Source organism: Moschus berezovskii, chromosome 4 (assembly GCF_049115385.1).
Source record: "Moschus berezovskii isolate FMDL1 chromosome 4, NW_MosBer_1.0, whole genome shotgun sequence".
Classification (NCBI taxonomy): domain Eukaryota; kingdom Metazoa; phylum Chordata; class Mammalia; order Artiodactyla; family Moschidae; genus Moschus; species Moschus berezovskii.
The window spans coordinates 105136540-105206383 of NC_142463.1; the positions used below are offsets into that span (position 1 = coordinate 105136540).

At 41.1% G+C, this 69844-nt stretch overlaps 2 protein-coding genes across 6 annotated transcripts; one reads left to right on the plus strand and one right to left on the minus strand.

The window, feature by feature from the left end:
• Positions 1–7075: 7075 nt before the first annotated feature.
• PSMB4 (proteasome 20S subunit beta 4) lies at positions 7076–9339 on the plus strand. The gene is made up of 7 exons (XM_055401888.2): positions 7076–7255; positions 7501–7707; positions 7947–8093; positions 8259–8340; positions 8718–8834; positions 8945–9033; positions 9218–9339. Exons 1-7 carry the CDS (start codon positions 7116–7118, stop codon positions 9228–9230), a joined length of 795 nt encoding a protein of 264 aa, XP_055257863.1. The 5' UTR covers positions 7076–7115; the 3' UTR covers positions 9231–9339.
• An 862-nt stretch (positions 9340–10201) lies between these two features.
• POGZ (pogo transposable element derived with ZNF domain) lies at positions 10202–60038 on the minus strand. 5 transcript variants are annotated; one of them, XM_055401883.2, is made up of 19 exons: positions 59875–60038; positions 41986–42110; positions 40862–41020; positions 31573–31748; positions 30614–30722; positions 29166–29456; positions 28867–29058; positions 26025–26131; positions 25015–25352; positions 24465–24619; positions 19841–19941; positions 19131–19277; positions 16127–16261; positions 15838–16010; positions 15541–15681; positions 15010–15066; positions 14700–14812; positions 14424–14448; positions 10202–14293 (listed from the first exon to the last, which is right to left on the minus strand). In XM_055401883.2, the coding sequence occupies exons 2-19, from the start codon at positions 42107–42109 to the stop codon at positions 12622–12624; spliced, it is 4215 nt and encodes a 1404-aa protein (XP_055257858.2). In that variant the 5' UTR covers position 42110; positions 59875–60038; the 3' UTR covers positions 10202–12621. The 5 variants fall into 5 exon arrangements, with proteins under 5 accessions (XP_055257858.2, XP_055257857.2, XP_055257861.2 ...); XM_055401882.2 differs by lacking the exon at positions 59875–60038 and adding an exon at positions 58400–59278 and having other exon boundaries at positions 10203–14293; positions 28867–29085; XM_055401881.2 differs by having other exon boundaries at positions 10204–14293; positions 28867–29085; positions 59875–60037.
• Positions 60039–69844: the final 9806 nt, after the last annotated feature.

The window sequence follows — 69844 nt, forward strand, 5'->3', positions numbered from 1 at the left end:
CTATGTAGGGGAACTAAAATCCCACAAACTGTGTAGCCAAAAAACAAACAAACCTGTCCCAAAACAAACAAACAAACTAAAAGAGGAATAAATATCAGTCTCCACTATAAGGAATCAAGGTCCTTTGGAAAAATGACTGATCCAGGGCTGGTAAAGAGAAAGTATGAGCCTGGAACATCTTGTTTTGCCAAAAAATAAGGATGTGATCAAATAATGATGTGTGTGTTGGTCGCTCAGTCATGTCCGACTCTTTGACCCCATGGACAGTAGCCTGCCAGGCTCCTCTGTCCATGGAAATCTCCATGGACAAAAAATACTGGAGTGGGTAACCCTTTCTTTCTCCAAGGCATCTTCCTGACTAAGGGATAGAACCCAGTCTCCCACATTGAGGCAGACTGTTTACCATCTGAGCCTCCAGGGAAGTCCAAATAATGATAGGATATGTTAAAAGGATCCAGAAGCCAGCATTTTTAAATTAAAAGGCTCTTGCTTGCCAAATCTGGAATAATTTGAGCATCAGATTGAATGTTTAAATCTAAGAGTTCATAAAAATATATTTAAAAAGCTAACTGGTCACATTTAGATAATGACAGGGGCAAATCATTTTAAAAGTCATTAAAGAGAAAGAATAAAGCATTTATCTGACCTTCCTTAGATGAGTTTAACACTGGTTAACCAAAAAGTAGATGAGAAATGTCTCTTTATGGAAACATTCAAGCTAATGAATGAAACAAAGTTATACAATTAGAATATCATTATTGTGCAACACCAAATAAATTAACTGAAAAGGAGCAATTGATAATATCACATTAAAGAGAGACAACTACACACAATGGGCTTCCTGATTAAAAAACACACCATCACTTACAGTCTTGCCAAAGGCATCAAATATGAGTATAAAGAGACCTCTGGATTGAGCTGTCCATGTGCGGGAACTGAAAAGGACTGAAGAATGTGTCAAAATACTCTATTAGCATGCAATCAGTAAAACCCAGGCTCTGGGCAGAAAGCAGGGTACACAGCTCAAACATCCTGAGGTCTTCAGCAGATACACTGTCATGAAAAGAAAGGGCTGGAGGAGGAAGTATGTAGATTAAGAAACTCAAAACACATACAATCAAATAAACAGGAAATCCAAAGTACAGTGTCCAGGGAAGCACACTTGGATGATGAAAGTATAAAGAAATCCAAGGGGATAATTATCGCAAAATTCAGGAGAAAGGCTATTTTCAGGAGAGGGAGACAACTGCAATCAGAACTGGGCTAGCTGGAGAAGTTCCATTTCCTGATTTAGATGGTAGTTTTGAGGGTGCTGGCCTTAAAATAATTCATTAAGTCATACACTTATTTATGTGTGTTTTATTTTTCAGTTTTACAAAGGTAAAAAGACAACACATCATGGCCTTCTAATTACAGATGTGGTAGGTTGATAGCAGTTTCTCAAGATATATCCATAGCCTAATCTCTAGAACCTGTGAATACTTCCTTTTCTGCAAAATAAGGAAAACGAGCTTTTATGTGGAAAAAGGGATTTTCCTGCAGATGTGATTAAACTAAGGATCTTTAAATGAAGAGACTATAATGGATTATCTGGGTGGGTCCTACATGTAATCACAGTTCAGTTCAGTTCAGTCTCTCAGTCGTGTCCGACTCTCCACGACCCCATGAATCACAGCACGCCAGGCCTCCCTGTCCATCACCAACTCCCGGAGTTCACTCAAACTCATGTCCACAGAGTCGGTGATGCCATCCAGCCATCTCATTCTCCGTCGTCCCCTTCTCCTCCCTCCCTCAACCTTTCCCAGCATCAGAGTCTTTTCCAGTGAGTCAACTCGTCGCATGAGGTGGCCAAAGTATTGCAGCTTCAGCTTTAGCATCAGTCCCTCCAATGAACATCCAGGATTGATCTCCTCTAGAATGGACTGGTTGGATCTCCTTGCAGTATAAGGGACTCTCAAGAGTCTTCTCCAACACCACAGTTCAAAAGCATCGATTCTTCGGCGATCAGCTTTCTTCACAGTCCAACTCTCACATCCATACATGACCACGGGAAAAACCATTGCCTTGACTAGACGGACCTTGGTTGGCAAAGTAATGTCTCTGCTTTTTAATATACTATCAAGGTTGGTCATAACTTTCCTTCCAAGGAGCAAGCGTCTTTTAATTTCATGGCTGCAATCAGCATCTGCAGTGATTTTGGAGCCCAAAAAAATAAAGTCTGACACTGTTTCCACTGTTTTTCCATCTATTTCCCATGAAGTGATGGGACCAGATGCCATGATCTTTGTTTTCTGAATGTTGAGCTTCAAGCCAACCTTTTCACTCTCCTCTTTCACTTTCATCAAGAGGCTTTTGAGTTCTTCTTCACTTTCTGCCATAAGGGTAGTGTCATCTGCATATCTGAGGTTATTGATATTTCTCCCAGCAATCTTGATTCCAGCTTGTGCTTCTTCCAGCCCAGCGTTCCTCATGATGTACTCTGCATAGAAGTTAAATAAGCAGGGTGACAATATACAACCTTGACGTACACCTTTTCCTATTTGGAACCAGTCTGTTGTTCCATGTCCAAGTCTAACTGTTGCTTCCTGACCTGCATACAGGTTTCTCAAGAGGCAGGTCAGGTGGTCTGGGATTCCCATCTCTTTCAGAATGTTCCACAGTTTATTGTGATCGACACAGTCAAAGGCTTTGGCATAGTCAATGAAGCAGAAATAGATGTTTTTCTGGAACTCTCTTGCTTTCTCCATGATCCAGTGGATGTTGGCAATTTGATCTCTGGTGCCTCTGCCTTTTCTAAAACCTGCTTGAATATCTGGGAGGTCACGGTTTACATACTGCTGAAGCCTGGCTTGGAGAATTTTGAGCATGACTTTACTAGCGTGTGAGATGAGTGCAATTGTGTGGTAGTTTGAGCATTCTTTGGCATTGCCTTTCTTTGGGATTGGAATGAAGACTGACCTCTTCCAGTCCTGTGGCCACTGCTGAGTTTTCCAAATCTGCTGGCATATTGCAATGTCCTTATAAGAGAAGAGCAGAGGGAGATCTGATAGAGGAGGTTCTTGAGCAGAGGAAGTAAGAGGAAGATGGAGAGAGATTAGAGTGACAAGGAACACCAAGTCAGTCATGCCAGCAGCCACCAGAGGCTAGCAGAGGCAAGGAATGAATTCTCCTCCAGATCCTCCAGGGGGAGTGTTGCCTTGATGTTGCTTGGCTTTCAGACTCTGGTCTCTAGAACTGTGAGAGAAAAAAATTTGTTGTTCTAAGCCACTAAGGTTGTAATTACTTGCTAAAGCATCCACAAAAACCAATACATCAAGTAAGTTGTAGGACATGGCTGGTCAGTATTCCTCCTACAATAAGAAGCTAGAAGTTATAAAAACCATATATTTTTTTGAAGGAAACAAGGACATGTCAAAGGAATGAAGACTCAACCAAGTTAAATTCCAATGACAAGAGAACCTTTCTGAAGTGAGCTGAGCACAGGCTAGAGATAAGGCCTAATGTAGGTAGAATGTCTCTGCTTGGGGAAAAGAAATCACTGAAGATTTTGATGGTCATGCAACATTGCAGTGACAAGTTAAAACTTCAGGGGCCTCCAATGATGGCTAGTTTTATATATGGAAAATTTGCTGAACTCTGGGAATGTTCATGAGACTGGAGAGTTGGGCTAAAAGCTTCTAAAAGACACAGTGAATCTCCCGTGTGTGTGTGTGTTTATTCACTCAGTCATGTCCAGCTCTTTGTGACCCTGTGGCCTGTAGCCCACCAGGCTCCTCTGTCCATGGGGATTCTCCAGCCAAGAATACTGGAGTGGGTTGCCATGCCCTCCTCTTGGGGATCTTCCCAACCCAGGGACTGAACCCAGGTCTCCCACATTACAGGTGGATTCTTTACCATCTGAGCCACCAGCAAAGCCCAAGAATACTGGAGTGGATAGCCTATCTCTTCTCCAGGGGACCCTCTAACCCAGAAATCGAATCGAGGTCTCCTGCATTGCAGGCAGATTCCTTACCAGCTGAACTACAGGAAAGCCCAAATCTCCCATAGTCTGGCATTACTGATTAGGAAATGAAGACTTTCTGAAGCAGGGAAAGAAGAGCTTCAACCACTCAACTGGTTTCCTCCTCAAGATACTTGCCAGATTTTGAGACTCCCTGGAACAGGAGCCTGGAGAGCTAGCTCAATCTTCTTCAGTATTTCAGAGCTAAGGAGACCAATACCTGCCCAGCTTTCAATTAAAAGATTGTGAGGAACATGCCTGAAGCATACAGGTGAATCGAGCTGAAATAGCAACCCAACCTTGACATAGTCTAATCCTTGACAGGATGGACTGCTCAATCCCTCATCTTATCTGCCTAATGGGAAAAAGGGAGAACCCTTTCTGGTGGAAGGGAACATGATATGGAGCCTTTGCAGTTATTCACAGTTTCTGGAAAACAGCAAAAAAGCATGGGATTTGTAAAGAGAGAAGAAATATGACCAAAATGAAAAGAAAAAAAAGAGATAATAGAAAAAGACTCACAGATGACCCAGATACCAGAGTTAACATGAATGCGTGGTGCTCAGTCACTAAGTCACATCTGACTCTTGGCAACCCCATGGACAGTAGCCTGCCAGGCTCCTCACACATACGATCAGTGATTTCAACAAGGGTTCCCAGCCCATTCAGTGAGAAAAACAGTCTTTCCAACAAATGATGTTGAGAAAACTGGTTATCTGCATTTGTAATAATGAAGTTAGACCCTTACCTTTCACCACAGACAAAATTTAACTCAAAATGGATAAGAGATCAAAACATAAGGGCTCTAAGTATTAAGCGGCTAGAAGAAAACATAGTGGAAATGCTTCTTAACAGTGCATTTAGTAATGATTCCTTGGATATGACATCACAAGTATGGATATGCTATCAAAAGTAGGGGCAAGAAAAAAAGATAAACAGGACTGCATCACAATCTGAAACTTCTGTGCATCAAAGGACACTATTGACAAACAGTCTGTTTCTGCTTTTGTGGAACTTTTGGTTTAGCATGGCAGCCAGTTTTTAGATGAGTATAACACATGCTGTGAGAAAGACATTGCAGAATTGAATTATAGAGGTTATAAAGTAGCAAAAACCCCTAGGGCATACCCACAGGGAAGTGCAGCCATGAATAAGCTGGACACATTTTCTTTTTCATCTTTCTGTTATAGCCCCCAGGGCCTGGCCCTGAGCAAGTCAAGAAATGATCCTTAACTCTTTTGTAGTTGAAGTTTCAAATTCCACTTCTCCTAAAATATGGAGCATTAGCACTTTCACCGTGGGAGTGTAAAATCTTAATGAGGTGGTGGCGATGGTGATGATTAATTTCAATTTAGTCTAGTGTTATTTCTTTTCTGAGCATTTCAAGACATTTCCTATAACCAGGGATATCCTGATATGTTACAGAACCAGTCTGATGACTACTGATTTAAAAGCTTGAACACTGGTGAGAGCTAAATACTAATTAAACTCAAAGCCAACCACAGAAAACTGGGGAAACTTAAAAATGACTTTCCAGATAATACCAGACCTGATTTAAAAAGAAAAGAAACTTCTTAAACTTGCCTTATTTCAGTTTAACTTACGACTTGTTGTTTTCACAAGACATGCACAAGACATGCTAGTCACCTTAGCACAAGACATGCTAGTCACCTTCTTCTGAATACTGCATCATCAAACATTAGTGGTTTGCTTTCCCTGTCATCCTACTCTCAGGCTGGATGAATCTAGATCCTTCCACTTTTCTTCTTTTAGACCCTGTGGAATTTGATTGCCTGCCTGATCTCTGGAACTGGTACTGGCCCTACCAGAGCCTCAATCTAGGGATCTAAAATGGAGTGAGACCAGAAACCAGCAAGCCACCTCAGGCCATTTCCAAGGATATATATATTCCAAGGATATAGTCAGTTAATTGATGGCTAATTGCTTTAAAGTTCATGTCAGGAGGGCTCTCCTAGCTATGAAAGTCAAGGATTCTAGCAGTTTTGGAGGAATCCCAGTAAGCCTTTTGTTATCACTTGCTATGTGTCCAAGTAAGCCTCTGAGAGGCCCAAGAATCACCTGGAATATGGGGGTTGGGAGAAGATGGCTATTAATTAGAAGAAAAAAATAGACTACCAGGTTTTCAAGTCCAAAAATTGACACAAAGAGCATCATTTGAGTGCCTCTAATGCAAGATCTTGACCCTTCCCTTTCCAGGGTTTCAAGACCTAATGAAATGACTTCATTTCAATTAGGCTAAAATTTCATGCATTGCTTTGGTTCAAATTAACTCAGGGAATTTAAAAAATAAAACTGATTTGATTTCCTGCTGAGTAAAAAATTTTGGATCTAGTTGTGAAGGGAGGAGTGGCAAAGGAGTAGCTTAGGGTTATTGTTTGATTCTAGACACAGCTTTCAGGCACTGCTACAGAATCACACTGAGATGGGAAAGCTTGGAATTTAGTTACACTCCCACAGTCGATGGAGTTTTTCTGCTGTTTAAGAGGTAGGCAAGAGCATCGGACAATCAGAAAACTTTCAGAGTGAGTGATGCACCTGAGATAGCACGTATCCCAAGGTAGTTGCAACTGTTTGAGTCCTTTTTTTAAATTCTAAGTTTGAAAACTCAGACCTACCATTACTTGCTCTGTGAACGGGTTAATCACTGCACAAGTCTCGGCTTCTTATCTGTAAAATGGGTCAATATGCCACATGAAGCTGCTTTGAGAAGTACACATTTAACAGACCCTGAGTTCACTGTGAGTTTCGTATGGGGTTTTCTTTCCCAATCTAAAAAGAGCTGCTTCCCCGCGCAGCGTCGGCGTCTTGAAATGCCCCAGCCCCGCCCCATACAATCTCCCACACCGCCCACCCCTTCCTTGAACTCGTGTGTCTCAACATAGTTCTAGTCCAGACTACCGCGTGCTGACACGAGGTCAGGCGATTCCAGTTCTCAGGGTCTCGGTCGCAGCCGGGACACGGGTAGGGTCGGCCCCGACCTTATCTACACGGCTGCTGGCAGTGGCTTGTAGGAAGAAGAAAGGTGCGGCACTGAAGGATCACTTCCGCTTCCGTTGGTGCAAAAGCTTTCACTTCTCGTGCTACCGTGACTAAGATGGAAGCCCTGCTGGAGTCGCGGTCCGGACTCTGGGCCGGGGGTCCGGCCCCCGGGCAGTTTTACCGCATTCCGCCCACTCCCGGTTCCTCTGTGGACCCGGCGTCCGCGCTGTACGGGGGTCCGATTACGCGCACCCAGTAAGCTCTCGGCGCCTTAGCCTGCGCAGGGGGAGGGACCGTGGGGCCTGGTGCTGCCGGCCGGTTCTGGGAGTCGGGGGAGTCGAGGCGAGGACCCCGGGGCGCGCTGCAGCGGGGGAGCTCGGGGAGGAGGGTCTCGCAGAATGAAAGGAGCCGTGGAAAGTCAGACACGGAACCCACAGCTCGGGAAGCGGGCTCCTGCTTTTCGCCGCGCCGCCCCTCGCCAGACCTCCCTCTCTCTCTAGGAACCCCATGGTGACCGGGACCTCTGTCCTGGGGCTCAAGTTTGAGGATGGAGTGGTGATCGCAGCAGACATGCTGGGCTCCTACGGTTCCTTGGCTCGTTTCCGCAACATCTCTCGCATTATGCGAGTCAACAACAGCACCATGCTGGGTGCTTCCGGAGACTATGCTGATTTCCAGTATTTGAAGCAAGTTCTCGGGCAGATGGTGTAAGTCATCTAGAGAATAGAAGTAGTTGCCAAGTGGAGAGGGGAACCCACTGTTTTTTAATCCCTTCAGAAATTTCTGCGGGTAGAGGACAGGGAGACTTGCTGGGGGTGGAAGATGTGAGAATTTTTGCAGATAGTTTATTTCAGTGAGTTTAAATCGGGAAGATTGTGGTAACGTCTTTTGGGGGTGGATGGAAATCCTGACTTCTCTCCTTTTTCTCACAACCGATTCTTACAAGGATTGATGAGGAGCTGTTGGGAGACGGACACAGCTATAGTCCTAAAGCTATTCATTCATGGCTGACCAGGGCCATGTACAGTCGGCGCTCCAAGATGAATCCCCTGTGGAATACCATGGTCATTGGAGGTTATGCTGATGGAGAAAGGTTGATTTTAATACAAATAACTTAATTTCCTTGCCCACCCAACCTCTAGTGCCTGTTTAGTGTCTGTCTCTTCCCCCGAGTGAATCCCACTTCTGCCTCAGACCCTGTAGTTCCATTCTTCAGCTAAGATACAGAAACCTAAGATGACCTATTGTGTCTTTTTAGCTTCCTGGGTTATGTGGACATGCTTGGTGTAGCCTATGAAGCCCCTTCGCTGGCCACTGGTTACGGTGCATACTTGGCTCAGGTACGTAGTCAGCTGAGGGGTGGAAGACAGAAGGTAAGGAGATGAGTGGCTGTCTGCTTGTTTTACCCTTTACGTTCTGACATGAGAAACAGACTATGTCCCCTACTGCTGGGTTTATTTTTGGTCCGGAGGCTGTAATGACAAGGTGGGGTATGTCCTGGGGTGAGTGGGTATATGTATGCAAAGTGAGGACACCCCTGAATATCCCCTTCAAGTGGGTCTTAGCACACAAGTGAGCAGAATTCATTTTGCTGAGGCAGTAGGTGGAATGTCAGCTTTTCACTCATTTATGATTCTTTTTACATCATGGATTTGCAACAGATCATCTGGTATTCAGCCCATGGTATATCCCATGTTTTTTCCTCCAATCTCCCTAGCCTTTGCTGCGAGAAGTTCTGGAGAAGCAGCCAGTGCTGAGCCAGACGGAGGCCCGAGAACTAGTGGAACGCTGCATGCGAGTGCTGTACTATCGAGATGCCCGTTCTTATAACCGGGTGAGAAGTGTGAATAGTAGATGGGGATCTAATTGGCAGGCTGTGCAATTCCTGAGTCTCTATACTTTAATGATAGGGTTGGTGTTTTGAGAGCTCTGCTTTTTTTTCAGTTTCAAATCGCCACTGTAACTGAAAAAGGTGTTGAAATAGAGGGACCCCTGTCTGCGGAGACCAACTGGGATATTGCCCACATGATCAGGTGACTGAAATTAAAATTACAGTGGAATAATAGTTGGGAGATCCCTGATTGTAGTAAGGTTGGTTTTTCTGGAGGTCTCAACCAAGAATTCTCTGGGTGGCAAGGGTTTGGGTTGAAGATAGAGCTACTTTTGGGAACTGATTTCTCACTCTATGGCTTCATGATTTTATCATCTCTTTTTTAGTGGCTTTGAATGAAATACAGATGCATTATCCAGAACTGAAGTTGTACCCTTCTTCTAACTTTGAACTTGGTTAGTTCAAAGGTACTATTTTGTAAAATAAACAAATCCTTTGAAATGCTGGCTGAGTGGTTGTATCGTTTGACTAAGTCACACCGAGAATGAACCTACTGAGTGCTGCTGTATGCCATCTCCCTGCCTTGCCAGAGAACTCTGGTTCTTGTAGCACATGCAGACTGCTATGCATAACACAGAAGATCCACTGCTGTCTTCACTTGGGTCTGCACTGAAGGCTGCTTTCTGTAACAAAGTCAGACTTGATCTTTGTGTGATAATACAATTAACTTTTGTGTTTAACATTTTTCAACATTCTCACCCATGCACTAGACTCTAGACTTTCTGGTTAATGTTGACTGCACATGGAATTTTAGTTAAAACATCATTTCAAAGATGGAAATGTAACATCTAGTAGAGCTGTAGATTACTCCCAAACCAGAAGTAACAGCCTTAATCCTGCACCCACCCAACATCCTCACCCTTCATGGGGAAACCTACTTTTGACATATCACCTAAATGTTTATTTCCAAATCTACTACTGGTTTCTAGCACTGTAGGAATACCTCTTAGAAGAACTGTAGTTGTGAGTCAAATAAGTTGGGAGTTATTAGCCAGTTCTTTTGCCAGGATGGTGTTAAACTTGAATTTTACAAAACACCCTGGGTAATACTGATGGTGTATCTTTTCTAAACCTCTTTTTGAGAAACTAGTATAGGCAGGAAGCCCCGAAACTATTACAGGCATACCTTGTTTTTTATGCTTTGCAGATACTGCAGTGTGTTTTACCAGTTGAAGGTCTCTGGCTACTCTGCACTAAATTTTGGTGTCACTTTTCCAACAGCATTTGCTTACTTTGTGTTACATTTGGTGATTCTTGCAGTATCTCAGACTTTCATTTGTTACGGTGATCAGTGATCTTTAGTGTTACTGATGCAAGAAAGATACAACCTGCTGAAGGCTCACCTGGTGATAAGCATTATTTGGCAGTATTTTTAAAGGCATTTAATTTTTTGACATAGTGCTATTGCATATTTAATATAGTATAAACATAACATATGCACGGGAAAACAAAAAATTTGTGACTTGCTTTGTTGTGATAGTTGCTTTATTGGTGGTCTTGATCCCAACCTGCAGTATCTCCAAGGTATGCCTGAAATTCAGTGAGGTGAGAGTTGAGGGAGAAATCAAAACCCTTTCATTTGTGTCATGCATGATTAGCAAAATTTAGGCAAAAGAAAACCATCAGCTTTCAGTCTGAATTTCACACACTCAGTCTCAACACAAAGTAGTCAATAAATACTTGTTTATTGATTAAACTGAATTATAAAAAACAAAACAAAAAAAACTTCCTTCTACTACTAAGCCATGCAGGCAGAATCCACAAAAGTAATAACTTCCTGGCCAAAACCCAGCCGATCCACTGTTGGTATTATGGCCTTAGAAAAATTACCCATCAGCAAAGTCATACAGTGTGCAGAGGCCAGGAACCCAGCTCTGCTAAGTCTGGGGCTGCTGCAGAGACTACCAAAGAGAAAGATTAGTCACTGTACATAAGAGTTGACCATAGTTCTTGAACTTTCTGAAAGGCAAAGTTTTGACTCAAAAGTCCATATTCTGTCAAAATGGCATCAGTCAAAAAGCTGGGGAAGAGAAGCCCAGGTGGTTCCCCATTCAGTTTTCTTAACGCCATGGGTTCACAAAGCTGGCCAAGCTGTTTACTTAAGGGAACACTCCAGTTCACTATATTATAGTGTGCTGGGAGTTAAAAAACACAAAAAGAAAAACATGAGAAACAGGTGGTGTACTACCAGGCCCATAACATTTTGAGCACCTCCCAGTCTGAAAGCCTGTTCAAATAGGGTCACCTAGGAAAAAAACCACATTGCCTATAAATCCATTTCCCCTCATTTTATTAAATGTTCCACTTATGTACATTTTAAAGATGAACCATTTACAAGCCTACGCAGGTTGCCTCCTTGGCTCACAGAAGGGAAACGTTGCAGAAAGCCTCAGGATGGACAGGACAGTATAGCTGTGGGAAAGGTAGACCTGGATTTTTTTTGCTCCTTTTCTCTGTTACAGTACATTTCAGTCTATAGCCATGAGTACATATGATTAAAAAAAAATTCCTCATGCAAATTGTAGAAAAAATTTTCTTTCCTTGAAGCTGGCAGTGAAAAATAAAGATTCATGTCTTTTTCTTTGTGCACACCCCTATGTGTTTCTTCTTCAGGTCAGATTCTTCTCTAAGCATTAAGAGAAATAGGGGAAAGCCACAGGGTAAGCAGGATTTCAACAAGTGGTCTTTTTAAAGTTCAATACAACTTCTTGCACAGTTAGCTGCTGGCTGGAGGACAAGTGATCCCTTGAACAAGTATGCTGTCCACTTAATAGGAAGTTCGACAAAGCAGGGACTGCCCCGTGGATTGCAGGATGAAGACCCAAACACTGGGAATGGCTTCCACCCTAAGGTTCTGTGTGATCACCTCAGTACCTCTTGCTTGCTAATGACCCATGTATGATCCTTTGTCCAGGGGTACAGTGTAAGAATGGGGAAGGGGGCCAAGGATCACGAGTGCAAAGAATATTGGTTTTATTGTGTTTTTGTTGGAGGGAGGGTGGTGAGGAAAAAAAAAGTCTCATCATCCTGGATGATTAAAGGTGGTTTCATGCATTTTTAAAGCCATAATTTTATATCTAGAGTTGCTGTGGAAACCAACATCTCTGGAGAGGGAAGGAAAGAAAGGAGAAGGAAGAGAGAGTTCAGTGGGATTCTTTTTCCATTTTCATTTTTATATAAAAGTGTTAAAGACCACAATGAAAAAACTTTTTTATCCATATATATATATAATAAACCAGTTTGTGAGCTACAATGTTTGTCTTTCCCATCTTCAGAAATGTTCTCACATTGACAATGGTTGGATAGCATCATGCCCAAAGACATTGGCCACACAGTAAAACAAACAAAACCCAGATGTACTATGATACAGTTGAGGTAAAAGGGGAAACAAAAAATTTAACATTCGCCCACAAAGGATTTTTTTTCTTTTTCTTGATTTTTGTCAGAAAAATACCAAACACAGTGATTTAAATTTAAAAAAAAGTCACAAAAACCTGTTTTTAGCAGAAGTGAATGACCAACAGGCCAGCTTATCGGCTCAGACGTGATCGCTATAGGTTTTCCTAATAATCCACAAATCCACAGGGATGTATATAAGTCAACATCGGGGGGAGTGGTGGCATAAAATTAAAAAATATAAACCGAATACCCCCATTGGTATGCCCCTTTATCCTCCGCCCTCCCTCACGCTTCCCCGCCCCTACTCCACACCCCTTTCTGACCCCAGTACTCAAATCTCCATCAGATCTAGGTCAGCTTCTTCAAAGCCATAGAAAGACTCGGTCTCGCTTTCACCCTCAAAGAGCTGGTGAAGGCTTTCAGGCTCAATTGTCTCTTCAGGAGATGACCTGGGGCGAGGAGTGGAAGCTGAGGGTTCCTCGGACTGTTCCCCACTCAGCTTTAGCTGCTCCTCTAGGGAGGCAATTAGCTCCTCCTGCATGTCAGCGTTTCGTGTGGGTGAGTTCATGTTGCCATCAGGGCCAGGCAGAACGCTAGCCACCAGGAAGGACCGCTGAACTAGCTCTGGACAGTCCCCAATAACACCAAGCACCTCAGCCAGCCAGACCAGAACTAGCTGAAGCAGGACATCAGAATCACACGCAGTATCTGCCATTTCCCGAGCCTGCTCCTTCCACTTTTTGTGCAGGAAGTTCTTGACAGTCCGCTTGATGCATACATCTAATGGCTGGATTTTGGAGCTGCAGCCTGCGGGGACGACCGCAGGCAAAGTGCTAGAGGCACTAAGCATGGCCAGCACCTCTTCTGATAAGTGAGTGCGGTGACAGTCCATCACCAGCATACCTTTGCTGCGCTGGCAAGCCGTGTGTTTCTGCCACACTCGGGTTGACCACAGCTCCATGATCTCATCGTCACTGTAGCCACTCTCCTTCGCCTCTAGCAAGATAGAGTCTGGCACGTTAGCCGGCTGATCCATCTGTCCTCGGTAGAAAACCAGGGTAGGGAGGACAGTGCCATCTGCCAGAATGGCCAGCACCACGTCACACCAAGGCTCCCCTGTGCCCACTGTCTGCAGGGCATTCTCCTTTCGGTCTTCGCTGCTCAGTACCTCCGTATCGAGGAACAAGGAGATCTCATCAATAGCCACAATCATAGACAAGGACAAGTCCTGGTTGTGAATTTGCCGTTGTACAAATTCAATGAAGAGTTCTGCATTCTCTGCCACATCCTTAGGTAGAGTGTGGGCCACAGCTCGCCGTGCGTGGGGAGTCAGGTGGTGCCGTAGCATGAAACGGACAGCCCACTCGTATGAGATCTTAAATCCCCCCTCCAAGGAACGTCCTATTTTGGTGGCTTTCTGGAACAAGGTCTCCTCATTTACAGGTAGCTGTTGCTCTCGCTGAGTCAGCACCCACTCAGCCAGTTTCTCTTCTGCCTCTAAGCTCAGATACTTGCCCTCTAGACTCTCTCCCTGAGAGGCCTGGAAGCGCCGAAGCCAACGCCGGATGCGTCGCTGCGGGTTTCGGAAGTGTTCAGCTGCCTGTTCCGTGTTGCAGCATAGGGCAAATAGGACCACGCGAAGCTTCTTCACAGAAAGTTGGTCCTTCTTGCCAACCCCACTGCTACTACCACCCCCTGATGCTGGCTCAGGCTCCTGGGTGAGTGGGCTCCCTTCATCATGGTCATCAACATTCAGACATTCGGCCTCCTCCGCAGCCAAAGGTGGAAGGGCTAAAGTCTGAAGATGCGTGGGGGTTGGTGGTGGGGTGGCAGTTGTGGCTGGTGACGGGAGTGCCTGGGCCACGGGAGCTGGGTGCTCTTCAGGCTCAGCTGGGGTGACTCCAGCAGACTTCACAGTGGCAGCTTTATTAGAGGAGAAGGAAGGAGGAGGGTACAAGTTTTTCAAGTTCCGGTCGTGCGCTCGGTCACGAGTCTGGCCATGCCTAAAGGGTTAGCAAAAAGGAAGAAAAAGCTCAGTTAAATTAGGAAAACAAAATAATAACATTAGTAGTAGTAATAAAGAACAAACATACTATAAAATAGAAATTAAACCATCAAACGAGTTTCTGTTACCTTGAGTGGGATATCCAAGTGAGTCCTATGGGAAATAACACAATAAAAAGATGTTAGCGTGGGGAAGGAACAAACCCTCCTGAGACAGTTCTTGAGATATTAACCAAAAAAGCAAATCTACCACTTTCCCAGTCTTATATAAATCTCAGGTTAGAATGCTTCCAGCTTGGTGAAGTATGTCTCAACAGTGAATGGGTTAGGCCAGGAGGAGATGCACCTGACTCACTACGACCTGTATCCTTAACCCCACCTCCAACTCCCATCTCTCTTACTCACCCCGTGGCAGGATGCTACTGGATCTATGAGAAGGGTTGAACACCAAATGCTTGGCCATGGCATCTCCCACAGAGGTAACAAAGGTACATGAAGTGCAGGCCAGCTTGCTTCCACTGAGAGAGAGTCAAGAGTATGTCAGACAAATGCAGCAATAGGATACTGAGAGTTAAGCTTCAAGGCTTAATAAAGAAAGAGAGTGTCCCTCTTTTCTCCTCTCCAATTAATGCATATGTCTATCCCCCAAAGTAATATAAGGGATTTCATGTAAAAGCTTTAACAATTAACAGATCATCAGTAACTTTGTCATTACCTCACAGAATTTTTAAACAAAGCCAAATACTTGGGGCTCTTCCGTGGAACATGATTGCTGAGAAAGACAAAGAGAAAGTTGTATGAGTTACATGGTTCAGCTCGCTAGAGATCACCAGCCATTGACAAGGCCTGAACAAAAGAACTGCCTCTTCAATCAATCCTAACCTCAACCCAAGCCTATCACATTAATATTTCCTATTAATATGTAAACAGATCCTGGAGGTGGGGGAAATCTATTAGAAGGCATATTCTGGTTGGGGGTGGAGGGGTGGTGACCAGGGTCAGAGGCCATATTTCTAAGAAGCGCCCTAGCCCTTGGACCACATTTTGAGTAGCAAGGTTGTACAAAACCAGATTACAGACCAATGAAAGCCAAATAAAGCCGGGTCTGGCCTCTGACTCTGCTAGCAAAGGTGCACAAACAGCTCTAAAAGTTGAAGGGGAAATCACCAGAAGCAGGGGAGGGAATGAAATGAGTTCTGAAGAATCTGAAATCCCAAAGAGGAACACTGGTTTAATCCTGACTCACTTGATCATATGGTTGGCGTAAGCTCGAGAACAGCAGGTGCTATAGCGACACAGAGAGCAGTGAACGTAAGTAGGGAAATGGTTGGGGAAGTCTGGGATCTCAAAGCTGCACTCCAGACACGTCTGCCGGCCCATGACACTCCTGTCAAGAAACAAAGAAAATCTTATTACTGCCCCAGGGTTCCCCAAACTGTACAGATTCAGGCAACAGACTCTGCTTAAAAGGCTACCAGATCACACTGGCTCTCAGGAATAGCTGTGCCCACCCGGCCCCTAGCCTCCAACAGAAGGCACTGACATTTTCCTAACAGCTCTCTTCTGGACGTTGCGCTGGACAGGGGGGTAAAGGAAGACGGGCAGAGGGTCTGCCGAGGAGGCCAGTGGCGCTGCTTCCTGCAGGCTGCCAGGAGGTCCATCACTGGAGGGTACAGGAGCAGTTCGTGGCTGCCCCCGAGAAGCCCGGATTGTCACCTGGGAGTCAAGGGAAGGAATAATTAGACACTACCTACGAAAGAACCTCAGAACACTGAAAAGTTCTATTCCTCCCCTTCTTGGATCCGTGAAGGGAATGTCGACAAACCCTTTACCTTGGTGCCTGGTTTCAAACCTTCCAGCTGCTTGGGTTTACGGAAGGTTTTATGGTGCTGCAGCTTGTGTTCGATTTTGTCCTTGGCAAAGAGAAACTGCAGCCGGCATTTGTTGCAGTGATAAACATTCCTCTTCTGAAGGGGAAAAAAAGAGAATCCTTTAAAGGTTCCCAAAATTTTCTTCCTGAGAAGGTAGATCATTGCCAATCATAGCATTCTTTCCATCTTTCTGTTGATAATTTAACAGAGTTAAAAAGAAATAGACAACATAACACCAAACCTAATTTTTCAATCTTTATCTATAACTTTATATATTTTGCAATACAGTTACAAGCCTTATTATTAGGTGGTGAGAATCATCACGTCCCATGCTCCCAGAGAAAGGTGGACTGAAAGCCAGTTTAACTAGGTCCTCAGAGCATCACCCACTGACTTGCTTTAACAGCATGGCTGAGTGGCTTAAGCTTTACTTGCCCTACTACTTTTTTTTTTAGTTTTGTTATCGTTTTTATTTGAATTACTGTCAATGTTCATTTCATCCTTGATAAACTATAAGCTTGAGACTGTCTTATTACTTTATCTTTACAGTGTGGATGGACATTGCTACTACTTCTGGATATTATTTTTTAAAAATACAATAAAAGGTACATGGTGAAAAAAAAAAATCACACTTTTATTTTGTACTCCTTCATGTAGTAAGTTTACCTTCAACTCCACTCCTCTGTCCCCTTCCACAGAAACAACTCATTACCAGCTTCTTGTGTATTCTTTCACAGACAGTCTGTGCATATAATCATAAAGCCAACTCAAATGTCTCCATTCACCACCCGTTTTCCTTTCTCTTTTTTAACAAAAAACAATAGTACTTTCCTACACAGTGCTGTTTTTTCCCTTTTAACACATCAACACATACAGATATGCCTCTCAGAAAGGCCATTTTGAGGATTCAGTCTGCCCAGTATTGAAACAGGACACATGTCTATGATTCCTTCCTAGGAGAGCAAAGGCTCGGTAACCTTGGCTACAGGTGACAGTTCCTATGCTGGTATATGGAAATACATCAGTGGTGGATTACAGCAGTCACTGTGTGTGAACCTCAGAAGGTGCTTACAGCGAGAAGCCGGGGCACCGTGTGCACACACGTGGCTATTACCCAGCGGCGCACCTGTCGTGTTCTCTGTTTTGTTCCCTCTCTATGTACCTTCACTCTCCTCCTCTAGGGGCTCCTTTCCTGTAGCATTTTTAGACAAAGGCTTATATATTCCATCTTCAAAACAAAACACAGCAGCAACAACAAATTCTCCCTTGCTACCTCCTTCCCTGCATCTGCCACCCCTGGTCCTACCCTTCATAAATTTCTTTAAGTAAGTTGTCTCTATTTCCTTACCTCTCATTCATTTGTCCTGCTGAAATTTGGCTTCTACCCTGCTGACCAACAAAATGGCTAAATTAAAGGCTGGCCTCTCATGTTTCTATCTTTGTTGATACCTTCTTGCAACACTTGCCCACACACTTTCCTTCAAAATGCTTCTGTCCCTGCCTCTCCTCGACGTTGCGACTCTTCAGATTTTCATTCCAGACTATGGCCCTGGCTTTGTGGAGAGACAACTCAATGGTCCTTCACCTTATTCTCAATTTGGGGGTTTGGGGTGGGGGTGAAGCTTAGCACTTGCAAGTTTAAATCTACTGGATTTATATAATGATGATTTCTAAGTATCTTTCACAATTCAGGCCTCAGACCTATACATCCAACTATCTATTTAGTACTCAATTACACTTGATGTCCATAGATACTGCCAACTCAGAATATCCATCCAAACTTAGAATCCTCCCCTCAAAAGTTACTTTCTCCAATGTTCCTATCTCAATATAGTCTCCCCATTCACCCAATTACCCAAGACCGAATCCTGGGCAACATTCGTAGCTGCTCCCTCACTGCCCTCACCTGGCCATTCTCTAGATCACAGCTAGCACTCATCTCATATCCTGCAACTCGAATCCTCTTTGACTTCATTTCAAAAGCCGATAGCCACTATCATCTCTCAGGTAAACCACTGAAAAAGCCTCTGGCTTGTCTCCCTAACGCTTGGAGCAGCCAGTGTAATCATAACTAAGAGCAAATGTGAACACATCACTCCAGGATTTGAAAATCTCTTCAATGGCTTCCCAACATCAACTTCTTTTATTTAACAGAAGTCTGCATTTTATGTTGATTTGCTTAGTTTTTACATACACTCTTTTCTTGGTTCTAGGTTCCCATCCAGGATGCCACCTGGTATTTTATTGGTCATGTCTCTTAAGTTCCTCTTGGCAGTTTTCCTCAGACTTCTCCCAACAACTTCTTATAATAAAAATTGAAGCTCCTTTTTATTTTTTAAACTATTTTATTTTTTGGTCAGTTAAAGCCACAGGTTTGCTTATTTACTGGTCATGCCGTGAGGCATGGGGGATCTTAGTTCCCTGACCAAGAATCGAACCTGGGCCCCCTGCATTTGAGAGTGCAGTCTTAAACACTGAAGCACCAGGGAAGTTGTGGAGACTCCTTTTTATGGCTCTAAGATTCTCCACGATCTGTTCTCTAACCTCCAACCTCCTCCATACCCTACACACTCCAACCACACTGAACTTTCAATTCCTTGAGCCTCCCTGTGCCTCTGAGCATGCTGTCCTTCTAGTCCACTTCACCTGCCTCATCCTTACTCATCCTTCGGGTCTTGAACACCCCTTTTCCTGGAAGACTTACGAGGTTCCCGGAGTAGGTTATGTTCTTTTTTATATTCTGTATTTCCCCGAACACAACATTGTTCCTGCTTTCTTGTACTGTTGAACTGTCCTGTTTAACCACTAAATCTCTAGCATCTAGCCCAGTACCTATACATATTACTGGAATTCAATACATTTTTCAAACTCACACATATAATCTTCTCTACCAAAATTATTTGCCTCGCTCAGTCCTGGCCCCAGCATCCATAATTAAACAGGGCAATTGCTTGGTGTCTGGTACCTGGTGCCTCATGTAATGCTGTTGGAACGCACTGCCATTTTTGAAGACCTTCAAGCAATAAGGGCAGAGCAGGTGCCGAGTATCCTCGTGGATCATCCGAAAGTGGACATCTACCTCAGAGTAGAGTGAGGAGCGGTACTGACACACCTGAATCACATAAGGAACATAAGCTAAAAGTGAACAACTGAGGTCTTAGAAAAGGGGTAGCAACAAAAATGTTAACATAGTAAAAATGGGAAGGACAGGAAAGTTTGAAAAAAGTCCAAATTCTGGCTAAGAGGAGCAGTTTTTTTCCTGTCTCCACAGGGGACATTCAGGAGACAGAAACTCCCTCACTTTTTTAAAAGTATTTATTTATTTGGCTGCACTGGGTCTAGAACTGCATGTGGGATCTAGTTCCCTGACCAGGAATCAAACCCAGGCCCCCAGGACTGGGAGTGCAGAATCCTAACCACTGGGCCAACAGGGAAGTCCCAGACACCCCCTTACTACTGTGTTCCAAGACTGGGTTCCTCAGCTGGGGACATGCATATATCCTTTATGTTTTTCTCCTGTAGGAAGAACCTGGGTTCAGTATTTCTTTTGTATTTCCTCAATGTTCCTTAAACTGAGTATGTGCAATAGATACTGGGCAATGTTCATTAGTGGATTCTTCACATTCAGCCTGAGAGCAAAAGACTAAATAAAGCTTCCTAAGGAAAAGGCAATACCTGGCAAACATAAGGCATCTCTCCAGGCTTATGAGTATCCTTCATATGCTGGAGAAACAGTGGCTCACTCTCAAATGCCCACTCACAGATCTTGCACTTGGCTGTAAGAAGAAAAATAATAGATAAATACACCTGAAAATATGACCAAAATCCTGCTGATTCATAATCTTTATTTTCTGACTCCTGTATCTTCATTTTCAATCAGTAACTTATGGGGTCTCTTCTTTTCTTTAAAATGGTTGTCAACAGTTATGTTGCTGATAAAAAAGTATCCTTCCATCTCCAGCTCAGATGTCTTCACCAAAGCTCCGTTCTATATCTTGAACTCTCTCCAAGACATTTAAACATGAAGTCTACCATCTACAAATACAGATTTGTCCTTAAAAGACTGACCAACACGAACAGAATTTCTTGCCTTCTTATGAGTTATTGCTAACAAACCGAGATAATTAAACTTTAAAATCAGCCATTTTATCAAACTTCTATATAAGGCTGCAATTCTAAATTTTTGGCAAATATTTTAATTGCTACATATTGTGAATTAGACAGGCAAAATAAAGACAGTTATCTGTATTCTTATCATTACTGAAATTATTTTCAAGTTTTTGCAAACACAAAAATTGTAAATTTAAAGCTCTAAGCGCTGATTTACTGTCTAACCCCTGCCCCCACTCCCAAATGAGTGAAGATGAAATAAAACAAATGAACAAAAACCAGGGGTTTTAAATCTGGGGTCCAAGGAAGAGATCTCAGGGAACCCAGGTATCGCCTGAAATTATCTGCAAAGAGTGAAATGCTTATTTTTTGCGAAGTTTTGTGTTGACTCTCAAAGGTATCTGCAACCCATTTAGAACCACTTCCCAGAAGTACATCAGGTATGAAAACAAGATAAATAAAAAATTCTGCCTAGAATGTGGAAAAGTTGCTAACATAACCTGAACCTTGAAACAACAGTGATTTGCCAGACAGAGAAGACAAGAGAGGAACTTCAGCAAAGGCATAGCAAAGGCATGGAACTGCACGACATGTTTGGGAAACTAACTAGTGGCAGACAATCTTTTCTCCTGTTTTCTGGCCCTTTACCTCTCAAGTCAGTTCACTTAGCTTCTTTAATTTTTTCTTTCCTAGAACACTTTAAAGCATTGGTATTTTCCAGCCTTCTGTCCAAGCCTTTTCCTAGTCTCTGTGTTTTCCCTGGGCAACCTCACTCACCCTTAAAGGCTTTTCCGATATCAGCTCTATTGTTACAGCTGTCTCATGATATCAATAGTAACATTTATTAAATAATTTCCAATGCATAAGCAACATACTAAGATTTATATGTATTATCTCATACAAAGAAAATCAATGAGAAAGGAACCAAAGCCATCAGTAGATTTAAAGGATCTCTAATAACCTTTCATACCTGTTCTAAGGGGGAAGGAGTTGATTTGAAAAAGATTTGAGAGGGAGAACTGATCCAAAGTGGCTATCCTAACACTGTCCCTCCAGCACTATCACTCTCACCTCCTCAACACCCACCAGTCTCTTGCTTTGAGAAAACAGGTGTGAAATACTTAGATTCTGCTTCCTGCTTTCCAAATTTGGAAGGACAGATCCTTTTTGCCTTTCTAAGGTTCATCTAATCTCATCATTCCATGTATATATACCATGACTTTAGCAAACAAGGGATTCTCCCTTTCCCGAGTCTTTCTTCACAAAGGATCCTCCTGACACGTGAACACAAGTAAGCATCCATCCCTCAACCTTACCTCTTCCTTAGTCTATTGCCCTTAAACAAGTTTAAACACAATAACCCACTGATGCTTTGGAGACAATTCAGGAAACTTGAAAGTGAAGATAGATGATATTAAAGATTTATGATTAATTCTGTTAGGTCTTGATAAAGACACTATGGCTATGTATTTTGTTTATTTCTTTCAGGCTGGAAATGAAGTTTACTAGACTTAACTATATCAGCTGGACTGATCAAGTTTATACTTGTTTAAACCTGTAGTTATCGCAAAGTGTGATTTCCATTAGAACCTATAGCTTGAACACAGATCTGGTTGCTCAGGGCATGGAACCCCAGGAAGACCACTGGACTCTGTCGCACTTGGCCTCGGTTTGTGGCAGAAGTCCCACTCTCCCTAGGTGTCTCCCATGGCGTCTGCTCTGTGGCTTGTGCATGAATGATCTTACATACACAGAGCCGTGTAAGTGTTTCAGAGTAGGGTAGTTATGCATTTGCTCACGTGAATAACCAAGTGTGTCTCTTCCCATCACCCTTCAGAACCCACATTCTTCAGGGACCCATCTGAAGTGTTCCCTGAGATTGCTGATTGCGGTCCATGCAGAGTCACGAGATCTGCAGTGGGTGTTAGCTCTTCAGTAAACATCAGCTCTCTCACCTCTTGGCCCCGTGTTGAGAGGTGCAGATGGAAAAAGGCCATCTTTTCTGATGAGGACGGGAATGCCTATGTATTTTAAATGTCCTTACTTTTCAGAGCTCTATAATGAAGTATTTAGGAGTGAAACGTCATTATGTCTATAATTAGTTTAAAAACACTTCAGAAAATAAAAGAAAAAAAATTTTCAAAACTAAAAAGAAAACAATGGATCTCAAGATATTAACACAAAAAAATAAGCTATTTTCATGAAGGATCTGCCACAGATGCAAAAAAAAGGGAGTTATAAAAGAATCCAAGAGTAAAACTGATATATACTAAAGCATAGAAAAGGCATTTATCTGTTCGGATCAACAATGTCTCAGGTTTTTAATCAGTATAAACTGAAGTCATAAGATACTCAAAAAATTAAAAGTCAAGGATAAAACAGTGGTAAACGAAGAGGAAAAGACTGATGAGGTTCTGCATTGTCTACTTTGTTTTTTCCCATTAGGAAGAACTTATCTTGTTATGTATAGTACAATATGTACGTGGAATAACACACTCCACCAGATTCTGTAGAAAAGCAGATGTTTTCACTGGGAGATTCAGATGAGTAATCTGGACTTTCCATCACTGACAGTGAAGAACGTGGGACCTAACTTAGACCAAGCTGCTACTCTGCTACATGTGGTGTTATGATGGTTGAAACCAATATCTACTCCACCCACAAACTGTTAGTCCAAAGTGCCACTGCCTACTATGGTAACTACCAGTACACACACTGCGAGTGAACACATGAAATGGGATGAGCTCAATTTGAGACTATTTGCTCTGGTATACACACCAGATTAAAAATTAATTTCACCTTAAAATATTTTTATTTCAAATGACTACTAAAAAAGTTAAAATTACATACATAGCTCATTATATTTTCTGCTGATCAGCACTCATCTGAGCCACTCATAACAATCTTACTTCCCTTGACAATATGACCACAGCCAAAGAGATATAAAGGGAAAACAATCCTGCCTTACAAGGAACAGACTTAGGAAAGACAGAGGAAGACATGGCCTCTTTTTCATCTGCACAATCTTACATCTGAACGAATTCCTGAGATTAACATAGCCTTCCTGCTAGAAAGCCAGAGACAAGAAAACTGTTGAAAAGTAAAGACTTAAGTTCTGGGCTTGAAGCTTACTCCACCTTGAGTCTTCTCAGTTAAAGAATCTAATAATAGATGTCCTTAATGTTTAATCCATTTTTAGTCAAGATTTTTAATCTGCAGCAAAAGCATCTGTATTATGCATATTTTTCTGTCTCTACCTGTTTGCTCATGCTGTTCCCCAACACATAAAATCTTTTCTTACTATTTTCCGTACACGTAAATCCTTCTTGTATTTAAGACCAAGTTTATACATTACCTATTCTGTGAAATCCAGCCACAAGGATCTTTTCCCTTCTCTGAACTATTCTACCTATCATTCGTATCATCCAATGTCTATGTTTATAGTAAATACATAGTCTTGTTCTCAGATTTTCCTAGTTAAGCAATCTTTATCTCTTCAACAAAACTAGAAATCCCTTATATGATAAAGGAAATATTTCTAGAAGACTGGATTCAAATCCTCATATCACCTTATTAGAAGTGTACGCTCTTAAGTAAATGACTAAGTATTTCTGGGGTTGTATCCAGCCTGTTTCTCATCTTTAAGATGTAGCTAACAAGCCACTCCAGTACTCTTGCCTAGAAAATCCCATGGATGGAGGAGCCTGGTAGGCTCAGTCCGTGGGGTCGCTAAGGGTCGGACATGACTGAAGTGACTTAGCAGCAGCAGCAACACTCCAACTCATCTTATATTTCATGAAAGCACTGTCTTAATGCTAAAGCACTTTATAATATTATCTTTTATCCTACATAAAAACTACGACATTACTAACTAAAATGGAGACCCAAATACAGATGCCTGCTCCTTCTATACAGCAATCTAGGTAACAAACCCTTAAAATGTACCTCTCTACAGTGGTCCGAGGCCCCTAATATTTGGAATCAAGCACTGAACTCAACTCAAGCTTGAACAGAATAGAAGCCAGGCTTGTAAGAAAACAGAAAAAATGAAGTACTGATTATAAACATGCAAAAAACCTACCTGACACTGTTACCCACGTGTGAATAAATATAAAGGGCTCCCGGCTAGTGCCATTCATTGAGTGAAGAACAAAGTACACCCCTAGAGTTTATGAACTTCCAAACTTACTAGTTGATTCATAGGGACTATGAACATTTTCCAAGTGGCACTGGAGCTGGAAGGGAGTGGAAAACTGACGATAACAGTGCTGGCAGATAGTATGACCATCCACCTCACCATTCTGCTGATCAAGTTCTACATGATGTTTCATATGGTTCATAAATCTGTAGCACAGCACAAAGGAAAAGTACAGACAACATAAAAAATCAGAAGCCTTGGAGAAATATAACAGCGGAATCACAGAACAGATTTTACATACATCCCCCTCCTCCACCTTCCCACCCAACTTTCTCTTTTTTGGGACAGTCATTTGCTCAGCCCAGACACTAAGAGAGTTCCCAAAACTTTTCTGAGAAAGGAGATGCACTGGTCTCACTCTACCCAAAGTTATCTTTTATTTATTACCACAATATCACCTGTAATGTTAGTTATTGATTTGATAACCCTGAGCAAGAGAGGCTATAATTAGGGCCATTCTCCAAACAGAAAAACTGAAACATGTAAGAAGCTTTCAGCCTTCACTTGTCCAAGGTGAGCTCCAAGGCTCTTCAACACTCACCGAATGTTGTTTTTTAGCCTTTTGGTACAATGTGGGCATCGGAAAGATGTGGCGACCTTAGGGAAGTTTGTGAGCTGGGCTACTGTGCCACCATCCCGTCCATAGTAGAAGTCATCTACTAGCATAATGAGCTTGGTCTGGACGGCATCACCCACATTCTCATTTGGCTCTGGTACTTTGGTAGGTGGTGATAGAGCAGGAATAGGTGTAGAAGAGGGAGTGGAAGCAACAGGAGCTGTTTTCTCAGGGGATGGGGGCTTTGCTGCTGATGGGACACTGGGTTCTGAATCCAGAGACTTTCCTTTCTTCTGGTATTCAACCATTTCTGGGCAACAGTACTATAAAGAAAGAAGACATCTGATCATCCTGGTTCTCCTGAGGGCTGGGATGCATGTACTCCTCAGGGCCACTAACACTCCTTCCTAGTTTGATTCTGTCTCACTTAAGTTTCCACCCTGCGGTTTCCTACAGTGTCCAGGCTGCACTCTTTTCCATGCGTCTGTGTGTGTGTACTTATAGATATATGCCACTCCAAACACCATACTTTGTACTTCTTCCTGTTTTAGATCCTTGAACCACTTGCTAGTACAAGCTGGTTCTGGGGTCCCTGGTAGGAAGAAGTCCCAACCTTTGCATCTGGAATAATATCAAAAAATGAAAGGCTTGAGTTGGAAATTGCTTAATAGCTCCTGATTCATCCAATGACACAATAAATAGAATATGAACTGAGGTCAAAAAGTTCTGATTATCTTACAAACCTGTCCTCCCGTGCAGTTCAAAATCTACCAACTAAGGAATTAAGGTCACATATGTTCTGATCTATTTGAGAGACTTTAAATGTTTCCTATTACATTTTTTAGTTCATTCTAAAACAGGCCAAGAGTATAATCCTTTAAAAAGCTTCCAAGTCATTTCAGAGCCTTTGCCTTACACTCTCCCAAGACTATAGGAAGTAAACAGTGAGTGGTAGCCATTTACGCTGGATCCCTATCATAGGTGATATCACTTACACACATGTGACCTCTCAAAGCTTCAGTAACACGGAAGTGAGCATTACACTGTGGACATATCTTCCGCCCACCATCCTGGAGGTCAAACACTGGGATGGGCGAGGTCACTGGAAGAAGTGAGAACACGGTAAGATTAGTAAGATGATACTAGAAAAAGACTATTGGCCTTTTGGAAAAAAAAGATTATTAAACACGTCATAAGGGGTATAATTAAGGCTGGTTAGCAAGCATGAGAGATCACTATGAGGCACATTCCTTTTACCACTCTTCTAACCTTAGGCCAGGGGTTAGCAAATCACAACTTGTAGACCAAATCCAGCCAACTGCCAGTTTCTATTTGGCTAATGAACTAAGAATGGCTTTTATTGGGTCAACCAAAAAGTTGGTACAAGTTTTTCCTTAAGTTGTTGGGGAAAACAGAATGAACTTCTAGGTCAACCCAATTTATCTTCTGTTGTTTTTCTGGTTATAAATCATGGTAAAATACACTTCACATAAAATTTCCTCTTAACCATTTAAAAATGTTTGGTTCAGTTGTTAAGAACGTTCACGTTTTCATGCAAGCCATCTCCAACACTCTTTTCACTCCTCAAAACTGAAACTCTATACCCATTATAATTCCCCACTGTCCATTCCTCCTAGAACTCTAGCAACCACCATTCTACTTTCTGTCTCTGTGAGTTTGCCTACTCCAGATACCTCATGGAACTGGACTCACACAGTATTTGTCCTCTTGTGACTGGCTTATTTTACTCAGCATAATGTCCTGAAGGTTCATCCATATCATAGCATGTATCAGAATTTCTTTCCTTTTCAAGGCTGAACAATATACCACTTAAGTATTGATGCTTTTGAACTGTGGTGTTGAAGACTCTTGAGAGTCCCTTGGACTGCAGGGAGATCCAACCATTCTATCCTAAAGGAAATCAGTCCTGAATATTCATTGAAGGACCGATGCTGAAGCTACAATACTTCGGCCACCTGATGCAAAGAACTGACTCACTGGAAAAGACCCTGATGCTGGGAAAGACTGAAGTCAGGAGAAGAGGATGAGATGGTTGGATGGCATCACTGACTCAATGGACAGGAGTCTGAGCAAGCTTCGGGAGTTGGTGATGGACAGGGAAGCCTGACGTGCTACATACAGTTCATGGGGTCACAAAGAGCTGGACATGAATAAGCGACTGAACTGAATACACCACTGTATATATACACACCATATTTTGTTTTTCCATTCATCAGTTGATGAACACCTGAGATGCTTCCTACAGGCTTTTGTAAACGACATAGCTGTGAACACGGGGGTACAAGTATCTGTTTGGGTCCCTGCTTTCAATTCTTCTGGGTATATATACCCCAAAATGGAATTACTACAAAATGTGGTAATTTCATGTCTCATTTTTTGAGGGACCATCATTCCACTTTACATCCCCATCAGCAATGCACAGGGCTTCCACTTTCTCTACATCCTTCACCAACAGTTATTATTTTCTGCTTTTTTTTTTTTTTTGGATAAGAGCTATATTAATCAGTGTGAAGCAGTATTTTCTGTAATTTTGATTTGCATTTTCATGATTAGTGATGTTTAGCATATTTTTGGTGCTTAATGGCCATTTGTATATCTTCCTTGAGAATTCTCTATTCAGCTCCTTTGCTCATTTTTTAATTGCATTGTTCTTTTGTTGTTGGTTGAGCTGTAGAAATAGTTTATATATTCTGGATGTTAAGCCCTTATCAGATATATGATTTACAAATATTTTCTCCCATGAAAAGTGAGTTGCTTTCCCACTCTCCATAACCTTAACCCTTTGATGCTCTAAAGTTTTAAATTTTGAAGTAGCCTCATTTATCTACTTTTTCTTTTGTTGCCTATGCTTTTGGTGTCATATGCAAGAAATCACTGCCAAATACAATGTCATTAAGTTCTCCCCCTATGCTTTCTTCTAAGTTTTATGGTTTTAGGTCTTTTATTTTGGGATTTAATTCACTGAGTTAGTTTTTGTATATGGTACATGGTAATGGCTCAACTCCATTTTTTTGCATGTGAATATATAGTTTTCTCCATACCATTTATTTAAAGGTTTTTGTATTTTTAAAGGGTTCAAATAAAAGCAAAAGAAGAGTAAGATTTTCTGACACATGAAAATAAAATGAAATTCAAAATGCAGAGCCCATAGTTTTAGTGGCACATAGTCATATGTCTAGGGCTAATTTTGCACCAAAATGGCACAAAGCAGTTGTGAAAGAATCATACTGTACATGAAGCCTAAAATATTTACTATCTGGTCCTTTACAGAAAGGGTTTGCCAAGTCCTATTCTAGGACTGAAATTGAAAATTGTTATGCTCATAATCTTCCTACACCTGAAAACCTCTCTACCAAATCTCAACTTTAAAATCTAGTTCAGAAATCCATCTCCTCCTCCCTGAACTATCTTTTGATTATCCCACTCATCTCTGATCACTCAATCCATTTCATTAGTCTCCAAAGCACAATTAACAGAAAATTCCTTTGCGTTGACTTAGTTACACTTTTCTGGAGAAGGCAATGGCAACCCACTCCAGTGTTCTTGCCTGGAGAATCCCAGGGACAGGGGAGCCTGGTGGGCTGCTGTCTATGGGGTCGCACAGAGTCGGACATGACCGAAGAGACTTAGCAGCAGCAACAGTTACTCTTTTCACAAGTGGCAATCCCCTTTACTACACTAAAGTTTCTGTGATAACAGACTATAGCAACTACACCCTATTTTCTCTGTTTCACAGTATAGACTTCTGATACAATAAATATGTTATGCTAATGTTTTTGAATGCCTGGCTGCCCAGAGTCTTTCTGATTATCATACCTTTCATTGAAGACTCAGGCCCACTGCTTCTTTGAGAGCCATGTGCAGAGCTGTTGTTGGATACCACCACTGGCCCAGGACTCTGGCCCAGGGAAGGGATGGTGTTAAGGGTATTCACCAGTTTGGCCACTTCATTGCTATTTTCACCTGTAACACCAGGTCGCTTCACAGTGACAAAGCTGGCAATGCTCACTGCAGGTGGAGAGGGGAAGGAGGGAGCTTTGTTGACCAAGTGATAATCATCTGTTCTCCAGCCACCACCCATCCCAGCTCTGCCATCTCCTCGTCCCAAGCCTCACCTAGTTTGGGATTCTGAGTCTGGTTGGATTGGCCTGGAGGCTGAACAGCAAGGTGCCCCAGTGAGGTCGGTTGTGTGGCAGTGGGAGTGGTGGAAGTGCTGGGAGTGGACTTGGTCGACTGGGACTGGGACTGTGGGACGGTGCTTCGAATGGTGAGAGTGGCTGGGATGACGGTGGTGAAGGTATTGGTGGTGGGCCGCACAGGCATCGTGGAGCCTGGCCTCACAGGGGTCATCTGAGAGAACACTTGTGGGACTCCAACTGTTGGCTTAACAAACTGGGTACCTGGGGCTTCAAAAGAGAGACAAAGAAAAGCACCAAATCTTGGTTAGTGAGCTCTCCTATAATACATTCCTTCTGTGTTTACTGGAAATACTGGAACAGGAAAAGATTATTTCCCCAAACTGATGAAAGTAGTTAGCCTCAGTAATCAGCCCTAAAAACATTACAGTGAAAGCAGATTTCCATTAACTCCTCCCCAAACACCTTAGCACGCTGCCTTTTCTATTCTAAGAGTAAATCATGAATAGCCTGACCTTGGTATTGGAGAAGAATAATGGGTATAGAGTGGGAAGCAGTATGGGTATACATAGGCCAAGAGGCAGAGCTGGTTCTGAAAAAAGTAATCCTCCTTTCTCAGAATACTAAAAAGAGTCTTTCATTCTCTTATACAAACTCACATAGAAGACAGACTATGTATGCCATTCTACTAGGATGTCCCAAAGGTGAGTCTCCTGGATCAACTATAGACAATTCACTTACAAATATTTAAGAAATATCAGAACTAGATAGGATAAGCTCAGACCTGAAGGCCAAAATCCCAATGGGCTCGGAGAATAATGACAAAAACTAGGGAAGACAAGCTACCTTTACCACAACTAAAATAATACAATATTTTTTGGCCCAAAATGAATTAAACATTGAATATAGAACTGGGGGCAAAATTACAAGATTTTAAAGAATTATCTTTCAATTTAATTTCTAAAAAAAAAAAAAAAAATCACTAGTCATTGGCAATATTCATCCTCAAAGAATATGCCATTTGTTTAACTTATCTTCCAAATCTATGCTGTAAAACGCAAGCAAAATAAGTTTATAAGTCCACCATGTAAGTAAGTAGACTTATTAGGAATATAGAATTTGGGAGTTTGCATTAATAACAGTCCTTCAGGGTAACAAATAATAGCTGAATAAAACAGCAGAAACAGAAAAATAACTATAAAAACCCTGTTTCACTACCTCATGAAAGGTGGTAAAAAGTTAAAAAGGAAAATAAAATTACCACCCTGGCCAAAGGTTAGGAAGTTTTTAAAAAATGGAGCTTAAATCAATATGATTTTTGTAGTTTCAGAAAGTATACTTTTTAAATGATCTTCAACATTTAGAAACAACAAAAACAAGTCTTTTGGATGCTGGTTTATTCCAAATGGGTAGACATTTTTCCTTACCTGGGACTAGTGTAATTGGTCTAACCGTTTGGCCTTGCTGTACGTTCAACACAATCCCAACCTGATTCATTGCATTTTGTACAGGCCGGACATTTCTTACAGGAAATCCCTGCATTAAAAAGCAAAATGATCTTTAACATGGACATCAGCTAACACTAGCAGAGACTGTCTTCAGACCTATGTTCAAAAAATTCCCACACTCTCTCTCGAACTAGAGCTTTCAAATGACTGAGATGGAGAAAATTCTGGACTTCTGGCAAACTTTTGAGTGACAAATATTAAAACTGGAGAATAAGATTTGGTGCATATGAACAAAAATGAAAACCTAGTTCTTAAGAGAACCTCAGTTTAAAAAAACTCATCCACAAACTGACCCCTAAGAATGGGGAAAAAATCCTGACACTAATGGAGTGATTCAACACATAAACAACTGTAGGAAACTGTTCCGAAAGTCTACTTCAAAAGGCCATACACCTCTGGGAAATTTGTAAGACAAGGCAGGAAAAAGCATCTGCCTTTTTATCCCGGGTTTTCAACTCCAATTCACATTTATATCAAATAAGTCATCTTCCTTCTCTTTCAAAGATCTCCCTGCACTTCACCAATTTGCACATATATTTCCATAAGTCAACTAACTCACCCATTTTAAGAAAAATAGCCCAAGCAAAGGGTGAGAACTTTTGAGGACCAAGTGTTAAGGCTTCCTCATGCAAGCTTCCCACTCTCTCCTGCCTAGACCTCAATCAAATTACTTAATAGCCCTCTGAGGGTATAAAGAGGAAATTACCCAGCTGTATGCTATGTTGGGCTTTCTACTAAAGTCAGCATCAAGTTAAAAAACTAGTAAATGAGAAAGCCAGATCAAAGGACAGAACCTAGAACCATTTCTAATTATGTTGGAGACTCAAGTCAGAGTCTTCAAAGGTTCCCACAGTCCCAGAATTCAGAGTCCTACTTACCTGTGTAGTGATAAATATTGGCTGTGAGGCTACCGGAGAACTAGTCACATGGTTGGCATTCTGCATGACCTGCACAGGCCTCAATACTGGTTGAGTAACCATTGTACCGAGACCTGGGGTTGGATTCTGGGTTAGGATGAGCGACTGTCCACCTTGTTGGACCAAAGAATTGCCAGCTAAAGGGTAAAAGGAAGAAGAAGAAGAAAAAAAACAAAACACCGTAAGCCACAATTTATAAGCAACACAGTGGTCTTAGGTAAGAAATGGTGTCCCCATGTATCAAGATATCCAAGACTGTCACTCACATCAGGTTTAATGTCATCAAACTTACCAAATATTTAAGCTTTACCCAAAGCTACAATTAACAGAAAAATACATAGATACAGAATGTTCACTAAAATCTCCCTCATATATCTTAACTTGCTGTTATTTAATTGCTAAATTGTGTCCAACTCTTTTGCAATCCCATGGACTGTAGCCCGCCAGGCTCCTCTGTCCATGCAATTTCCCAGGCAAGAATATTGGAGTGGGTTGCCGTTTCCTTCTCTAGGACATCTTCCTGACACAGGGATCGAATCTGTGTCTCCTGCACTGGCCATCAGGGAAACCCACGTATCTTAACAAGGCATGTCTTAACACACATGGTAAGACTTTTACATGGCTATCACTTTGATGATTTAAGTGACCACATATAATTTCCCCATACCACATCAGCAAAACCAAGTAACATATAAATTCTTTCTCCATATTTTTACTACATAAAACCTATTTTATTGGAATGTGATTTATTGTTAGTTAATCGACCTTAAACTTTTTAAAAGAGGAATATTCATCAACAAACATTAATTCAGCAAGTCTGTGGAACATTCTGAAAGAGATGGGAATCCCAGACCACCTCACCTGCCTCTTGAGAAACCTGTATGCAGGTCAGGAAGCAACAGTTAGAACTGTACATGGAACAACAGATTGGTTCCAAATAGGAAAAGGAGTACGTCAAGGTTGTATATTGTCACCTTGCTTATTTAACTTATATGCAGAGTACATCATGAGGAACGCTGGGCTGGAAGAAGCACAAGCTGGAATCAAGATTGCTGGGAGAAATATCAGTAACCTCAGATATGCAGATGACACTACTCTTATGGCAGAAAGTGAAGAGGAACTCAAAAACCTCTTGATGAAAGTGAAAGAGGAGAGTGAAAAGGTTGGCTTGAAGCTCAACATTCAGAAAACAAAGATCATGGCATCTGGTCCCATCACTTCATGGGAAATAGATGGAAAAACAGGGGAAACAGTGTCAGACTTTATTTTTTTGGGCTCCAAAATCACTGCAGATGCTGATTGCAGCCATGAAATTAAAAGACGCTTGCTCCTTGGAAAGAAAGTTATGACCAACCTTGATAGTATATTAAAAAGCAGAGACATTACTTTGCCAACCAAGGTCCGTCTAGTCAAGGCAATGGTTTTTCCCGTGGTCATGTATGGATGTGAGAGTTGGACTGTGAAGAAGGCTGATCGCTGAAGAATCGATGCTTTTGAACTGTGGTGTTGGAGAAGACTCTTGAGAGTCCCTTATACTGCAAGGAGATCCAACCAGTCCATTCTAAAGGAGATCAACCCCGGATGTTCATTGGAGGGACTGATGCTAAAGCTGAAACTGCAATACTTTGGCCACCTCATGCGACGAGTTGACTCACTGGAAAAGACTCTGATGCTGGGAAAGGTTGGGGGCGGGAGGAGAAGGGGACGACGGAGAATGAGATGGCTGGATGGCATCACCGACTCTGTGGACATGAATTTGAGTGTACTCCGGGGGTTGGTGATGGACAGGGAGGCCTGGCGTGCTGTGATTCATGGGGTCGCGGAGAGTCGGACACGACTGAGCGACTGAACTGAACTGAACTGAACTGACACAAAAGAATGGGACCGCTTCCCAGTGAGCCAAATCTCATAAATGCAACAGATTCTCTAAGTATCCATTGTCTTGTATAGGTATGGAAACAGAGACTTCTTTATGTCATCAGAACTTACAAAGAAAACACCTGCCAAAATGAATAAGTATGACTTCAGAAGATTCATTCATGAATAAATAATAACAGTATCATAAATATTTGAAAACTAAAGTATTTTAAATTCTTTTTCCTGTGTAACTTAAAGTAACTTTGGAAATGTTTTAAGTCCTCTATTTGCTGGATGTTCTTAGCTGCTCAGTCATGTCCAACTCTTTGCGGCTCCTTGGACTGTAGCCCACCAGGCTCCTCTGTCCATAGGACTTTGCAGGCAAAAATCCTGGAGCGGGTTGCCATTTCTTATTCCAAGGGCTCTTCCCAACCCAGGGATCAAACCCTTGTCTCTTGAGTCTCCTGCACTGGCAGGTGGATTCTTTACTGCTAGTTCCCCCTGGGAAGCCTCCATTTGCTAAGTTTGGCTAAAAAATCATTAACACTAAGTTTGCTGATTTACAAAGACTACTCTAAATTCTATTTCAGAGAGCCAATATGCCTAAATCAAAGATTCAAGCAAAATACTGCGGCTCTTTTCACTAAAATGGGATGGATGGCTCTGAAGTTTTAAGTTACACGTGACAAATGGCGTTACTAGTTAGCTACAAAGCTAGACCACCAAAGTGGGCATATAGGTGGCTGGCTATTAACCGGCCAATAGTGACTTGTCCCACGTTCTCCCAGAAACCGATACCCCATCAGTGGACTAGACTCTCATAGCTACTGGGCCAGTAGACAAGTAATTATAGAAGCTGACAGACAAAAAATTCCAAGTTCTGTCTATGCCAATTATATGGGTCTTTTTCTATATATATATATATTTCAACTTAAACATCTTATTGTGAAAATGTTCAAATATATATAAAAATAGAACACTATAATAAACCTCCATGTACCTATACCAGCTTCAATAATTACCAACTTAAGGCCAACCTTCTTTCATCTGTACCTTGTACCCTCTTACCAGCTCCCATATTATGCTGAAACAAGTATCAGATCATATCATCTATAAATACTTCAATATATATCTCTAAAAAATAAAGATCTTAAAAAAGAGGAAATATAACATCGTTATCACTCCTAAAAAACATTATAATTCTGTGACTATAGTGGCTAACACTGTATGATATAATTAAAGTTTTCCAAGAGAACTTAAACATTCTCACTGTTCCTATCCCAGCCCCCCAAAATGATAAATATGTGAGGTGAATATGTTAATTAACTAGACAGTGAGAATCCTTTCACAACACATACATACATCAAATCCCCACAATGTACAAATTAAGTATCTTACAGTTTTGTCAATTATACCTCAATAAAGTTAAACATATAATTCTTGGGGGCTTTCCTGGCGGTCCAGTGGTTAGGACTCTACACTTCCACAGAAGGGAGCACAGGTTGGATCCCTGGTCTGGGAACTAAGATCCCACATGCTGTGCAGTGCAGCCATAAATAAACAAAACAATTCTTTGATATTAAATATCCAGTTAAAATTCAAATTTACGATTATATTTTTTTGAGTTAGGTTAAAAAAGGGTTCATAAAGTACAACTGATGGACATCTTAAATCTCTTTTAACCTGTAGCTTCCCCATCCATCTCTTTAATTCCTTCACAATTTATGGTTGAAAAATATTGTTTAAATAAAAAAATATATTTTCTATTCACTATTTTAACTGCTAGGATAAAAGAAAATAAATTATCTGTTATTTATCTGAAACTAAAAATTCTTAAGATAAAATCAGTGACTCAACATCTCATCTAAATATAGGAAGGGAAGGATGGAAAATTTTTCGCATTTATGTGGAATCAACTAGCATTAGAAAGTCTCAAAAGACAGGCCTTGTTCCCATGAAATCTATACATAGTCTACCACTATAAAGAATATTAATACAAGCATTTTCTGCAAATATGCTCTGATGTCAGGGTCATGTTTGAATTCTGGTGAATTGTTAGGACCTTTCCAAAAATAAAGTGCAAACAAAGAAGGTTTCTAAGCCTAGACTAGGTTTACAATTCAACTGAAAGCAAAACCAGCATATAGCAAGTCACCCAGAGTAAATATTTAATGAATTCTATAAATTCATTCTAATAATTCCAATTCAAACAAATGAATTGTTTTTAATGATTCCTGCATTCTTATTCTTTCCTAAAAGAAATGCTGACAATTTTGAGGCTTAAAAAAGCCTTTAAAAGAATCATCCAACCAATTCTCTACCTGTAGGTCTGCTCTCAATCAAGTACCACAGCCTTAAACAGATTAAATAATAGAATATCCAACAGCTTCTCTCAAAACACATTATTTTACAAATCTGAAGCTCTTGATTTTTTCATTAAGTTTATTTACATAGCCTTAAACCCCAGAGATAAGAGGGCTAAATGGAGTTGAGATGGACCAAACAGGAACTGAAAATCATAATTACAGTAAAAAATTTATAACATTAAATTCACATCATTCACAGCTCAGCATTAAGCAGTAGGTCATTTCATTTCATAATGTTTCTTTCCAATGCATACATACGATCAGCCAGAACTATAGAAATAATTTCTAAATGCTGAGTGATGGATTCTGAAGAATGGCAAAAACAATAGTAAAACATCTTCTGTAATTTTATTCCGAACATTTTCTTAAAAAAAAGAAAAAAGCCTTCAGTTCAGTTCAGTTCAGTCGCTCACTTGTGTCCAACTCTCCGCAACCCCATGAATCACAGCACGCCAGGCCTCCCTGTCCATCACCAACTCCCGGAGTTCACTCAAACTCATGACCACAGAGTCAGTGATGCCATCCAGCCATCTCATTCTCTGTCGTCCCCTTCTCCTCCTGCCCCCAACCTTTCCCAGCATCAGAGTCTTTTCCAGTGAGTCAACTCGTCGCATGAGGTGGCCAAAGTATTGCAGTTTCAGCTTTAGCATCAGTCCTTCCAATGAACACCCAGGATTGATCTCCTTTAGAATGGACTGGTTGGATATCCTTGCAGTCCAAGGGACTCTCAAGAGTCTTCTCCAACTGAGATGTAATTCACATACCATACATACTGTATCACCAATTTGAAGTGTGCAATTTGAAGGCTCTTTCCCTGGTGGCTCAGACAGTAAAGTGTCTGTCTACAATGCAGAACACCTGATCCCCTGGAGAAGGAAATGGCAATCCACTTCAGTACTCTTGCCTGGAAAATCCCATGGATGGAGTAGCCTGGTAGGCTGCAGTCCATGGGGTTGCTACGAGTCAGACATGACTGAGCGACTTCACTTTCACTTAGTATATTCACAGGTTTTGTGCAATCATCACCACTATTTAATTTCAGATTTCATCATCCCCAAAAGAAACCTTATACCCATTAGCAGTTATTCCCCATTCTACTTCCCCCAGCCCTGGCAACCAACAATCTTGCTTCCTGTTTCTATAGATCTGTCAATTATGGGCATTTCATAATAATGGAGTCCTACGTTATGTGGTGGCCTTTTTGTATTTGACTTCTTTCAGTCAGCATGTTTTCCAAGGTTCATTCATGCTGTAGTAATCACTATTCCACTTCTTTCTATGGTCCAATAATGTTCCAGTGTATGAATATACCACATTTTGCTTATTCATTCAACATCTTAGGTAGTTTTCACTTCTGGGCTATAATGAATAATGCTGGCATTTCAAGAGTATTTGATAGAAGTCACACAGGTGTATATTTTACACAAAAAAGAAAGCTAGACAAACTCAATCTATTAATGTGTGCTTATCTATGCATGAAAGAAATTTTAAAACTTTATTTTTTTTTTGGCTGTGAGACTTACGGGATCTTAGTTTCCCAACCAGGGATTGAACTCAGGTCCTTGGCAGTAAAAGCGCGGAGTCCTAACTACTGTACCACCAGAGAATTTCCAGAACTAAAGAATTTTTGGAAGAACACACAAGGCGTATGCAACTGTAGTGACCAGTCTATACTGTTTTTTTTTAAACCATGAACACGGGTCAACATTTTAATTTGAATACTAGAGCTTTCTAAAGTAAGTAAAATCAATTTTTATATTCCAAACACATTTTTGCACACAGGCCACAGGAATCAAAGGTCCATTCAAAGAAATTAAGTCATGTGATGCTCATCTTGGGTCTTGGAATGCTGTGATCAAAGGAAAATTTAGCAAAACTGGTTGCTCATAGCACTCTGACAAGATTATTTTAAGAGAAACATAGAAAGTAGTATAATGCAGTGGGAAGGCCACAAGTTTCAAAGTCTATAAATAATTCAAACCCAGTTTAGTCACTTACTATTTGACCTTAAGTATATTATTCAGACTCTCCACACCTTGGTTTCCACATCTGTAAAAATGAAAAAATCTCTAGCGGTTCCTCATCTTTATATATATATGAGGATCACTAATTATATGTTGAAAAAGAATTCCAGGGATTTTCCATGTAATAAAAATTATTTTTTTGACATCCAAAGATTGACTGGTGAGACTGTATGTAGAGCAATCTCTTATGGCAACTTGATACTATCCAATTTTAAATGCCTGACCCAGCAATCTCACTTTATATGACAGATATGCTTACATAGTAGGCACAGATATGATGCCTGAGAATGTTCATCATAACGCTGTTTATAATCACAAAAAATGGGATTGTAATAAATGTCCAAAAATATGAAAGGTAAATGGTTATATACAAAAGTAAGAATACAGGTTCACTTCTACTGGAAATATAAGACACAACATGTCTAGATGGCCATTTCAGGAAAAATACTGATCAAAATCCTTAAAAACTGTGATAACCTCTGATACAACAATTTGATGTTTAGAAATGTATTCTCAGAACTAAGGATATGAGAAAAGACAGATGTTTACCAAAACTCTTTTACTCATGGGGTCGCAGAGAGTCGGACACGACTGAGCGACTGAACTGAACACCCCTTTACAACCTATTGCTAAGGACTGTTAACCAAACAGGAAACAATCATCAAAAATGTTACATAAAGATTTACTAAAATGAGAAGATAATCACTACATATTAAGGGAAAAAAGCAATTAGAATCTGTATGGGCCCATTTTTATAAGGAGTCAATCACTTCACATAGCATACAGATGGACATACAGTACATATATGGGACTTCCCTGGTTGTCCAGTGGTAAAGTGCCAATGCTGGAGACACAAGGTCAATCCCTGGTCTGGGAAGATGCCACATGGCAACTAGACTGGTGTGCCTCAACCACTAAGCCCTAGGGCCCGTGGTCAGAAAGACACACTGCTGCAATGAGAAGCCTGTGCACTGCAACTAGAGAAAGCCCACACAAAGCAATAAGACCACCTGCAGCCAAAAATAAGTAAGATAAATAAATGAATTAATAAAAAGATAAATATAAGTACAGAATAAGTTACAAACAGTTATCTCCAGGTAGTAGGATTATAGTTAAAAATTGTTTTCTTCCTCCTTTTACTGTCCCCCTTTTCTACAATGCACATATTAGTCTTGTAAAATAATTAAAAATAAGTCCTTTATAGCAATGCAATAATTCTATGAAGATGTTTACTCTAGACATGAATCTTGAGACATAACTTGCCAGTAACTCATTTTCAGAATGCAGAAACAGTCATCAGAAAAGAAGTAGGAGGTATGGGAGGAAGGAGACATAATAAAAAAGTTACAATGAAGCTCATGACTGACCTTTGAACCGTAGGAGTTTTAAGTATGCTGTTAAAAATCTGAAAGGGGCCATTATGAAAATTATCAGACTATAAGAGAAATGTGTGAGCTCACTAAACAAGGATTTCAATGTAGATTTTGTCTTTATCAAATGAAGTTAAAGCAAGAAGCCACAGTTAAAGTTTGAAAGGAAGAGCCTGCCATTGTTGTTCCACATCTGGTAGCTGCTGTTTACACTCCTATAAAGGAAGCCTTCATAAGCTTCTTTGCAGGTACGTGGTGAATGGTCAAGAAAGGATCCAAGGTCATGGATACTACAGCTGATTTATCTGTTTCCTTCTGCCTCACCCTGATTTACAAGCAAAATCTAGAAAACCTGCAAAAGTAAGCGTTTGGTGGCTTATCTAGGAATACTACGAAAAAAATGCTGTTATTTTTGGTGAAGAAAATCAATTCTGTATAGTTTCAGTTCAGTTCAGTTCAGTTCAGTCGCTCAGTCGTGTCAGTGTAAACAGAATGTGAATTTTGTGTTAAGTTCAGGTTTTGTTTTTTGGTGGGGGTGAAACATAGTCTTGTGGTAAATTCTCTTTTCAAAAGTATTTATCATCTTCACAATTGAAGACAAGTTCTTTTCTTTTTTTCTTTCCTTTTTCTGATATATGGTTTACTACTTTGGGGAATCAAAAAGTCATTTTAATTGTGAAATTATTAAGATTTATCTAACTTTTAAAATATTACATGCTGTATGACCCCTTATATAAATTGTTAATACTAGTATAATTGTTACTACTGCTGCTGCTGCTGCTGCTAAATCACTTCAGTCGTGTCTGACTCTGTGTGACCCCATAGACAGAAGACCACCAGGCTCCCTGGTCCCTGGGATTCTCCAGGCAAGAACACTGGAGTGGGTTGCCATTTCCTTCTCCAATGTGTGAAAGTGAAAAGTGAAAGTGAAGTCTCTCAGTCGTGTCCGACCCTTAGCGACCTCACGGACTGCAGCCTACCAGGCTCCTCCATCCATGGGATTTTCTAGGCAAGAGTACTGGAGTGGCTTGCCATTGCCTTCTCCATAACTGTTGCTGGCTAATGTAAATGAATGAATATTGCAAAAAAAAGAAAACAGAAAATGAAACAGAAGCCATACTATATAACTTCACTAGTCAATAAACTCACTAAAAAAAAAAAAACACTACCCTTTCACCATTTCCTTCAGGTAGACAACAACCCTATCCTATTTTCCACACCCAGGAACCAATGACCAAATGAAGCTGCCAAAGAAAATATGGAACAAAACTGCCCTGGGAGAATTCTTACCAGACTAGTGGGGCTCTTCTAATTAAAAACAAACAAACAAACAATCCCGCCCCCTTCGTATCTCCTTAACAGTTAGGAATTTGGGGGTTACATTTTCTTTCCTAGAAATTATCAGTAATAAGAAATCAGCTGCCCTCTGACTTGAAACACCAGCATCGATTCAGCACTAACTCAGAAGGAACAACACCACTTACTTCCATATCAGAGAATCAGGACTAAACTCACTCCAACATCAGCAGAACCACATCAGTACCTAAAACTGAACAGGTACAGCTAATCTTAAGACCTCTTTTAGTCTCTCAACCCTCTAGCCCAGGAAGAATTTCCCAGTAATCCCACTTACCATTGTTGTTGGCAATGAGTGTGACAAGAGTCTTCTTTGTACTGTCGCTGTTCTGTGCCCCGCTGCTACTAACGGTGGTGGATGTAGAGAGATGCCCAGCAACAGAAGCATGGGCAGCGATGGGCACTGGAGCCGAGACAGGCTGCTGGCTCACAGAAACTGTGGGGAAGGGGAGGCACAGTCACTTGGAGACAGGGACAGATGACACTGAAGGACACTTTTCTGATCTTTCATCTTATTGCAGGTCTCTATAGCCAAAAAGTTTCCTGCTTTATTCGTAAATCTGACTGGTTATCTGATTTCTCCTCCTATGTGTCTCTCACACCACAAATTAGACACAATGCCGTATATTTTGTCTCAGATTTCCTGGTGAATTAAGTTAGATTACAAGCTGACTGAACCAGATCTCACTATTTTGCTTATAGAGCACAAGCAAACCTCAAGAACTCAAAAGGCTTATTATCACCACTACTGGTATTCATAACCATGCATTAGTAAGCTGTCCACAAGACCACGAACTATCCTGTTTCAAACCAATGCCATCTTCAGTTCTCAAGGCAGGAAAGATTAAAAAAAAAAAAAAAGAGCAACAGATACAATTCAGGGGAAAAAGAACTACCACTCACTTTATGAATTTAGGGCAACCTAGAATTTGACCCTGCAACCGCACCTTTTTGAAAGAGAAGTTACAAGCCTAAGTTTGTAAACTGTCCCTAAGGCAGACACAAAGCAAATTCTGCTCAGCTCACAAAGGAAACCAAGTTCAAACAAAACAAACAAAAAAATCCCTTAAGACTATGGGAACCTGTTTTTCACTGGGTATATAAATGAACACTAACACACACCACTTGTTCACACATCATTTGTAAGAGAACTGCTTATGTGTTTGATAAATATTGGTGAACTCAACTCTCAATGTTTTTATTAAACACAGTGTTTCTAGCTTTGTGTATAAGGAAAACCAAAGCACTTACAGACCAGAGAATAGGAGGAAAAGGTAGTACCAGTGCCACAGAGAAGCAACCCTGAATTCTAAGAAGTCTTCCACCTCCTACTTTCTTAACAAAAATGCCATTCAATTCAGTCAATGTAACAACAATCTAAGATCAAAGAGCTTTGGTTACCTGTAGTAGTTTTATCCACTGAATTATAATCCTCAACTACAGAATCCTCAATGACATCACTGATTTTCTGCCATGGCTCCAACTCCTCCTCCTCACATTCCATAAACAGGTCGGTGTCCGCCATGCTACAAGAAAAAAAGATTCAATTAAGATACTGACCTCACAATGGGAGAAATAGTTTTATACAATATGGAATCAGACTCTAAAGCTATTGGTAACCTACACCATTGTGCTTCCTCTACCATTTCCCCTAACCTCCCCCATTTCCAAGGTTCCAGAATTATAACTTTTATTCTTTTTTTTTTCTTTTTTTTTTTTTGAACAGAGGAAAATTTATGCGTCGAACCTGGACTGAATAACTTTTATTCTTAAAAAAAATTAGTGTGGAAGACTCCACAGAAAATTATTTAATAATTACTGTTAAAAAAATTTTAAGTATAATACTCAGGGCTGGGATTAGGGTGAGGTGAACTTCGTAAGTGGAGGGTCAGACCTTTTTTTATTTACAATTGCTACCTCGCTCATTATGAATTTTTTGCACGAATATTGAGTTTTTAAAAATGATATATTCGCCATTTGAGGAAAGCATCCTAGGAACTTGTTTGGAAAACCAGGAACTTTTGAAGAAAGCACTAACCATTCTGTCTCCAGACTGCTGTTCTACTGATCCTGGACTTGAGGTACAACACTTCCAGCCTCCAGGCAACTCTGCTTGCCTCAGGCCGGCCCCACAATCCTAACTGGCAACAGCCAGCTCCCTGGCATCATCCTGTTGCCACTGTTCTGAATTCAGTGCTATTTGTGTACTGACAGGCTCCTTGGTTTGTCACATGTCTGAAGTCAAGGGGAGGTTCCGTCAGCAACCAAGGACCTCTCTGCTCAGTCCTGAATAGAATTTCCTCCAAGTACATGTCTTATCCTTGAATTTGTACTACCAAGTCCATGTGGTGGTTGTTTAATCACTAAGCTGTGTCCAACTTTTGCAACTCCACGGACTGTAGCCCGCCAGGCTCCTCTGTCCATGGAATTCTCCAGAAAAGAATACTGGAGTGGGTTGCCATTTCCTTCTCCAGGGGATCTTCCTGATTCAGGGATCGAATCCCAGTCTCTTACATTTATCAGGCAGATTCTTTACCACTGAGCCACCAGGGAAGTCTATATCTATCTAAGCTTCTATATCTATAAATATATTTAAAGGTATTTATAAAATATAAATATACTAAATCTATAAAGGTATATAATTATACCATTCCCTAGATTTTTCTCTAATTGTTTAATATATTGTACAATTTTAAACACACTGCATCCTTAAAGTTGTCTGTCCATTTACCTTTATTTCAAAAATCTGAACAAAGGCCCAGAATATGCTTAAGCTCTGTGGTGAAATTTAAATGTAAATAAAATAAAATAATAGCATAAAAATGATATATAAAATAACTATTTATCTTGATTACTGAGCCTTTTTGTACTCAAGATTAAGAGCCACACTCTAATTGCAACCTCTGTGCATACGTGCGAGCTCAGTACTTAACTCTTTGTGGCCCCATGAACTGGGCACCACCTGGGAACTCCAACCTTAAACTCCACCATGATTTTGGGAGTCAGCCTTTAATTTGAAAACACTGCTTAAACTACATTCTTCTTTTAAAAATAAAGCCTATCTCTTTGAAATGCAAACGAACAGCTATTATTATTATTATTATGCTGCCCTTCAATATCAGTTGAATAAAGGTCAATTTCTTTGCCTTGGAATGGGAGTAGCACTACTGCCCAATGTTCAAACAAAGCTTTCACTGCAAGAGCTCCCAGTGCCTCAGTATCAGAATTTTCTCCACCACACCAAAACAAACAAAACAACCAATTTAACCATTGTGTTGCTGCTGCTGCTAAGTCACTTCAGTCGTGTCCAACTCTGTGTGACCCCACAGACGGAAGCCCACCAGGCTCCCCCGTCCCTGGGATTCTCCAGGCAAGAACACTGGAGTGGGTTGCCATTTCCCTCTCCAATGTGTGAAAGTGAAGTCGCTCAGTCATGTCTGACTTGTAGCGACCCCAAGGACTGCAGCCCACCAGGCTCCTCTGTCCATGGGATTTTCCAGGCAAGAGTACTGGAGTGGCTTGCCATTGCCTTCTCTGTAACCATTGTGTTGCTGCTGCTAAGTCGCTTCAGTCGTGTCCGACTCTGTGCGAACCCATAGACGGCCATTGTGTTAGGGCCATACAATTTGATAGTTTGCAAGATGCCCAACAGATGGCGTTGTCTACTTGAAAATTTAAAATATTCCATAGCTAGTCAAGGGCCCATTTTAACGGGTAAAGTGCTTTACCTGATTCTAAGTGGTCTCTAATATTCTAATTATTTCTGTTTTCTCAAATCAAAACCATAAAGGAGAGATGCTATGAGTAAGGTAAGAAAAAGCTCTAAGGTATCAACTTAAATTTCCTTGTCATTTAGTTGCTAAGTCGCATCTTGACTCTTGAGATTCCATGGACTGCAGCCCACCAGGCTCCTCTATCTGTGGGATTTTCCAGGCAAGAATGCTGGAAGGGGTTGCCATTTCCTTCTCCAGTAAATTTTCTTAGTTTTGCAATTAATTTACATATACAAAAGACAATGCTAGCCAGAAACTGAATTAAAAAGAAGTCAAATCCGTATCACAAGTATTCTTTGAGTTACGACTACACAACACACTTTTGTATTTTCCTGTCTAGTTCCACTGAAAGAGATAACATTCTAAACAACTTTTTTCTAACTACTTAATTTTATACTACTGTTCTTTGCTGCATAACTTTCTTAAGAGTCCAAAGCCAACAGATAATTCACGCATACTATAAAACATCCATCAGAATGACTATAAACTGTGGATAAATGATTTTTAAGGACTTTCTTTCAGCTCTGACCAGCTGCAAGCAAAGTCTTCATACATATGCTGAGGAATCGGTAGAAAACTTTCTATGGGAATAAATAGAGCTATCTGAATGCAAATTGTGGTTTTCAGTGTCATGAATATGGCTATTTTAATAGCACATCCAAAAGCTAGTCTTTTACCTCAACTACTTATAGTATCTTAAAAGACTGAGTTCATGTTTTGTCAAACAATGAAGATTAATAAAAACAACGAAAGTTTCCTCTACCTCACAGTCAAATTATGTGATTTCCACCATGAAGAAAGTATTCTAAGAAACAAAGAGTGGAAAAGGCAGCTGTGAAAAGATGGCAAGAAGGACATTTATGTCCTAATTACTTTTTAACCAAGTGAGAAAAAATAACTGCCTAGGGTATATGCTCTGCCAAGACAACCAATGTAAATTAAAGGGTTCAAGATAGAAAGAAAGTTCAACTCAGAATATATTTTTCAAGATTTTTACAACGTGAAAGATGGAGTTAACCAACAAGGTGTATCAACTCAGAAAAATAATAAATCTGCTGACTGAACATATTTTATGACTTACACCCAAAACATCTCAGAAAGACACTGAAACCAAGTTTTTCAAACAGTTCTCAATTCTGATCTCGACTCTGTATCTGAGGATGGGGTCATTTCTTTCATCTCACCACCTATATAGCTCAGGGTCAAAAAATTAACTCTGCTGAAAAGATGGGCCATGCCAAAATAGATATCAACTTGAATTAAATTCCTTGTAAACTTTAAAAATGAAAAATGCAAATTTAGTACCCTTCTGTAGTTTTCCAGCTATCAAAAAGGAATTTTCATTAATACAATGAAGTGCTATATTTAATATCTCCAACAAGATGCTCAAGAAACACGATGATCCTCTGATCCATGAGAATACAGTCAAGTGATCTATGGCAACTATTTTTCAACAAAGAAGGCAAGAATTACTATATATGTAGTACTAAAATGTATAAATCTTTCCAAACGATCAATCTACTTGTGTTTAACTTCTCTCCACACTAAACCTTCAACTTAATTTCTCACAAGGAAAAAAAAAATCTGTAAATTTTCCCTATTATTTTGCTATAAAGGATAAGTATAGTCATAGGCTTGGCATATATTTCACATTAAAAAACAAAGTTATGTTCAAGTTGAAACATTTTCATTTCTCCTGAAAAAGTGCCAGGTAAAAATGTGAATTTTGGAAATTAAAGGTCAGCACGTAGGGGACACCATGCTCCATCAAGAGGAAAACCTGGACAGGCAGTAAATTTTAGAGAATCACACTGTAGACAAGTAAAGGGGCAAACCCCCATCATATTACAACTATGAATCTCTGAATCAATACTCCAGGGATTCCTTTTCTGCTGTTCTTAAGATATAAACTTTAATTATATACAAGAGTAAGGAACTCACTGGCAGTCCACTGGTAAGGACTCTGCTTCGACTATAGGGGGCCCAGGTTCGATCCTTGATTGGGGCAAACACAAACACACACACACACACAAGAGTAGACATATATCCATAACCCAGGTTTAAACATTATCAACCAGGCTTTCTTGGTGGTCCAGTGGTTAAGAATCCACCTTGCTATACTGGGGACACTGGTTCAATTCCTGTGCTCCAGGAAGATCCTGCATGCTCCGAAGCAACTAAGCCCATGAGACTAACTGTTCCCACGCTCCAAAACAAAACAAGCTACCCCAATGAGAAGTCTGCACAGCGCAGCTAGGGAGTAGCCCCTGCTTGCTGCAACTACAGAAAGCCTGTGCACAGCAAAGAAAAACAATTTTTTAAAGTCTCAACCAACCTTATTTCATTTATGCCCTCTTTCCTTCATATTATTTTGAAACTAATTCCTAATATCCCATTCCCAAGTATTTTGTGTCATATGCACTCAGTCATGTCCAACTCTTTTTGACTGTAGCTGTCTTCTGTTCATGGAATTTTCCAGGCAAGAATACTGGAATGGGTTGCCATTTCCTACTCAAAGGAATCTTCCTGACCCAAGGATTGAGCCTGCGTCTCCAGCATTGGCACATGGATTCTTTACCACTGCGCCACCTGAAATATATTATGTATCTCTAAAAGATAAGGACCTGAAAAGATCATGTATCAAAAATAAAAAATCACAGGGAATTCCTTGGCAGTCCAGTGATTAGGACCTGGCGCTTTCACTACCAGGGCAGGATTGGGTCCTTGGCTGGGGAACTAAGATCCGCAAGCCCCCCAGCCAAGTTAAAAATTAATTAAATAAACAAGTCATAGTACCACTAACATGCCTAAAAGATTTATAGTCTCAATATCAAATGTACAGGCAACACAGCAATCTCAAATTCTCTCAAGTATCGTAATTTTCTTTTAAAAATTGTTTATCTTCAGCTGTGCTGGGCCTTCGCTGCTGCCTATGGCCTCTCTCCGGTTGAGGCAAACAGGGGCCACTCACGGTTGCAGTGCATGCTGCTCACTGCGGCGGCTTCTCTCGTCCCAGAGCAGGCACCCACGGTGCGTGGGCTCAGCAGCTGCGTTACCTGGGTTCAGGTGCTCTTTGGCACGAGGGATCATCGTGGATCAGGGATTGAACACCCCTGAACTGGCAGGCAGATTCTTCACCACTGGACTGCTGGGGAAGCCTCTCAAATACTGTTACTGGAGTGTGACTTACAATGTAGTACTAGTTTCAGGTGTACAGCAAAAGGATTCAGTTATACATGTTCACATATCCATTCTCTTTCAGATTCTTTTCCCATATTGGTTATTATGGAATACTGAGTACAGTTTGCTGTGCTATACAGCAGGTCCTTGTTGATTATTTATTTTATACACAATAATGTCTATGTGTTAATCCCAAACTCCTAATTTATCCCTCCCCCCACCTTTCCCCTTTGGTAACCATACATTTCCTTTTTTCTTTTTATTTGGTTGCTCTGCATCTTCACTGCTGTGCTCACTTTTGCTAGTTGTGGAGAGTAGGGGCTACTCTCTGGTTTAGGTGTGTGGGCTTCTCATTGTGGTGGCTTCTCTTGTTGCGGAAGACAGGCTCATAGAACCCACTGGCTCAGTAATTGTGGGGCACAGGCTTAGTTTTTCTGTGACAGTGCAATCGTCTCAAACCAGGGATCAAACCAGTGTCCTTTGCATTGGCAGGTGGATTCTTACCCACTGTATCACCAAAGTAGTTCATAAATTTGTTTTTGAAGTCTGTGAGCCTGTTTCTGTTTTGTAAATAAGTTCATTTGTATCATTTTTTAAGATTCCACATGTAAGTGATATTCTGTATTTGTCCTTCTCTGACTTCAGTTCAGTTCAGTTCAGTCGCTCAGTCGTGTCCGACTCTCCGCGACCCCATGAACTACAGCACGCCAGGCCTCCCTGTCCATCACCAACTCCCGGAGTACACTCAAACTCATGTCCACAGAGTCGGTGATGCCATCCAGCCATCTCATTCTCCGTCGTCCCCTTCTCCTCCCGCCCCCAACCTTTCCCAGCATCAGAGTCTTTTCCAGTGAGTCAACTCGTCGCATGAAGTGGCCAAAGTATTGCAGTTTCAGCTTTAGCATCAGTCCCTCCAATGAACATCCAGGATTGATCTCCTTAGTATTATAACCTTTACGTCTATGCATGTTGCAGCAAATGGCATTATTTCATTCCTTTTAATGGCTGAATAGTATTTCATTGTACACATGTACCACATCTTATTTACTCCTCTGTTGATAAGACATTCAGGTTGCTTCCATGTCATCGTTAAACACCATATTTCTTAAAGTTTGCTTTGATTTGCAGTCAAATAAGGTTTACATATTATGATTATTTGATAGATTTCTTAGGTCTCTTTTAATTTCTAGATCTTGATAAGCTGGCTCTACAGGCATGTTTAGATCCAGGTTTAACATTCCCCTCTCTCCTCACAAGACTACTCATAAGGGCAGGATTTTCTTCCATCAGGAACCCTCCCATCCAGGCTCAATGCCTAGATGTAGTCATTCTAAATCTATCATTTCCTTTTCATTTGTTAACTGAAACACTCTGATTAAAAAAAACAAAAACATAGCTACTATCTGGTTACCCAGTGGTGCAGTTCATACAGAAGTCTTGATTCTTTCCATCTTGCTTCTCTTTATTTAGCAGTTTTCAAAATAATTGTTTCACTAGCATTTCTTCAAAGTGATCAATAAGCTTGTTCTTAAACTATCATTATATCACATTACAGATTTAATCATATTTGATGTGCTTTGATCCACAGCAGTTAACCTTATTGATATTCAAAGTGACCTATTTTGCTCACTGGTAACTTCTCAGTTGGCTCCTGAGTTCTTGTGACACAGTGCTTAGTAATGTTTGATAAAATTCTGGCTATGGGATAAATAAAAAGTTCCAGGCTCATCTCATACATTCCTGCCCCATATCAAGAATCATCCATTTTCCTAAGGAACCCTGATTCCTTCTGCTACAGAATGATATTCCAAGGTCACAGTCTTGCTAGGGGTTTTTCTGCTCATTTTAAACATAAAATTATTTCCACATTAATCCCCAACTCTTAGTCAGCTAGCTTCAGTTTGCTTCTGTGTCATTTGGCCAAAAAAAAAAAAAAAAAAAAATTCCACATCTACAAATAATCCTTGTCTTAGAACCTTAAAATTTTATTTTCTCCTGAGATTCTTGAGATGTTTCAATCTTTTAAACTTATATTTATTAATTCTCAGTACTTTCACTCTTCTCCAAACCTTTCTCTTCCCCTTCACAAGATGCCTACATCATTTTCCTTACTGGTAGAATTCACATCTAGTTAATAAAAAAAATTTTAAGAGGAATCAAAGAGGACACAACATACAGATTTTAATCAAGTTCTTTAGCAAGTAATTTTTTTTTTTTGAGTCTGCCTTCATTACCTTAACACAATCACCTAGGTTCTGTTGAATTTTTAAGTAGTTTATTTTTAATCACTGAGTAATGCTTCATTTATGGATAAGCCATCATTTGTTTATCCATCCACATGTTGGCAGATAGTTGTTTTCAATTTTTCAGGTTATTATGAATAAATCTGCTATGAACATTTGGGCACAAGTCTCTGTATGTGCATATGTTTTCATTCTTTTGGATAAGTAACCTGAGAGGAATTTCTGGGTCACACAGTAAGTGCAGGTCTGATCACTTTTCCAAACACTAGCATAAGCAGCTTCTGACTTTCCCAATTTACAAGTCCTGCAGAGACGGCCTTGTTATTTATTTATTAATTTATAGACATGCTACAGGGCATATGGGATCTTAGCTCCCAGACTAGAGACTGAACCCTGAATTAGGAGCATAGATTCCTCACTGATGGACCACCAGGGAAGTCCCTGCAACTGACTTTATAATGTGGAGTTGCTTAGCTCCTATGACCCTTGAAGTTTCGGGCTCTTAGTTAATATGCTGGAAAAATAGGAACATTCATATTTAACTAACATATAAGATAATTCAATTTAACATTCTTCCCTTAACTACCAGAAATATTTGAGTGGGCAGGAACCATGTCTTTCTTATTAAGCTGAAAAAAACTGATTTACGATGTGTCAGTTTCAGGTGGACAGTAAAGTGATTCAGTTATACTTACATATGTTTTTTCAGATTCTTTCCCCTTACAGGTACTGAAATACTGAATATAGTTCTCAGTAACTGTTTTTTAAAAGACTGTCTTTTCGTGAATGCCAAGATATAAACAGATCACTCCAGAGAATTTTGAACAAAACTTTTAAGTACTCCTAATGCAAACTTTCAAGGAGATCCAACCAGTCCATTCTAAAGGAGATCAATCCTGGGTGTTCATTGGAAGGACTGATGCTGAAGCTGAAGCTCCAATACTTGGGCCACCTCATGTGTCGAGCTGACTCACTGGAAAAGACTCTGATGCTGGGAAAGGTTGGGGGCGGGAGGAGAAGGGGACGACAGAGAATGAGATGGCTGGATGGCATCACCGACTCTGTGGACATGAGTTTGAGTGAACTCCGGGAGTTGGTGATTGACAGGGAGACCTGGCATGTTGTGATTCATGGGGTCGCAGAGTCGGACACGACTGAGCGACTGAACTGAACTGAATGAAACTTTCAGAGAAGGCAATGGCACCCCACTCCAGTACTCTCGCCTGGAAAATCCCATGGACGGAGGAGCCTGGTGGGCTGCAGTCCATGGGGTCGGGAAGAGTCGGACACGACTGAGCAACTTCACTTTCACTTTTCACTTTCATGCACTGGAGAAGGAAATGGCAACCCACTCCAATGTTCTTGCCTGGAGAATCCCAGGGATGGCAGCCCACAAGGCTGCCGTCTATAGGGTCGCATAGAGTCGGACACGACTGAAGCGACTTAGCAGCAGCAGCAACATAAACTTTATCCACAACACATAGCTAATAAGGTTCTTTTCAAGCAAATTGGGAAGTGGGAGGGGGATGAAATAAAGCAAAGACCTACATCTGACTTACAAGTGAAGAGCTGCTTTCTACCCTCAATAAAATTTCCAACAGAGCTAAAAAAAATATCGTCATATTCCAGTGTTCTTCAACATACAGTAAAAACAGTTCAAACTGTGCAACATATCTACAGAAGGTAACTATGTTCAACGGCTGCATGTAGATTACATAAAAGGAAATCTAGATCATTAAGGAATCTACATGTGCCAGTGGCTTTTATCCAACTCAGTAACATTCAAACAGGGATAATCTGCCCCCAGAAGACATTTGGCAATGTTTGGAGACACTTTTGATACTCATACTAGGGGTGGGGCTGGGGAAGGGTACTACTGGCATCTACCGAGAGACAAGTGGCCAGGAGTGCTATTACACATTCTACAATGCACAGGATAGCCTGAGACTTACCAGGCCCAAAATGTTAACAGTGCCAAGATTGAGAAGCCCTGATCAAACTGAAGCCATGTTCTGAAGCAGAAATTAAAAAAAAAAAAAAAATCATCCCACATTCTATGCATAAAGAACTCTCATTTTTCTTTTAAACTGAAGTACAGTTGTATTCAGTTCAGTTCAGTCGCTTAGTCGTGTCCACCTCTTTGCAACTCCATGGACTTCAGCACTCCAGGCTTCCCTGTCCATCACCAACTCCTGGAGCTTACTCGAACTCATGTCCATTAGTTGGTGATGCCATCCGCCCATCTTTTCCTCTGTTGTCCCCTTCTCCTCCCAACTTCAATCTTTCCCATCAATTCTTCTTCAAAGAATCCCAGTGAATTCTTTACTGAGCCACAAGGGAAGCCCATAGTTGATTTCAGTTCAGTTCAGTCGCTCAGTCGTGTCTGACTCTCCGCGACCCCATGAATCACAGCACGCCAGGCCTCCCTGTCCATCACCAACTCCCGGAGTACACTCAAACTCATGTCCACAGAGTCGGTGATGCCATCCAGATCTCATTCTCGGTCGTCCTCTTCTCCTCCCGCCCCCAACCTTTCCCAGCATCAGAGTCTTTTCCAGTGAGTCAACCCGTCACATGAGGTGGCCAAAGTATTGCAGTTTCAGCTTTAGCATCAGTCCCTCCAATGAACATCCAGGATTGATCTCCTTTAGAATGGACTGGTTGGATCTCCTTGCAGTATAAGGGACTCTCAAGAGTCTTCTCCAACACCACAGCTCAAAAGCATCGATTTACTTTATGTTAATTTTCTCATTTCTTTTTAAAATAATTTATCCTCTCTGCAACAGAAAAGATGAGCACAAGATTCCCGTGAATTGTTCAAATGGTTACACCTTACACAATAAAAACATTTTTATAAAACTCATATACATCTAATTTTGTTTCACCCTATAATGATCTACCCGTGAAAGAGCTTGTTCCTGCCTAAGTACATAATTTCTCCTTAGAAAACTTTAGCACAGCACTATGATGTTAGCTCTCTAAATTTATGGTTACCATTGGTAATCCCCATTATCAGTGTTAACTGTGGTAAATAATCCTTGTGAAAATAATTTCCCAAACTCCCCAAATCTCCATTTTGAAAATTTCTGGTTTTGACCTCTTTACTACTCTATTCCTCTATGGGTTGCTTTTGCTAAATATATCAATTCTTCTTGCCTCTTCAACTTTCAGATCATTTTCTCAGAGGGTGGCGAACCAAAATGACACGATGCAAACTTATTACTATGGTCTTTCTCAGTCTTATTGTGCTTGAACTTAAAATTACAGAAGTAGCTCTGTATCTCAAAGCCAAAGGTTATGACAATAGTAAGTTTAAATAGAAAAATGTGAGCGATAACCCAAACTCTGTCAACTGTTCTTTTGTTAGAAGAAACAAAAAAAACCAAAAGCTACTGACAATAATATGTAACCTGAATCATATCTAGCACTTCAATTTAACTCCCAGTTTTTAGGAAGTATAGCAATAGAAGAATAGGTAGTACCACAGGGAAATAATGAGATAAATCCAGAAAGTGGAACACTTTAAAACAAAATAATCAGACAAATGTAGAATCAAGAATACTTTATAAAACTAACACACTAAAAATGTCAAGCACACACCCACAATTACACACATGCACACACACAGAGAAGGCTAAACCAGAGTGAAAGAAACTAAAGAGATATAACAAAATGAAACTTCACTGGATTCTGGCTCATAAAAATGGTATAAATGACATACTGGGGACAACTGGAACATTGAAAAATAGACTAGATGTAAGATTATATTTGAGAATTTTACTTTTCTTAGAAAGGATAGCAGTATTAGTTATGTAGGAGAATGTATTTATTCTTAGCAAATGCATGAAATGTTCATTGGAAATATCATGACTTTCAGGTGGTTCAGCAAATATATATTTTGGTGTTTTCTTATAGACATCAAATATGCCAGCATGTTAAAAATCACTGAGTCCAGGTGGTGGGTTCATTGTAGATTCTCCTTGTATTCTTTCACCTTTTCTTACATGCATGAAATTTTCTTGAATAAGGTCTGGGAATCTAATGCAAACTATGGTGGCTACTGTTGATAACACTGTATAACTGAGATTCACTGAAAGAGTAGAACTTAAATGTTCACACATATACAACCTAAATATGTGAGGTGATGGTTGTGTTAACTGAATGGGGGAATAGTTTCACAATACTTATGTATGAAATTATCACGATATACACTTTAATATCCTACAATTTTATGTTAGTTACACCTCAATACAGCTGAAATTAAAAAAATAAAAGAAAAAAACAGTGGGAAAACTACCTAATCATCCTCTGGTTGTGATATTTTATAGCTCTATATTCTGTCATTTCCTTTCTGCTATTAATTAAATCAAACTGGTAGCCTTGTGGTTTGAATTTTCTGTTAACTTGTTTTCATTTCTAGGAGTAATTTTCACATAGATTATGTATACACATTTCTTAGTATATTGCACAATAATTAAATAATACTAGAAAAAATAAAACTAAGTTGGGGTATACAGATTACCAAGGAGGTACGGCAAGATGAGATGAACACTGCCATCTTCCATTAATCAAGACATCTTGAACATCTGACATCTTGGTAACTATTTGGTTTCTCTGTTCTGCGGTAGTAATCTCACTGGTTACATGACTTCCATGTACTCAGTACACTTTACTCAACACTGCAACTTACACAGGTCTACTAGTGATTTTAAGTCTGGCATTCATCTTTCCACCATAATATGGGTGTACCAGATACATACCTTTCTAGGGAGGACTGAACTGTTACCTTAAATGCTGGCAAATATGGTGCTATAGAATCAGCTAATGAGTAAAAACCTATATAACTGAAAAGCAAGATACAAAGAGATTATGCAATCTTATTTAAAATCAGCAAAAAGAATCCCTCAGTTACAACTGTTGGTCTACTTCTGAGGTATTTAATGGGCAGAAAGGTTTACCTATCTTCATCTCGAGTAAGATTAAGAAAACATCTGTTTTCTACCTAAATTCTCCGGACAGATTTGGCTTTTGAAGCTCTGGATTCCTATGTCTGATTATTTTATAGCGCTAAAGTTAAGTTCCAGGAATGAAGAATTCAATACCTAACATTTTCAATTCACTGCTAGTGCATCAGTTCAGTTCAGTTCAGTCGCTCAGTCGTGTCCGACCCTCCGCGACCCCATGAATCACAGCACGCCAGGCCCACCTGTCCATCACCAACTCCCGGAGCACACTCAAACTCATGTCCACAGAGTCTGTGATGCCATCCAGCCATCTCATTCTCCGTCGTCCCCTTCTCCTCCCGCCCCCAACCTTTCCCAGCATCAGAGTCTTTTCCAGTGAGTCAACTCGTCGCATGAGGTGGCCAAAGTATTGCAGTTTCAGCTTTAGCATCAGTCCCTCCAATGAACATCCAGGATTGATCTCCTTTAGAATGGACTGGTTGGATCTCCTTGCAGTATAAGGGACTCTCAAGAGTCTTCTCCAACACCACAGTTCAAAAGCATCGATTCTTCGGCGATCAGCTTTCTTCACATACCCACCCATAAATCAAGATAAAAAGTACATGTGGAACAGAAAAAATGTTTTAAAAACAAACAAAAAATTTAGAATACTACTCTCTCTTGCTCCTGGGTGATAAATAAACAATAATAATCCTCAAAACAATTTGCATTTGTATTCAAGTTGAAGGCAAAAGGAGAAGGGGGGGCAGCAGAGGATGAGATGGTTATATAGCATCACGGACTTAATGGACATGAATTCGAGCAAACTCCACAAGACAGTGAAGGACAGGGGAGTCTGGTGTGCTGCAGTCTACGGGGGCACAAAGAATCCGGACACAACTTAGTGGCTGAAAACAACAAACGTCAAGTTACTTCAATTTTTTCCTTTAAAAGGGATTAATTCCAGAAAATCTATAGGGCTGAATACTTGGTATGGCTCTGAAACAAATTATTGTTGAACTTGTAGTAAGAAGCTTTTATTTACCCAGTCTATCCCTCACAGGAACTATTGTAGAACCTCACAAATAACTTTCACAATGGGTTCTTAAATACTCTTAATAATCTAATATTCCTAAACATAAAATACTTTCCACTTATCTGGCAGCAAAATTCCCATCAAGAAGAATCCATATATATTCATTATAAGCTCTGTACTGAACAACTGAAGTGAGCAGTTAAATTTCCTATTTTTAAAGGGTTCAATATTCAGTTTCTCTCCCAAGAAAAGTTCTTCATTGACATGTGTATTGTCTAAATTTCATTTCTACTCAATTTCATTTAACTCTGCCAAAGCTAGCAAAATGTTATCTCTTTCTCCTCTCCTCCCGAGTTACATGTAAAAATGTTTTTGTGGATATGGTTTATTATCACAAACCACACTGCCAAAGAATCTATCAAAGTCTTATCATACTGATAATATGACAAAAACACCACCAGCTCTAGGATTTGCAATTTATATCAGAAATCTCCACTTACAACAAAAAGACATATATGGAGAAAAAAGACGAAACAGCATTTGGAATATATTTTACTTTACTGTCATATAATACCAGGCATTATTATGCACTTTACATTCATTACCATAATGAATTCTCCTAACTATGTCCTACGTAATACACTTTATGCTGCTACTAAGTCACTTCAGTCGTGTCCGACTGTGCGACCCCATAGATGGCAGCCCACCAGGCTCCCCCGTCCCTGGGATTCTCCAGGCAAGAACACTGGAGTGGGTTGCCATTTCCTTCTCCAGTGCATGAAAGTGAAAAGTGAAAGTGAAGTCGCTCAGTTGTGTCCAACTCTTCCCGACCCCATGGACTGCAGCCTACCAGGCTCCTCCATCCATGGGATTTTCCAGGCAAGAGGACTGGAGTGGGGTGCCATTGCCTTCTCCCAATACACTTTATAGATGAGATCAAATGAGGTTTAGAGTTTAAGTAACTTGCCAAAGGTTACAGCTGATCTGGGATATTTACTAAGCTTTTTTGCTCTGCAATTTTCTCCCAATTCACTGCCTCTTCCACTATTAACTCCAACTAACATTTTTGAATTCTCCAGAAGTTTCTAAATGGGAGACAGATTTGGATGATCTCAGGCGCAGAAGGATAGGACAGACCCAGTTTCTGGTCTCAGAACCCCTTTACATTCTTAAAGTTATTAAAATATCTTAAAGAGCTTTTATTAACGTGGAAATGATCTTTTGATATTTACTTTAAAATTAAAACATAAAAAGTTTAAATATTTATCAGTACACTAAAAAACAACAAACCATTACATGATAACATAATTAAAATATATAAATATTTTTCAATTAAAAATGACTATTTTTCCCCCAAACAGTGAAATGATGTTGTTTTACATTTTTGGAAATCTTTCATGTCTAGGTTAATAGAAGGCAGTTTGATTCTCAAAGCTGCTTCTGCATTCAGTCTGCTGTTCTATGTTGTTTTGGTTATGTATGTAATAAAGGTCTGCTGTCACACAGAAAGAAAAAGGGAAAAGCATTCTAAAAACCTTTTCAGATAGTTGTGTGTATTGAGACAGTACTAAAAGTAGACAAATTGTTTCTTAACAATAGCTGCATATTGGCATTTGAAACCCTACTGATGAAAGTTATGTTAAACTCCATCAGCGTATCTTGAATTTTGAAGATTACTCACGGTGACTTGAGTTATGCAAAAGTCATTCGAAAATACAGATTTACTGAATTATGCCTATCTTCCAAATGTTGACACATTTCACCACAAAATATATTTTAAAAAATCAGTCATTAACACTGACTTGCAAGGAAACTCTTTTTAAGTACCAGAAGTTGTTAAACTTGAGATATCAAATTTTTAAAAATTCTAATTTTCACTCTCAAATTTTTATCACTGAGAACAAATACTATCAATTGTTTTCCTTGAAGTGACAAGCTCACTTCATCTGCTTTCAAGAAAACATGGGCAAACACTCAAGGGTGAAAAACTGTAGTTGGTCAGACGTTCTTTCCAAGTAAAAATGCTGGCCCAGGAAACAAGCAACTCGCAGCTAAATCTCACAAGTGCCTTTCCTTATGACAAAGATTTACCTCAGTAGGCAGTATCGGTGGTTTATGCACACTTCCCATTTGGTCACGGATTCTTACAGATTAAAAATACGTGTACTGAAGGGTTGAAATTTAATGGTTATTTTTACTGCTTCATCAAAGACATTCTCAAGTAAGTATGGCAGTTGTTTCCCACAGTAGTTTTATTAAGTGTTGCCTTCGGACCATCGGTGCAAATGCCAGTGAAAAAGTTAACCAGGGTCTCAGTATTATTTTGAAAACAGTTACCACCTTGTAGCTCTCCTGAGAGGGCCTGAGGGGAACCCCAGGAATTAGCAGGCCACATTTTGGGAACTGTTTTTCCAGATTTAACCACTGATTCAAGGTGGGGTGGACACAAAAATCATGTTCATCCCAAGAGACTCTATTCTGTTAGTTCCTTTAGCTTGAGATACTTCAGCATAGCTGCTACATGACAACCACAATATAGAAAGGGGAGGAAATCAAGGGCATAGATTGCCATTTAATTGTTGGAAGATGATGGTTTGAGCACCTTTATACTAGAATCATAACTCTTAATATGGTGGTTACCTTAATCAGTCTCAGCAGAAGGACTGCAGATTAAAAACGGAGAGACGATATACCCCCCTCAGCATCCCATCCAAATAAGCTTGGAGCTGAGGTATCCCGCAAACAGCACTTTTAGCGACCTGCAAGGTACTTTTTATGCATCCTGAAGTTAAGACCGATTGTGCCAAGTAGTTCAAACTCAGAATCCAAATCCCAGAGCCAAAAGCAACGGGTCTCAAAATTTAACCTCGTTTGCCAAGAAGCAGCCCTCCGCCCCCACCGTTTCCCTTCATCTAGATGGAAAAATTCCTTTGGAAGCAAAATTGCACGTCTGTGGGGTTTTGCGCGGAGGTGGGAGGTGTCTACAGGAGTGTAGAGGGCTGGGCCACAGTCTGCAATAGAATGACGGCTATTCCGAGATAGGACACCTGTATCTCAGTTTCCATCTCGAAAAAAAAATTTGGCCTAATGTCTTACAAGACTCCTTCCAACTCTCCCTTTTTCTGAGCTGAAAATGTCCTAGACAAGCAGAGAAACGTCCAGTATTACTAACAATCTGAAGGAATCCCGCGTCTGACCGGAGAGAAAGCAGGACAAGTTGCGAAAGCAGAAAAATCAGGTGGATCAACGATATCGCCCCTTTTCAGAAGGTGCTAACAATCTAGAGAAAATAGTCCCTGGGATAAACATGGCGCCTACCGCGGCAGGATATAACCATACGAAAATAAGCTTTTTCCGCCCCATCCCATTTTATAAATCACGGCGCCATCCCGAAGAAATTTTAGAGCCAGGGGAGGAGACTTCGTAAACTAACTGCAGCGCACTAAGGCTTCGGGTGTACTATAGGCGGGATTACATAACACAAGGGAGAGGCTGAGCAACCACTCATTTCCCTCCCCAGCTCAAAAAGAGCGCCCCACTAGTTCCCCGGCGGGGGAGGCGGGGGCGGGCCGAGCACCACCCCCACCCCCGGGGGACGGCGGCCCGCCGGCCGCCCCGGCGCGGCCTCGCCCCCTCGCCCGGCCCTCCCGCCGCGCCTGGCCGTCTCGCCGCCGCCCCCTCCCCAGCGGGCCTCCGCCCGCACCCGCGCCCGCCCACTCCTCCGAGACGCCTCGCGCCGGGTGTGCGTGTGGACGTCGGGTGTGTGCGGGGCCGTGGGGCGCGAGTGCGCGCGCGCGCCGCGCCGGGCGCCGGGGGGCGGGGGCGGCCGGCAGGGAGGCAGGCAGGGGCCTCCCCGGCCCGGCCCGCCGCGCGGCTCCCGCGGCGCACGCACTCACACACGCGCCCGCGCGCCGCGCCCCACGCCGGCTGCCGCCGCGGACCGCGCCGCCACTCGAGGGGGGCGGGGGCGCGCGCCCGGGCCCCCGCCCCCACTCCCGCGTTCTCGCCCCATCCCCCTCTCATTGTCTCGCCTCGGAACGCCTCGCCGAGCAAAAAGATAACGGAACCCCCGGGAGAAGGGGGTGGGTAGAGGGAAGGCTCGCTCGCTCACTCACCTCCCGTGGTCGTCGCCGCCGGTAGTCTGACCCGAGGAAGGCGCCGTCGCCTTAAAGGGACCTTGCACCCGGCGCCGGGAGAAGGGGGTGGGAGCAGGGGAGGGGACGGGGGCTTGGGGGGGAGACGGAGGAGAGGAGACCGTTGAAATCTCGTCTCCGCGAGGGCGAAAGGAAACCTCCCTCGGGTTCGAGTGGTTTGGGGTGGATTTTTTTCCCGAGGGGGGCGGGGGGGGCCCCGAGGGAGGGGGGCGGGGGGGCCAAGGAATGCGGCTCCGTGTACGGGAGCTGGCGCGGGGGAGAGAGACGCAGACTCCCCCCACCGACCCTCTCGCTCCGCGGAGGGATACGGCTCGTCACTTCCGCCCTCCCCCTTTCGTGGGTTTTCAATTGGTTGGAGTGCGTGGCACGTCATGGACTCATCCTAACTCATGCCCGGGCTTCTTTTCTAGTCAAGTTTGTCTGGGCCCGCAAATAAATAAATAATTTAAAAAATGAAATGAAAATTAATTAGCTTTAGAAGCAATCTCTAAATTTTGGTGAGAACGATGGGGTTTCCAAAGAGAATACTTCCCTGGACTTTCTGGGAAAATTTTGAGAGTCTCCACACTTTCCACCCAAGGCTTATACCTAATCAAGAGGATAACCTCATTCTGTAGGCCAGATGGTGAGGCCCAATGGCACCAACGACTGTCATTGGAACAAAGGCATCAAAATGGCACTCACTGTACCTCAAGAGACATTTCAGTCAAGTAGCATTAAGTGAAGAGCTTTTAAAAGCTATTTTTACCCTACACCTTTCCAGATTCTGGAAGCCACACGTGATTGCTTATCAAGGTGATTCATGTATGGAAACTGCTTTGAGATTAATAGACTTGTTGTAGATCTTCAAAGAAACTGTAGACTCCCTAATAGCTTTTTGCTCCAATCAAGGCTGAGATGGATTGGCCCAAGGAAATTGTTTTGTCCATTCAAGATTATCCTCCTGTTATTCTTCCTCAAACAAAAACTAACCTCTTTCCCAAGTAGCTTAAGAAATTTTTTCCTTTATTACCTCCTGAGGTGATAAAATTTTAGTATTTTCCTTGGATATTTGAGGATATTATTGCTTTTTAAGCAATACACAAATATTTGTTCCAAACCAAAGTACTTGGTGCAAGACTGGCGGATGCAGAACCATATTTATTCCTTCTCTTGTACACACTCCAAACCACCATACTATGAAAATAGGCAGTGGAAGGAAGCATCCTAGATTGTGCACCCGTGCACATGCATGCACCACCACCCATTTTCATCATCCCATTTCACACCAGAAACGTGAGTGATTTCAACTAGTCATTCACAGGAAGAATTTTATTCTTTGAATTGTAAGAATCACTGAGCCTTCTGAAAATAGTTCTGAAGCTTTTCCAGACCTGATCGGGAAAGGCCCATGGTGGGATTATGGAATGAATCGTTAAAAGACATTCTTCACGAAGCTCTAATCCTTTTATGTTTTCCTCCAAAAATTATTATAATTCATTATAATGTCATTTGCCTCTGAAATATTCTTGCTGAAAAATATTTTGCCATGCTCTTAAGTGCCAACTTATGATCTATGCCAATGAGGTTTAATCCAGCAGATTATACCATCTCCCACTGATCAATAACCATTAGAGTACCTTACTGAAAATGCGTCTATGCATCCATTCATTAATTCAGCAAATATTTATTGAGTACTTGCTATATGCCAGGCACTGCTCTAGGTGCTGGGACTGCAATAACAAAGAAAACAAAATACTTGAATTCATGAAACTTTAGTGAGGAGAGGCATACAATATAGGTGTAAATTGTTCCAATATCTATTATAGAATAACAAATGGGTGCAAAACTTGGTGGCTTAGCACAACAGTTTTATTATTAGCCCTCACAGTTCTGGGAGGTCATTAGACTAAGCTAAACAATTCTCACTTGGAGTCTCATGCAGGGGCTGAGGCTGAAGTCATCTCAAAAGCTTCCTCAAAAATTTAGAAGTTGATGATGACTGTTGGCTTGGACTGCATCTAGGCCTGTTGGTCAGAACAGTCAACAGTTGGCCTCTCCATGTGGCCTAGGCTTCCTCATATCATAATGGCTGAGTTCCAAGATTGAGGGTCCCAATAGGACCAGGCAGAAGTTGTATGGGTTTTTGTGACCTAGCATCATTTCCACTACAGTTACAGACCTACCTTGGTTCAAGAGGGATAGGAAACATCTCTCAGAGGAAGTAGCAGAAACATCACATTGTAAGAAAAGTGTGTGGAATGCGAAATCCTGTTGTGGTCATCTTGAAGAATACAATCTACCACACAAATAAATGAATATATAATAGTGATATGGTGTAAGTGCAGGGGTGAGGGAAAGGGAAGGACAAGGAATTGGGGGTGTAGTACAGCAGTAGGAGTGGTTGGAGGAGGCTTCGTCATTAAGGTGACATTTGAGCACAGACCTGAAGAAGGTGAAGTCAAGTTCAGGTTTTATTCTTAGTCAAAGTGAAGTCATGGGAGGATTTTGAGCCAAGGAGTGACATGGCCTGACTAACATTTTTAAAGGACCACTCTGGCCACTTGGAGAGAATAACTGGTAGGGGCAAGGTTAGCGAGCTATTGCAATTTGCAGGTGAGAGATGATGGTGGCCTGGACCAGGGTGGGAACTGTGGAGCTGTGCTTCAGTTGAGTGACTTCTGGAGTGTGTTGTTTACTTCTCTGTGACCTATTTTTCTGTAATTTAGTTTGTGCCCTGGGAGACAGTTTTGACCCATAATGGCTAACAAAATGTGTGTGAGTGTTGGTACTATGCCTGCCACAAAGAAAAGAATATTCTGCTGAATGTTAAAATGGGAGTTTTGCAGGGGCTGGGGACACCTTTGAGGGAAGAATTCAGGAAACAAGGATAAAGATCAACAGATCATCACAGGATGGAGTAAGTCTTTAACACTGGAAAAGATATTCTAGCTCTGCCACAGCCTGGGGGGATGGATCAACAGTTGAATGACTGATAGCTGGAAGAAATCAGGGGTAGAGTCATCTATAACCTCAGAGCATTTGAAGAAAATTCTAAACCTTGCAACACCAGAGCAGCATCTCGAAAAAAACTATATAGTTAGCATTTCCATTTCCAGAAATGTATTCCCCTAGCTAAAGAGGGAAAACCCATATTAATTTGGACAGTCTTGGAACACTGTGTCATAAGCTAACACACAAATTTCTAGAGTGAAATATTAATAATATAATTGATACTTGTCATTCTCCTATATTTGAATCATCTTGATGATTACGGGAAAAACCAAAGCAGCAGAACAAATAGCCTGGATCAAATCCTTAGGAATGAATTCACGTAGGCCTCTATAACATATTGGGGGTGGGCCTGAAAGCCAACCCAGTTTTCCGTATTGAAGAAATTGGGACCCTAATACCGTTGCTAAAAAGCTATCCCAGTCTTCAGTAACCAACTTAGAAAAATTGAATCCTCTCCATATGGGTTTCTAAGAAAGAAGGTCAAAAGTTAATGGAAGTCCCAAGTTGGGCATTTCACAGTTAGGTAGCAGGAGGGTGTTTCTTTTCAACAGTTTTTGGAAACACTTATTTGCTTCCTTGGCTTAAGGTTCCTGCCACGAGTTGAAAATTAGAAACACCTGTAACTTGGAGAGTGTCAAGGCAGAGATACAAATGATTTCAACATGTCTTCAGAAGTAGTGAGCCTTGGGTGCCCCTCTGCTGTCATTTTGTTAATGTACAGACCCAATCACTGACCGCTCAGGTTCAGTGTGAGGGTGACCAGTACGTGTCAGGGTGGGGATTAGAGAGGACTGTGAGGTCAGTCCAGACAGAAAGCAGCTTCGTGGGGACCAATGCCAGGTTTCCTTAAAAATGAGCATCCCATTCTTATAGAGCACACTCAGGGTCGTCAAAACCAAGAGTTCAAAGGGAGCGACTCATTTTGGAAGAGCTAGGAAAACAGTGGCAACATTTTTCACCATCCGAGCGTCTCCCAGCTCAAAAAGATTGACAACTGATTGCACTGAGCCCGGAAGTCTAAAGAAGTCAACATGTAGGAGGAGAAGATGTGAAATGTGTAGCTTGACAGGGAAATCATCGTGAAATAAAGGGCAAGTGAAGAGCTATATCTGACCGGTATCAAATAAAAAATGGGGAACTTGGAGGCTGCTGTAGACTGTACTTATGAATATTGTTTGGTAATTCTTTATGTTTATAGGCTCGGAGGTCTTTCCTAGGGACTCAGAAAATTCTCAGGAGGTGAGAAATAGCTGGAAGAAGTTTTCATATTGGGTTTCTCAGCAGAATTCCTCATTCTCTTCCAGCAAGAAGCAATGGAACGTCTCTGTCTTCAAAATATATTTTTCAAGAAATGCATGAGCAGTAACTGCATCAGTCATGAAGACTTCTCTGTGAGCAGCTATATGATTTCATGGAAGATAATAACTTAGTTAAATTTAGAATTAAATTAACATTAGTTAAGAGATACCGAGAAGCAAACCTCTACTTGTTGCATCTAGGTTGTTGCATGGAGGTGAGCAGGTGTAAGAATCGAGTAATTAAAACTGATTCCATAAAACTTCATGGAAAAATGAATTGGGTTACTTCATGGACACACTTTTATTTTTTCAGTTTTACCAGTTTATTGCTATCAACCCGTCTCCCTCAACCCTCATGCACGCATGCTCAGTCATGTAACCCCATGGACTGCAGCCCTCCAGGCTCCTCTGTCCATGGACTTTTCCAGGCAATAATAATGGAGTGGGTTGCCATTTCCTTCTCCACTTTATGGACACACTTGTTACGTGGCTTGTTCATTATAAGAGATTGCAAAGCAAAATTTAATTTAAAAATGTTTTTGGTCTAAGATGCATTCTTTTTCTAATTTAGCAGTGTTTGTTTTTTATTATAGTTGTAATAATTTCCAGACACAACTGTGAATGTTAAAAAATTTTGAGTCATCCTTTTGAAGGACATGAGGGTTAAAATCATTGTTTTACAGTTGAGGAGACTGAGGCATCCTCCAGAATTAAGTTTAAAAATTTTCTGGTATAGATAAGTGGTCAGATTTTTTTGGGTATCTTCTAATAGTTGGTTATATACAGTAAGAGTTAGGGATAGCAAAGAGACCATCTCCTGTGATAGCCAAAGAGGTATTTTTAATGCCTTTCCCATTGCCTGAAACATAAAGGTAATAAAATTTGAGACTGTGAAAGTGCCAAGATTCACCAATTTAAAATCATTTTAAAGGAGGAAAATTATTTAACCTTTATTCAGCCAGGAAATAATTCTCACTTCTAGATTTGCATGTAAATGCATTGGTGTGTTAGTACTATGAGTCAGGTGGGAATATGAATTTCCTCTTTCCTATGCACCTGCTTCCTGACAGCCTCTGATCTCTGCTTCTCCTATTTAGAAATCCTATTCCTACTCTAGAAAAGTAAATGTTAATGTTTTATGTATTATGAAACTATTGAAAATCTCTATGAAAGCTATGGATAATCTCTACCAGAAAAATGCACATTTGTGCATACATACAAAATTTTGCAAACACTTTGAGGTTTAAAGCCCATTCCCATGTCTGTACATGGTCCCCAGGGAAAGCACCTCAGGTCCGGGGCTCGTTGGACAAGATGCTTCACATCCTATCTTCCCAGAGAAATGATAGCCTCTTAATAATCATATGAACACATGTGCCCAAAGAACTAATCCTTCTTATTCTAAGTGGCTTATTATTATTGTTGTTGTTACTGTTATTTTATGTCTTCCTTTACCTTTGCCCCAAATGTTCTTCAATATCTGTGAAAGTCCAAGCACCTCTAAAACCTGATAGATGATCAGATAGTCCAGCTACCTCAGCCAGAACTTGATACCACTGGAGCTGAGGAGGTTATCTCTGATTCTCCACTCCTACAATTAAAGTGACCCTCTTGGGATGCCTGGCCCCACTCCACCTGATTCATTGGCTGTGGCTTATTGAATATTCATGTTCTCTCTGCATTTCTCAGGCTCCCTTGCAAGTGTTAGGTAGGGCCTCAAGATTGAGTCCTGGCAAATGGGAATATGGGTGTTAAGTGATGGGTGACTCCCAGCCCACTTAAAGACTGGTGAGCTTTTCTCTTCCTACTTAGAGGAATGGTAGAAACATAATATAGAAACAGCCAAGATTCCTAAGTCACCCCAGGGAGAAGACCTGAACTACTGAACTTTTCAACGTACGTTGGGTTTTACCAGAACAACCACAAACCTTTATTGTGCTAAGCCTTTGAGATTTGATTAATTTGCTAATTCAGCATGCCCTAACTATACTGATAAATACATTGGTATAAAGATTGGATTAAAAAAAGAAGAAAGAAATTACCCCAGAACATTTTTATGGCTAAGAATGGAAATAAGTATGGTTAACTTGATAGAGCTTGATATTATAGATATGATAGTATATAAAATGCCTAGGATGGCACCTGGGTTATGTTAGTTACTCCATAAATGGTGGCTTTTATTGTTAGTTCTTAAGATATCCTGTCCCATAAGTATTTAATGGGACATGATAAAACTTGACTACACTCATGGATGATAGTCTCCATATTTTGATTCTTTCTCAGATTTCTTTCCTTTAAGGGGTCTCTCCTAACTAGTTTGGGTGTGGGGCTCAAGCATCTTTTATAAAATTACTGCAAATCATAACTTCCAAGAAATAAACTGTATACTGTCTTTAATCCAATAAAAATTGAGTCAAATTCTGTTATTTCTTCCACGTGTTAACTAACAAAACAGCATAACAGACAAAATAATATCACTAGGTACTAATTCTTATAGTCCAGACAATGAAAGAATATGACATATAAAACAATGCTACATGAGGGACTTCCTTGGTGGTCCAGTGGCTAAGGCTCCATACTCCCAATGCAGGGGGCCCTGGGTTTGATCCCTGGTCAGGAGACTAGATCCTGCTTGCTGCAACTAAAGATTCCACATGCTGCAACTAAGACCCAGCACAGCCTAAATAAATAATTTTTAAAAAATAAAGTAATGCTGCTGGAGACAGTACATTCTGGGTTGGTGGGGAGGATAGCTCTGTGCAGGCTCAAGTCTTCAGTGAAAACTCGAAAGAATGAGGGCTCAGATCTTGTCCTAAAGCACAGGTAGGATGTGATAAGTGAAGGAAAGGAAGAAAACCATCCCAAGTGGGCAACACAATGATCAAGGCACGGATCAAACTCATAAAGGTTAAATATCAGGTTAAATCATATAAAATTACTGGGGTCTTTTGATAGGTAAAAAAGTCAAATATGGGCAATTTCATATTGTTCAACCTAATAAAAGTGACATTTGTGGAGTGGTATACTGGAAGTTTCAACTGTATTGGTAATGTTTTTGTCTTTTGTACTGAGTGGTAGTAGATACATAAGTTCTTTACACGACTTCTTATTTCTTAAATATTTCACAATTATTAAAATAATTTTTAAAAAAAGCAAAAAAAGAAAGTTAAGTCTCATCAAATAATTTAAATAACTCCTTTAGGTAACACTTATTCTCTGGATGAAAATAACGTTTCTCAGCAATCTCACATTTTTCTCAGCATTCTCACACCTTCACCCTCTTTCCCAGCTTTTCTCCAAGTGTATCAGCAGGGCTTATCAACCATATGACAAAGGAGAGAACCCAGAGACCCCTCAAGTGTAGTGTCCTTCGACTCCTCTGGCCTTTGGGACCATGTCCCCTCTCCACCTGGCCACTCCTTGCCCTGTTGGCGTTTGCAGCTGAAATCTGTGGTTGGAGACCATATGGCTATGATCTGTGAGGTGGCCTTCCTCGGGCTGCTCAGGCCCTGTGGCCCGGAAGCGGGTATTTCCCTCTGCAGTGTTCACTCCAGTGTCACCTTGGCCTGTAAGTTCACCCCTCCAGCCACCAGCCAGATAGTCAGTCACTGTGGCTCTCACTGTGGCTTTCCCAGGAAAGCTAGATCTCGAGGCCTCCTGCCTGACCACACTTCTACATGGTGTGACAGAGGGGAACAGAGCCTCCTGGGCCTCCTTACAAGGGCCCAAGTAGGACCAGTCTCTGCCATTCCCTCCGATTCTATGATGCACCCTGTCATCTCCACAGAAGCCTGGAGGGGAGAAATTGGGACACACATCTGACAGTTGCCCCCTTGTACCTATTTCTTGTTCCCCCTGCTTCCCATCATTCCCCCAGGACCAAAAACATAGGCCTGCCTGCCTTCCTTGGCTTCATGTCCTTCTGCCACTGAGCAGCAGGAATCGGGCCTGGCAGTCATACCCTCTGGGAGAACTTCCTGAATTAAGTTCCCCAAGCGGGGCTCTTCAGGGTGGCACAGGAATTCTCTTTTTTAAAGGGAATTTAGGAAATCCTCTTTCAAGCCACTAACCTGGCTTAGAAAGTTCTTGCCTTGCTATAAAATCCCATGTTGACTGTCAGAAGCCAAATATCTCAGTTATTTCCCCCTCATTCCTTCTGTAACAAATCCTAACCTCCCCTAGGCAGATGAATGTCCAGGGCCAATTGAGGATCAAGTCATTTTCTCAGAAAGGGAAAAAGGAAAGCATGTTATTCTTCAAAAGATTACTTTTCTAATTGTACAAAAATTCTCCCCATCCCCTGTTGCTCTCCCTCAAAGAGCTCCAACAACTCCCATGACCCCTAAAGGTCAAACACCAAGATTTACTGGCAGGATTGGTACTCAAAATGTTGAACAACTAGCTGAATAGCAACCCTGACCCATGACAAACATGTACAGGAAATAAAACCAGTTAAGTAAGTTCACAGTGTTTGCTTTTCTTCTCTCCCAAAACACATCTGTGTACAGCTTTGTAAACAGTTTACCCAGGGGCTCCCCTGTCTCCATCCACGGTTGCAATGATCCCTTCTTGCCTAGTAAATAAAATCTGTGGTGCACTTCAGATGTCAGTTAACAAGGCATGACTTCAAGGAACATAATCTATCTCATTGGTGTCAAAATTGCCCTTTAGGCAAGAGGTCTTTGGAGGAAAACACTCAGATTCAGTATTCAGTCAGTGAAAAAAAAATGAAAGGAGAGACCAGGTAAAGAGTCCTGACAATCACAAACCAGCACATTACTTACCCTCGTCTAAGCTCAGTTTCTTCAATTATAAGATAGGGTTATCAGGATAATTCACTGACCTAATGCACGTCATTTGCTTAGCACAGGAAAGTGTTGAGAAATATGTGTTAATAATAATCATTATTATTATTTGATTGTTATTATTGGGCCAGTGGCCCACTATTGATGATGAAAGTGTTTCCCTGCCATCAGCATCTTCACCCACATATACAGGTGAGTCTTCTGATCCAAATGTTGAACTAATGAAAATGGCAGGAACGAAGTGAGTGTGTGTAATGGGGGCAAAAACAGACATTTCAATCAGAGACCACAGCCCTGATTAGCACAAAAGCAAGCTTCCCCCACTGAGAAGGGACAAAGTCCAATTCAAGCACTTCAGGCTCTCCTATGACTTATATAGAACAATAAAAATATTTTAATAAACAATTAGGGAAAAGAGAAAAATGTTTAAAGTAAACATATATTAAAAAATAGACCCACAGGAATACTTGACCACATGATAGTCTAGTAACCCAGGCTTTCAGGTCTGCACTTCCGACAGTGCTTCCAGACGTGGAATGTGTCCATGGCCCCGGGGTCACACGGTAAGAGAAGAGCCATAGTGAAAAGAGGAGCTTGGCAGAATTCCCTTCATATTTTAAGCTACAGCTTTCTTTACTGAAATAATAGCTTTCAAGACACAAATTATTCACAAACCATGAATAGTATATATTGAAATGGGAAGATAAGCAAGAAGAATAACTAAATCTGGCCTCTTCTTTAAATGGGGACTTCCCTGGTGGTTCAGACAGTAAAGAATCTGCCTGCAATGCAAGAGACCCAGGTTCCATCCCTGGAAGATTCCCTGGAGAAGGG

What these genes read in the sequence shown, in the direction of transcription:
- PSMB4 (XM_055401888.2), top strand. Translation starts at nt 7,116, where the DNA reads ATGGAAGCCCTGCTGGAGTCGCGGTCCGGACTCTGGGCCGGGGGTCCG. An exon ending in GGTTATGCTGATGGAGAAAG is followed by an intron (nt 8,094 to 8,258) that starts GTTGATTTTAAT and finishes GTGTCTTTTTAG; the next exon opens with CTTCCTGGGTTATGTGGACA. An exon ending in ATGCCCGTTCTTATAACCGG is followed by an intron (nt 8,835 to 8,944) that starts GTGAGAAGTGTG and finishes CTTTTTTTTCAG; the next exon opens with TTTCAAATCGCCACTGTAAC.
- POGZ (XM_055401882.2), bottom strand. Translation starts at nt 42,109, where the DNA reads ATGGCGGACACCGACCTGTTTATGGAATGTGAGGAGGAGGAGTTGGAG. An exon ending in AGCATTACATGAGGCACCAG is followed by an intron (nt 16,262 to 19,130) that starts GTACCAGACACC and finishes TTTCCCCTTCAG; the next exon opens with AAGAGGAATGTTTATCACTG. An exon ending in AAGAGAGCTGTTAGGAAAAT is followed by an intron (nt 15,682 to 15,837) that starts GTCAGTGCCTTC and finishes GTTTCTTGACAG; the next exon opens with GAGTGTCATGGGCCGGCAGA.